This window comes from Onychomys torridus, chromosome 1 (assembly GCF_903995425.1).
Source record: "Onychomys torridus chromosome 1, mOncTor1.1, whole genome shotgun sequence".
Classification (NCBI taxonomy): Eukaryota; Metazoa; Chordata; class Mammalia; order Rodentia; family Cricetidae; genus Onychomys; species Onychomys torridus.
This window is the reverse complement of record NC_050443.1, coordinates 59,680,944-59,751,875: the sequence shown is the minus strand read 5'-3', so window position 1 is coordinate 59,751,875 and position 70,932 is coordinate 59,680,944. Positions and strand designations below refer to the sequence as shown.

At 48.9% G+C, this 70,932-nt stretch overlaps 1 protein-coding gene and 1 pseudogene across 1 annotated transcript; one reads left to right on the top strand and one right to left on the bottom strand.

Annotated features, from left to right (window-relative positions):
- Positions 1 to 24,121: 24,121 nt before the first annotated feature.
- LOC118571532 lies at positions 24,122 to 25,584 on the bottom strand (annotated as a pseudogene).
- Positions 25,585 to 47,819: 22,235 nt separating this feature from the next.
- Rhcg (Rh family C glycoprotein) lies at positions 47,820 to 70,615 on the top strand. Its single transcript, XM_036187843.1, has 11 exons — positions 47,820 to 48,127; positions 57,281 to 57,467; positions 61,407 to 61,557; positions 63,567 to 63,714; positions 64,594 to 64,760; positions 65,528 to 65,665; positions 65,837 to 65,973; positions 66,253 to 66,377; positions 66,606 to 66,679; positions 69,057 to 69,266; positions 70,278 to 70,615. The coding sequence occupies exons 1-10, from the start codon at positions 47,941 to 47,943 to the stop codon at positions 69,240 to 69,242; spliced, it is 1,500 nt and encodes a 499-aa protein (XP_036043736.1). The 5' UTR covers positions 47,820 to 47,940; the 3' UTR covers positions 69,243 to 69,266; positions 70,278 to 70,615.
- Positions 70,616 to 70,932: the final 317 nt, after the last annotated feature.

The following is a 70,932-nucleotide window of genomic DNA, read 5'->3' as shown; positions in this document are numbered from 1 at the left end:
CAGAGACAGGCAGATGTCTGAGTTCAAAGCTAACTAGGTCTACATAGTGAGTTCCAGGCCAGCCAGGACTACATAGTGAGACCCATACTCAAAAAGGTTGGTGGTGGGGCTGGAGCAACCGTAGTGAAGATCAGTTGTTACTCTTGCAGAGGTTCATTCCCAATACCCATTGGTGGCTCACAACCGGCCATAACTACAGTTCCAGGAAGTCTGATGCCCTTTTCTGATTGCCTTGGGTACCAGGCATGCACGTGATGTGCATACATACATGTTTGGAAAACACTCATACACATAAATATTGTTTAAAGTATCTATACATAATTTGCTGATTAAATATCGTTGGGAACTGTGTGGCCTAGTTTTGACCAGTGTGTGAGTGCTTGTCCAACGGGTCTCCAGATGAGGCAAAGGCCCACGGGGACAGTCTCACTCAGCAAGGACCAGTGGACTTCAGGACAGCACAGAGTCTGCTGGCACCCCTTGGCCTGCATGCTGTCTTCCCTCTCATAATATCGATGATTCTCTTGGCGATTTTAGTGTCATTTTGCCAGTCACACATGGGACAGATGGGATCATTCCTGGAAACCCCATTTTTTTTCTCAACTATTTTTCCCTAAAATTCTTTGGGAGCTGATGCTTCTCAGGTTTCTTGTCTGGGGAAGCCAGCTGTCACTTCAGACCCCTGTTCTGATTCAGTGCTGACAGAATTGGAGGCATATCACCCCTATTTCTGCAAATATGTTTTGAGCGGGCTTGTTGTTCCTGAAAATGTGTGCCTGTGTCAATCACCTTTAGTTTTGTAAAGAAAGGATGTACCTAGCTCAATATTTGACCAAGCTAGCAAAATGATGTATTGTTTTTGGTTTAAAGATACTTTGATGTAAAAATTGGGGGAAAAAACATATTTGACATGATTGTTTTTGCCAGAGGCTAACATTGGAGAATGGGGGATTTTTTGTTGTTGTTGTTGTTCAAGTGGAAAAACACGCTTGTTTCTGGGGTATAAATGACAATGGCTGGAGCTATTCAGGGCTGGCCACTTGTGTGACACTAATCTGGTGGTCGGACAGGTCATCTCTTCATGCCAACGTGCCTGCCTAGTCTCAGGACCTGAATCCAGGCTGCGGCAGGACCACAGCAGCATATTCATACAGGACTCAATACTTTTCTATATGTGTGGGTTGTTTTTGTTTTTGCTGGAGCTGAGGACTGAACCCAGGGCCTAGCGCTTGCCTAGCTCTACCACTGAGCTAAATCCCCAGCCCCGGGTATTTTTTTTTTTTTTTTTTTTAAGATATGAGTCTGCATGTATGCCTGAATGCCAGGAAAGGGGCATGAGATCCCATTATAGATAGTTGTGAGCCACGTGGTTGCTGGGAATTGAACTCAGGACCTCCGAAAGAGCAGCCAGTGCTCTAACTGCTGAGCCATTTCTCCAGCCCTCTATATGTATTTTATAGATTTATTTTTGTTATGTGTAATTATGAGTAGGTATGTGTGTCTGCATATGAGTAAGTTCACATGAGTGTATGTGCCCATGGACTCTAGAGGCTTCAGGTCCCCCCCCCCCACCTTGTGAGCTGTCTGACGTGGCTGCTGGGAATTGAACTCGGGTCCTCTGGAGAACAGCAAGTGCTCTTAACCACTGAGCCACCTCTCCAGCCCCTCTAATGTAATTCTGTGTTCTTAAGGGAAAACATCAAATCAGTGTGGAGACTGCTGGTCTCCACTTTATGGCAGTGGCTTTGGACCAGGGTTCCTGCGGTGGGGATGGTGGACCGTGACTATGTTAAGGATATATTGACAGATTGCAGGATATAATAATAACTTCTAGGTTGAGGAAGTGAGGGAGTGAGGGAGTGAGGAAGTGAGGGGGTGAGGAAGTGAGGAAGTGAGGGAGTGAGGAAGTGAGGAAGTGAGGGAGTGAGGAAGTGAGGGAGTGAGGGAGTGAGGGGGTGAGGGAGTGAGAGGTGAGGCAGTGAGGAAGTGAGGGAGTGAGGGGGTGAGGGAGTGAGGGGGTGAGGCAGTGAGGGAGTGAGGGATGAGGGAGTGAGGGGTGAGGGAGTGAGGGGGTGAGGGAGTGAGGGGTGAGGGAGTGAGGCAGTGAGGGAGTGAGGAAGTGAGGGAGTGAGGAAGTGAGGGAGTGAGGGGGTGAGGGAGTGAGGGGGTGAGGCAGTGAGGGAGTGAGGGATGAGGGAGTGAGGGGTGAGGGAGTGAGGGAGTGAGGGGTGAGGGAGTGAGGCAGTGAGGGAGTGAGGAAGTGAGGGAGTGAGGGATGAGGGAGTGAGGGGTGAGGGAGTGAGGGGGTGAGGGAGTGAGGGGTGAGGGAGTGAGAGGTGAGGCAGTGAGGGAGTGAGGAAGTGAGGGGGTGAGGAAGTGAGGGAGTGAGGAAGTGAGGGAGTGAAGGAGTGAGGGGGTGAGGGAGTGAGGAAGTGAGGGAGTGAAGGAGTGAGGGGGTGAGGGAGTGAGGAGGTGAGGAAGTGAGGGGGTGAGGGAGTGAGGAAGTGAGGGGGTGAGGGAGTGAGGGAGTGAGGGAGTGAGGGGGTGAGGGAGTGAGGAGGTGAGGAAGTGAGGGGGTGAGGGAGTGAGGAAGTGAGGGGGTGAGGGAGTGAGGGAGTGAGGGGGTGAGGAGGTGAGGGAGTGAGGAAATGAGGGAGTGAGGAAGTGAGGAAGTGAGGGAGTGAGGGAGTGGGGGGGTGAGGAGGTGAGGGAGTGAGGAAGTGAGGGAGTGAGGAGGTGAGGGAGTGAGGGAGTGAGGAAGTGAGGAAGTGAGGGAGCAGCAGAAGATCAGGTTCTAGTTAGGCAAAGTGATGATTAGGATGCCAGCCGGACCCCTGTGATGATTGACTTTGTCAACTTGATGTAACCTAAAATCACCTGGGAAGGGTCTCGATGAAGGATTGTCTACATTGGACTGGCCTGTGGGCCAATCTCTGTGGGAAGCCCCAGGCCATGGTGGGTAGCACCACTCCTAGGCAGAGGGGCTTGACCTTTATGAGTGAGAAATTGCATGCATGAATTCATTTCTCTCCGCTCTTGACTGTGTTCTGGCCGCTTTAAGTTTCTGCTGCCTTGATGTCTCCACCTGGAATTGTGACCTAAGAATAAATCTTTTCACCCCCTACCTTGATTTTTGTTGAGATATTTTAATCACATCAACAGAAAGGAAGCTAGGGTAATCCCCAAGTGGGGAAGTTTCAGGTGTGCTGTTAGATGTGGAGCATAGAACAGTGGGGAAAAGTTGGGGCAAAGGGGTAACTTGAAATGCTGAGTACCTAGCTGCCATCAAAAGCCCTAGGCTAGATGAGCTTACCAAGGTGTCTCAGCACCAGGGGGGGGCGGCATACTGGGGTGGGGGATGTAAGTGCCACCTGAGTTGTGGGTGTAAAGAATGGTAACTTAGGTGCTTCCCAATTCAGAAAGAAGGCTGGCTGCACAATCACCGTGGCTAACTCAGACTTGCTGGCTTTGATGGCCAGGAAAATGAATCCTCAGTTGGCCTCCTTTCAAGGTAAATTAAAAATCGATGATAACAGGGGCCTACAATGAAGTTACAAAGCTTCAGCTTCAGTCAGGCAAAGCTAAGCTGTCAAGAGCTCCCTTGGGCAACTTCAGAAGATCCAGGTGAGATATGGAGACATGTAGATATCCATGCCTCAGTGTCAGAACCTAGACTGACCCTTCCGTCAGCAGTGGGTGTGGACAACTGAGTTTTTCTCGAGCTCGGGGGTGAACAGGGCTAGTCTAGTACAGCACACCACTGTTGCAGCAATGGTTTGGGGCAAATTTGAATTTCAGAACAACATTAGGAACAATAAAGTCAGGACTAGAGAGTAGGTGCTGTGGTTAAGAGCACTTGTTCTTCGGATGGACCCAGGTTCGATTCCCAGCATCCACATGGGGCTCCCCACCTCCTCCGGCACCAGGCATGCATGAGGTACACAGACATACATGCAGGCCAAACACTCATACACACAAAATAGCTACATACATTTTTTTATTTTATTTTTATTTTTTGGTTTTGCGAGACAGGGTTTCTCTGTAGCTTTGGAGGCTGTCCTGGACTAGCTCTGTAGACCAGGCTGGCCTCGAACTCACAGAGATCCACCTGCCTCTGCCTCCCGAGTGCTGGGATTACAGGCGTGCACCACCATCGCCCGGCTACATAAATTTTTTAAAGGATGGTAGACTGAAAATAAATTTATTATTCTGACCCAGGGAAATGGCTCAGTGAGTATATAATGACCAGAGTTCAATCCTCAGAACCCACAAAGAGCCAGACGCAGCGGCTCTCAGCAGTCCCAGCACTGGGAGGGCAGTGACAGGAAAATCCCCTGGAAGCTGCAAGGGCTGCACAGCATGGTAGAGACAAGAGAGACCCTGCCTCAACGAGGTGGGATGGGAGAGCCAACTCCCCAAATTTTTCTCTGACCTCCATACAACTGCCCACACGCCACCGTCACAGTGGGGAGGCCTTAGAGGCTGGGGCAGCTCTGCCTGGCAGCAGAAGCTGAGATGAAGCTCACATCTCATTGAATCAGAAAACAGTGCTTAGGTAGGTCACCCCTAGTGACCTACCTTGTTCCACAATCTCCAAAAAAAAAAAAAAAGAAGCCACCACTGAACTCTGAGTGTTCAAACACGTGAGCCTGTGGTGGACACTTCCTTATCAAACCGTAACAAGCAGCGTCTTTCTCTTTGTGGCCTTAGTACCTAGCCAAATGCATATTCAGTAAATTACCTTAAAATAGTACCAAGAATTTATTTCTCCGGTTAGAAATGCAGGCCGATACCATAGAGTACCACCAGGGGGCGACGGCAGCCCTCCAGCAAGGGCTCTGACTTACATTTCGCGCAGAATTGCTTGTCCGTTATTTGCCTACGAAAAGCAGAAATCAGAAGCTATTGAGGTACCCCCACCCCAACACCCCCAAAAGACCTCAGGTGACTGAAAGGCTGCACCTGGGACACGTGAGTCCTTTTGGAGAAAGCTGCTTCCTTCTCTTCCCCATAAATAGAAATCAAGTATTCTGAGCACCTAGTGGGACAGTCGGGAAGATGGGCACACCTTACGGTGATTCTGCAAGGCAGGTGTTACTTTCCTCCTCCTACACGTGAGGGAACTGAGTCTCGGATTCATTCTCACAGCTAGCAAGAGAGACCCAGGCCTGAGCCTAGTCTACCAAAGTCCTCACTGCTTCCCTCAAAAGTTGTGGACAATCTCCTCTCTACTCTCCTTCCCACCGTCACCCAGCCAGCCTTGAGTGGGCGTTCAGTGCTCCCGAGGCTGGCAGCAGGGAAGTTGTGCCTCGTCCCTCCTGACTGTACACCCAGCAAGCCTGTGACATATGCCTGTCTCCACCTTTCCTTGACAGGAGCATTATTCACTCTGCCTTTGAGAGCTGGGTAGTCAGGGGCCAGGACTGTGTAACTTGCAGACACCTATGCAAAATAAAGTACCAACCCTCATCTTTTTTTAAATGGGGGAGGGGCCGTGAAGGGGTTTAGCAATTAAGAGTATTTGCTGATCTTCCAAAGGACACAGGTTTGACTCCAAGCAGCTCACAATTGTAACTCCAGTTCCAGGGGACCTGATGCTCTGTTCTGGCCTCCTCGGGCACCTGCACACATGTGGTGCACAGACTTACACACCGGAAAACACCCACATGTATAGAAATTAATAAAAATTTATTTTCAGTTGAGTGAAAGGTGGCTTAGTGGTTGAGTACTTTTTGCTCTTGCAGAGGACCCAGGCTTGGTTCCCAGCACCATGGTGGTTCAAACCATAACTCCAGTTCCAAGAGATTTGATGCCCTCTTCTAACCTCTGATAGGAAATCACAACATGTCCACACGGTTGGGCTTGCCCGGCGGACCGCCTAGTTATTTCCAGTTCAAAATAGCCATCTCAAGGTCAGAACATCTCGCGTGACTAGGACTCCATTTGTAATCTATGCGCATGCATGGAGTAGCCACATCCAGTCCTGTACGCATGCGCAACCCACTCTTTAAAAGGCCAGCGCCATTTTGCACAGGTCCTTCTCTCTCTCTCTCTCCTCTCTTCTCTCTTCCTCTTCTTGTCTCCTTAACCACGTGTGTTTCACACAGGCCTGTCACATTCTCTATCCTCTTTTAATAAAAACTCTTCTGTGGTCTTGTCGTGTTCGGGACGTGTTCCTCTCGGGGTAAGAGCACCAATATAACTAACAACCTCCACAGACAAATACACACTTGCAAGCAAAGTATTCGTACACATAAAAATAAAATGAGTCTAAATTGTTTTTGTTTTTGTTTTTGTTTTCCAGACAGGGTTTCTCTGTGTAGCCTTGGATATCCTAGAACTCACTCTGTAGACCAGGCTGGCCTCAAACTCACAGAGATCCACCTTCTCTGCCTCCCCAGTGCTAGGATCAAAGGTGTGCACCACCCACCTGGCTTCTAAAATTTTTTTTTAATTAAGAATTCAAGCCAGAGGTGGTGGCACACATCTGTGAGTTTGAGGTCAGCCTTGTCTACAGAGTGTGAGTTCTGGACAGGAGGGACTCATGATTGAATCCTATCATTGGTACTTGTGAAGGGGGGAGTGTGGAAGGGCCCCAAAACAGCTTGGCCACACAGCTGCTATGATAGGTTTAGGGGAGCAGACACAGCTTCAGTGACAGGCTTACTGGCAGGCAACACCCAGATCCAGGAGAAGCCATAAGCTGACCCCACCCTGGGAAGGGGAAATACCTGGTATTCCTAACATTCCCTATACCCCTAGACAGATGTCAGCCAATCAGGGTCCTGAATGCTGGAAATCCCTCACCTCAACTTCTGCTATGATAAAAACCCCACCCTACCTGAGCTCAAGGCTCTCTGCTCTCACCACTGGGACAGACAGACAGAGAGCCCAAGCCCTGGAGCTTGAAAATAAAGGCTCTTTGCTTTTACATGCAGGATTCGGTCTCCGTGGTGGTCTTTTGGGGATCCCTGCGATCTGGGCATCATAGAAGGAGAGAACCAGCTCCCAAAAGTCAACCTCTGACTGCCATACATGAATCATGGTACACACAAATGCACAAACCCACATATGCAAAATAAATGTAAGAGCAATTTTAAAACGATAAAAACAAAAATTATTTTAAGCTAGGTGTGGTCGTTTGAATAAAAATGGCCCCATAGGTCCATAAGGATTGGCACTATTAGAAGGTGTGGCCTTGTTGGAGTAGCTGTGGCTTTGTTGGAGGTACTGCATCACTGGGGTGGGGCTTTGGGGTCTCAGATGCTCAAGCCAGGTCTAATGTGGCACTCTCTTCTTGCTGCCTGTGGATCCAGATGTAGAACTCTCCGCTCCTCCAGCACCATGTCTGTCTGAGTGCCGCCATGCTTCCCACTGTGACACAATGGACTAGACCTCTGAACTGTTAGCCAGCCCCGAGCACTAACTGCTCTTCCACAGGACCAGGGTTCAATTCCCAGCACCCACATGGTGGCTCACAACCATCTGTAATGAGATCTGGTGCCCTCTTCTGTACATAATAAATAAATAAATTAATTAATTAATAGGTCTTTTTTAAAAGAAGGGGGTAGTTTGGGGATTTAGCTCAGTGGTAGAGCACTTGCCTAGCAAGCGCAAGGCCCTGGGTTCGGTCCTCAGCTAAAAAAAAAGAATTGCTGTGATAATGGCATCTCTTCACAGCAATAAAACCCGAACTACGCCTGTAATCCCAGCATACGGGAGGCAGAGGCAGGCTGATCTCTGTGAGTTCGAGGCCAGCCTGGGCTACAGAGTGAGTTCCAGGAAAGGCGCAAAGCTACACAGAGAAACTCTGTCTCAGAAAACAAACAAACAAACAAACAAACAAACCGAACTAAAAGCCAGGTGGTGGAGACACATACATGTCTTTAATCCCAGCACTCAGGAGGCAGAGAGTTCAAGACCAGCCTGATCTACAGAGTGAATTCCAGGACTACACAGAGAAACCCTGTCTCAAAAAAAAGCAAAAGCCAAAATAGATAGATAGATAGACAGACAGACCCTCAGACACTAGGTGAAGGGACTCTGGCCAGCTTGACTGTGGCGGGCATGGTTCTGGCAGACCTTGCCCTTCTCATTCCCTCTGCCTTGTTAAAAACCATTAGATTACATTCCTAAAGCTAGCCACCAAGGTCTGTTTCCTTATTTGGCCACTCTCCTGAGGTTGACCACCAAAATACAGCGGTCAGAAAACCCCTATGGCTCACCTAATTAACACGCCCAATTAAAATTAAACACCTCATCCTAACACAGGGTTTCCTCCTTTACTTATAAACTGCCATCTGCCTATGTGCTATGCCTGTCTCCTCTATCCAGAGGCAGACCTTTGTCCCTCCAGGACAGATAGCCCTGGGCCCTTTCCCTGGTCCCCTTCCCCTTCTCCCTCATCCCCTCTCTCTCTTACCTGGCCCATTCTAACACAGACCTCCCCTTTTCTCCTCTTAAAAATTATGCCCGATGGTCATTTGCTGCTGTTTCTGAGTCAGAAAGCAGCCACCTTGCCTTTTCTTTCCTGTTTAATGAAGGATCTCGGTGAAAACAGGTGTTTGGTGTGGCTTGAGCCTAATCTGGGGTCTGGGAAGAAGTCCCCACCATTTATGGGGTGGATGTCTCCTTCACTAGGCATCATGGTTCACACCTAGAATCCCAGCACATGGAAGGCAAAAGCAGGAATTGATGCCAGCTCAGGCTACAGAGTGAGACCCTGTCTCAAAACCTCAATAATAATAATAATAATAATAATAATAAAAATACAATAAAACTTAAGAATTTAAAAGTGGCACCATCAGATTGTTTAACTAAACCCAGGTCCTTTCTAAGCACTCAGTCTCGAGGTTGGAGGGGCTGGAGAGATGGTTCAGCCGAGAATGTACAGAAGGTTCTGTTCCCAGCACCCACATCAAGTCGTTTACAATGCCTGTGACTTCAGCCCCAAGAGATCCAACGCCCCCTTCTGGTCTTTGCGTGCACTGCACTCATATGCACGAATCCACACATAAACGTGAAAACTAAAACTGAAAATTAAAATTAAAAAGAGGATGTTGGATTAGAGCAATAGTTCTTAACCCTGGCTACATGTTAGAGATCCTTGGGGACTTTAGATGATAATCCAGAGATTCCAACCCAGTGGGATTGGGGACATTGCCTCTGAATAGAACATTATCTCTCATTCTGAAACTTGTTTCTATATGAAAGAGGCGCGGTTGAAAATGCCCCCCTTTGCTGAAAAAGCCACCCAGCTGGGGTCATGGGGGACTCTGGCTGAGCAGAGAGCTTTGAGGTCTCCTGTGTGAGGAGGTCCGCTGTGTGAGATGTTCAACTGGGCAGATACAGACAATATGTGTCATAGTGGGTCCTGGAAAAGGGGAGGTCTTCTGGGAAGTCTATGGTAGCCACTTGTCCAAGGACCCACTCAGCCCAGCAGCTCGGTTCTGTAGTGCCTCAGGCAAGCCATCGTTTGTGGCTGTATTTCTGGGCATGAATAGAAAACAGCTTTCCCATCCCACTTCTCACTGGCCTAAGCTGAGCCATGGTCAGGAAGCAAAGAGAAAGCATTCTAGTTTGTTGTTTTTTTTAGGGGGGGGGTTCTGCTTGTTTGTTTTTAAGAGAGTGTCCCTCCATTATGGAACTTCTTTTTTGTTATTGTTGTTTTGTTTGTTTTTCGAGACTGAGTTTCTCTATGTAACAGCCCTGCTGTAGACCAGGCTGGCCTCGAACTCAGAGATCCTCCTGGTTCTGCCTCCTGAGTGATGGGATCAGAGGTGTGCACCACCACAGCTGGCTGAGAAACTGCATTTGATGAACACCTTCCGAATGCAGGACGTCAAGGACAAGAGCACTCATATTTAATTCTCCAAAAACACCTTCAGAGTATTTTTTAAATCCCTCAGAAAGATTAAGTACCTTGCTGAATGTCTCATAGCTAATTGAAGGCACTCCCACTTCAGAGTATGTGTAGGGGGGTGTGGTTTAGAGATTGCGGTGAAGGTGGGATGGGGGACATTCCTGCAAGCTAAAGGCCTGAGACTTTGCCCTCTTCTCAATCCTACCCCCTCAGACTCCAGCAATGCTCACTGGACAAAACCTGTCTACAGGCTGGTGTGGCCCCAGACTCCTGTGGGCCCGGCCCTCCCTTTCCTGGCCAAGGGAGCGAGCTGTGACTGGAGGCAGCGAGGCATGGCCCTGTCCTGCCTTATCAGGACCGCACAGAGCCTGGAAACCCCTCGTATCAGGTGACTGAGGACATGGCTTGGAACACTGTGTCTGTTTACAGAAGTAGAGATTCAAGGGCTAAAGGTAGGGGCCCTGGGGAGGCATCTCCTTCTGGAGCCCACCGTGAGAGGGGCCAGAGCAGATGGGCAACATGGGATGCCTGAGCAGAGCTGAAAGTTCTTACGAGGCCAGACCCCTCTGCAGCCGTTCACACGGCAGGGCACCCACCCTGGTTCTCGTCAGCCCCTGGTCCTTCCAAATAGAGGGCAACTTTACTCCAGGGGAAGGGGTAAATTCCTCTTGACACACTTGCGGGGGTTATAAAGGATCAGGAAATGCATGGGCTCCTGGGGTCAGGAATGGAAAAGAATGGATACCTCAGACAGTTGGAAAATGGGCAAAATTGAAACCTTCCCTAATGGGCTATGGCCAGAGTCTGGGAAGGGCGGAGTAAACTCCGGGGCATCCTAGTGTGGTGTTGCGGTCCTTACTCCCTAGGAATCCATGCCTCCCTCTCAGGAGAAAATCTCTGCACCTTCCCACCCTTAAGCAGAGCCCAGCCAGGGAGGGCGAAGCAGCAGGAGGGCCCTAAGACCTGATTGCCATCATAACCTGAATCCCACCCTGCAAGGTTGTTTGGGAGCAGGGGCTGGGAAATCCCCCTTTAAACTCATTCTTCCAAAGCATAAACAAGGCAAACTGGGGGTGTAGCTCAGTTTATAGAGTACTTATCTAGCTGACAAGAAAGCGTTGGGTTCAAATTGCCCCAGCCCTTCTGATGGGCTCTCTAGCACCACAAACAGGTGTAGTCTGTAATGGTGGAGACAGGAGAAACAGGAGTTCAAATCCATTCTTAGGTATGTAGTGAGTTCAAGACCAGCTTGAACCCCAAAACACTAATATATTCACATTGGGCAACCACCATCTCATACATCTCATTAACTACTTCAGTATTCCATATCACAGTTTCATCTTAGAAACTATGTGCTACACACACACACACACACACACACACACACACACGCACACGCACGCGCACACACACACACACACACAAAACTATGATATGGAAGGCCAAAGCAGTTCTGGACATGGACAGAGGTTGGTGGTTGTGCAACAGTGTGAATGTAGTTATTGTCACTGAAGTGAAAAATACCCTTAAAATGATTAAAAGTGTAAACTTTACCTTATATATATTTTTATTGCAGTTTCAAGAATATGGTGCTGATTGATTTTCTCGGTGGCAGAGGACCTGCCTGGAATGCCTGAGGCCCCGAGTATAATTCCCAGAACGTGGAAAGTTTGAGAAAGGAGCAGAGGGGAGGACGGGGTGGGGGAAGGAAGAGAAGGACGGGAGGGCAGGCATTCAAGATGGACATGGAGTGCCACAGGGCGGTGGCTTGGGGGTTTTGGGGGGGGGACTGGTGGGGATCCCTGAAAACCTAAAAGAGCAAGTGTGAAGGAAGGTGCTTCCAGCCAAAAGGAGGCTCCCAGGAGAACGTGGGCTCTGGCCAGGTCTGGATGCAAGCCGGGGCGTGGGGAAATTGTCTTCTCCAAGCTGTGACTCCAACTCTCCTCTCCTTCTCTAGCTTGGATAGTTAAGTCATATTTGGACAGAACCAGAAAATTAAGGAGGCAAAATTTAGACCAAAATGAAGATCTCAAAATAAGACTTAGAGGTCCTCTTTAATCAGAGATAGCATCTACATTAAAAAAAATTTAACATTTTTTACTTGAATTCAAAAATACATGTTGTAGCTACTATTTTGCAGCTAAAGACTTCATGCCAAAACTAGTGTAAGTGATGTTTTATTATAGGAAAGACATTTTAATGTCTGCTTAATAACTTTCAAAAATGCCAATCATTCTATTTTATTTTATTTTAGTGTGTGTGTGTGTGTGTGTGTGTGTGTGTGTGTGTCCATTCCTACCAATAACTTCTAAGACCATGAAGTAATAAATAAGTGCTATTATATAAAAGTTCAGATATTTCTGTTATAAATAAAATAATGGCTATAATTCTTCCGTTGACATTTTGATACATGTATCTGTACATATAGCATTTTATTTAAAAAGTGGGGGCAGGGAGCTAAAGAGATGGCTCAGTGGTTAATAACTCAGATTCTATTCCCAGCATGCACATATTGGCTCACAACCATCTGTAACTCCAGTTCCAGAGGATCCAACACTTTTCTGGCCTCCATGGGCACCAGGCACACACATATATGCCAGCAAAAACACCCATACAGATAATATAAAAATTAAAAATAGGATCATAATATGCCTGCTATTTTATAGCTTCGAATTTTTAATTTAAAAACATTATGGGCCAGGCGCTGTGGCTCACAGCTGTAATCCTAGCAATTAAGAAACAGAGACAGGAAGGTTGCCACCAGTTTGAGGCCTACTTGGGCTATTCAGTAAGTTTCAGGCTAGCCTAGGCTACAGAGTGACGCTTGTCTCAAAAGGAAAAAAAAAATTGCTATGGTGAAGCCGGGCTTACTGGTTCATGTATGCAGTCCAGTACTCAGAAGGCTGAGGCAGGAGAATTGCCGTGAGTTACAAGTTGGACTAGCCTAGACTGTAATGTGCCTTGTCTCACATCAAAACAAAGCAAAAAATTTATGGGTAATTTTACATACCAATAAACAATTCCACATTAGCATACTTTAAAAAAAAGGGGGTGGTGGTGGCAAGAGATGGTGGTGCATGCCTTTAATCCCAGCACTCCAGGAGCAGAGGCAGGTGGATCTCTGTGAGTTAGAAGCCAGCCTGGGCTACAAAGAGGACAGCAGGGCTGTTACATAGAAACCCTGTCTTGAAAAACAAAAACAAACAAAAAACAAAAAGGAAGAATGGAAGGGAGGAGAGAGGGAGGGAGGGAGGGAGGAGGGAGGGAGGAAGAAAGGAAGGAGGGAGGGAGGAGAGAGGGAGGGAGGGAGGAGAGAGGGAGGGAGGGAGGAGAGAGGGAGGGAGGGAGGGAGGAAGCTGAGTGTGGTGGTGCTCGCCTTACTCTGGAGGCAGAGACAAGTGGATCTCTGTAAATTTGAGGCTAGCCTGGTCTACACAGCTAGTTCCAGGACAGTCAGGGATACTTAGAGAGACCAGAGACAGAGAGAGACAGACAGACAGGCTGCTTGGAGATAAATACCTCCTGGCACAAAACCAGGTAGCAGGCCCAGGTGGGACTGTCTCAGCTGCCTCCATGTTCACCCTGAGCTTCACCCTCTTTCCTTTCCCACCCTCCCAGCCTTTGTGCCCTTGTGCCCACTCTGACTTGCCGAGGCAGGCAGGTCTCTGTGAGTTCCAGGCCAGCCTTGTCTACATAGCAAGTTCCAGGAAAGCCACAACTACCTACACAGTGAGACCTTGTCTCAAAAAACAGGTGGGATATAGCTCAGTGGAAGAATGTTGCCTAGCATGCACCAGGCCCTGTGTTCAGTCTTCAGCTCTGTTTGTTTTCCAGTTTCCTTTTTCGGTTTTTGTTTGTTTGTTTGTTGTCCAAGACAGGGTTTCTCTGTGTAGCTTTGCACCTTTCCTGGAACTCGCTTTGTAGACCAGGCTGGCGCACGCCTTTAATCCCAGCACTCGGGAGGCAGAGGCAGGCAGAGCTCTGTGAGTTCGAGGCCAGCCTGGTCTACAAAGCGAGTCCCAGGACAGCCTCCAAAGCTAAACCCCGTCTCGGGGGGGGGGGGGGGGGGACAAAAAAACGAGAGAGAGAGAGAGAGAGAGAGAGAGAGAGAGAGAGAAGGAGGAGGAGGAGGAGGAGGAGGAAGAGGAGGAGGAGGAGGACTGTCTCATGTAGCCCAGGCTACATTGTTCCCTATTGAATGAAAAAATGAAATTAAAGGAGGAGGACATGACTACTTCTAGAGTATGGAGTGTTATAGGTATAAGGGAGAAAGCAGGCAGACAGAAGAGTCCAGGCCAAACATGCTGACCGACTAAACCAGACCAGGAGAGGAGAGAGGGAAGGGAGAGCAAGAGAGGATCCACCAATCAAGAGAAGCAGGCAGGCCGAGAGACCAGTTAACCAAAAGGGCTGAGTTATATAGGGATCAGCCTGGGGGAAGGAAGCGGAAGCCCAGCCCCTGGGAGGGAGAGGTTTCAGATAGGGAGCAGGGTGAGAACTGCTGGGCGGAGCCACAGGGACTGAGTGAGACTTGTTCTGGGTTCGAGATCAACCATTCCAGCCTTTTGTTGATGATAAGGGGCTAAGTAATCTCTTCTGTAACCACTTCTGGCTGAAATTGGGGCATCATTGGGGGTCCAGGAAGGCTGGAATGATGGGCAAAGGACAGGTAGAGCGGAGTACAGGCTGGGGGACATCTGTTTTGCTTGCTGCCCAGGTTTTGAGGGACCACCTGGGGTTAGTGAAGTTGTAGGCTGCTTTGGAGCAGTCTAGGATGCAGGACCACTTGGGGCTAGCTGCTTTGGAGCTGTCTAGGATACAGATTCCAAAGGAACACCTGGTGCTGGTGAGGTGTAGACAGTTTTGGAGCAGTCTGAAGTTGACTTGAAACTTGATGGGACAGATAGGCTAGGGAGAAAAGGTAAAGTTAATAGTTTAGGGGAAAAAAAAAATTTTTTTTTTTGAGCTGAGGATTGAACCCAGGGCCTTGTGCTTGCTAGACAAGCGCTCTACCACTGAGCTAAATCCCCAAGCCAGGGGATTTTTTTTTTAATTATTTGTTTTTATTCTATGTGTATTGGTGTTTTTTGCCACAAGTGCCTGGAACTGGAATTACAGGCAGTTATGAGCTACTATGTGGGTGCTGAGAATTGAACCTAGGTCCTCTGGAAGTCAGTGCTCTTAACCAGAGTCATCTCTCCAGCCCCTAGGGGAAAATTTTTATCTTGGGTGTACATTAGAAACTTTTAGGCCCATGGGCCTGGTAGTTGGGTGAGGGGAGTCCCAAGATCACAGGAGAAAGAGAGATACACCCCATCCTCAGGAACACTTATCTGGATTCCATTTGACCTGACCAGAGGAGGAAGAGAGAGAGATACACCCCATCCTCAGGAACACTCATCTGGATTCCATTTGACCTGACCAGAGGAGGAAGAGAGAGAGATACACCCCATCCTCAGGAACACTTATCTGGATTCCATTTGACCTGACCAGAGGAGGAAGAGGGAGAGACCCAACCCACCCTCAGGAACACTTATCTGGATTCCATTGGGGAGGTCCTAAGTCGACTCCCTGAAGCTTTACATGGATTTTTTTTTAAGTTTATAGAAAGAGATAAAAGTTTTAGGTATATTACCATTACCAGTGTTTGTATTCTGTACTGAAATCCACATTGTAGATGTAGAAAAAACAGACACACCTTTGAGCTATAGTAAAAGTTTAGGGACCCAAAGAAATTATTCTGGGCTAAAAGCAGTAATGCTCTTTCCTCTGTCTAGAGGGCTGCATAGATAGATTGGACAGAGATGTTTTCAGCACAACAAGAAGTATTTTTTTTTTTTTTCCGGAGCTGAGGACCAATCTCAGGGCCTTGCGCTTTGGCAAGCGCTCTACCACTGAGCTAAATCCCCAACCCCTGAGAAGCATTTTTAAGTCTGTATTTAGAAGACAACCAGAGGAAATTCAAAATTTGTGACTTTGATAACAACAGCAGTACCTTACCAGGGCTGAATTAATAGTTTATCAGAACTCCGTTAATTAATGTTAAAACTCTGAACTTTTGGAGTCTTAATGTAACAATAGCATAGAGAGGGAAAGAAATATGAAACATTTTTAAACATTGTTGTAGAATATTGTTTTAAAATGTGTTGCATTTGTTTATGCCCTGGAACATGTGTTTAACATGCAAAGATGTGCTGCATTCTTTTATGTTGATTTGTTTAACTCTGTGAGGCCGTGTCACTTTGCCTGTCTAAAACACCTGATGGTCTAATAAAGAGCTGAACTGCCAAAAGTGAGGCAGGAGAAAGGACAGTCGGGACTTTCAGGCAGAGAGAATAAATAGAAGAAATCTAGAAAGAAGAAAGAGCACGAGAGGGGGCTGGAGAGATGGGTCAGTGGTTAAGAACACTGACGGTACACAGAGAACCCGGTTTCAATTCCCAGCATCCACATGGTGGCTCACAACTGTGTGTGGCTCCAGTGTGGGATCCAAAACACCAGTGCACATAAAATAAAAATAAACAAATTATTTTTTAAAAAGGAAGAGCAAGAGAACAAGGAACAAGAAAAGAAAGGGCCAGCCACCCAGCTACACAGCAATAATGAAAGGCCCAGAGGCAAAAGGTAGATGGGATAAGTTAAGAAAAGCTGGCAAGAAACAAGCCAAGTTAAGGCCAGGCATTTATAATTAAGAATAAGTCTCTGTGTGTGCATTTATTTGGGAGCTGGGTGGCAGGCTCCCCAAAAGAGTCAAAGAGCCAGAAAAGAATAAAAAACGCTAACAACAAAACCTGTCTTGTGAGTTTATCTTTCAGAGTGAAGTCTGTCAACAAGGTAAGCTGTGTCTGCCTTTCTCAGCAGGAGACCTAGTAGCTCTAGATAGAAGGCCTGATTTTTATATATAAAATAACCTGAACAAGCAGCCTCAGCCTTGCCAGGAGGAGATGGTTTGCTTGCTGTTGTTAACATAAAACTACAGTTAGTCACCAATATCATCCGATCTGAGAAGGATGAATTTTAGCAGTAAGTCTAATCCAAATGACCTATATATCAGTTAGGATGACAGACTTAATGCAGCCTTTACGGTGACTCAAGGCTCCTAGATGGTCTAGATGACTTCACTGGTGACAGACTGTCTTTGGCTGCCACAGGGGACAGCGCTGCATCTTCAGCTGCTACACAGGGCAGCATGGTCCTTCAGCTGCCAGATCCAAAGGGTCTCAGAGTTTTTATGAGGTGAAGGAACTTGGGAAATTGATCTACCTTGGCCAGGCAGAGTAGGGCAATAAATCCAAAAGTGTCCAGAGTTTGGGCAGGACTGTGGTGGCAGGTGATGCATGGGGCAGTTTTTCCCAATCTAGGTGGAGTCGTGGGTGTCCCATTATCCTCTTTGGAAACTTCGGAGATGCTGCTAGGATCTGGAAGATTTTTTATTAAACATCTTAAATTCCATATTCAGCAGATCTCTGGAGAGTTTGAAGATCATTATCTATTAAGTATACCTGATTTTAAACAAACTTTTTTTTTTTTTTTTTGGTTACTGACTTTAGACTTAACCTTGAAAGCATAATAACAAAGTTAGGAAAAACAAAGAGGCCAGACATATATTTTCAAACCAGTTGCTATTAACCTGAGTAGACCTTAGGTATTCATAAACTTTACTTATCAAATATATATTATTTAACAACCTATGTTGTTTCTTAGCTAAAATTTCTAGAAGCCTGTTGTTAACACAGTTGGCAAAGACATAAGTAGTTAGACATACGTCTCTAGGTCAGCTCTTGTTAATTTGAGTGGACCTTTATAACCTTAGGAATTTATAAACCTTGATTATATTTAATCATAAAAATCCATCCTAATCCAAAATATTTGGGAGGTCTGTTGCTGTCTCTGTAGTCTAAAAAGGATGTACAATGATAAGCAGTAGGACTAAAAAGTTTTATAATTGTTACTTTAGTTGCTTTATACCACGTGATCATCTTAACCAAGATGGTGATGAAGTTACATGGCATGTACCCCTTAACCTTAGCAAAGATGGCTACTAGTCACATGGTTCCTTCCAGCTTGATGCAGCCAAGATGGAGGCACATCACATAGTTGCTATTTAAAACATCTATTTTTCTAGTAGATATATTTTTTAAATAAGAGTTGAATCCTAGACACACACACACACACACACACACACACACACACACACACACACACGTATTTTAAACAAGTGAATCACATACAATATGCTGTAGCAAGTTAAGATTACTTATATAAAGACTTTTAACTACAAGCCTTTTGTTATAAATGTTAAGCTAACTTTTTGTTACAGATGTTACAGATTTTTTTAAACCACACCCAGTGAATTTACAAATCCTGAGACAGTGTCTACATAAGTCAAGATTTCTTGAGAGCAGAGCTCCAGGAAATTGTAGCAGTAAGGGGCTTTGGGGAGTGTAGAGCAGGTGAAGTTTAGCTATCAGAGACTTGGAATCATTTGTGCGGTGGCAGAGATTGATATTGTGTGAGAGAATTTAGAAATCAAGTGTGCCACTTTGTGGCCATTTGCTGTGTACTGAGGCCAAGCCATTTGTACTATGACAGTGAGACTTTCATAAAATCTCAGAGTCTGAGGAGAAAAGGAGGAAGTGCCATGGAATGAACTCTGCCATAGGGAGGCTTCCAATCAGCTCCAAGAGGGATGAGGAGGAACAAGCAGGAACCCCACCGAGGGAGGGTTCCAGAGTCGTAGAGGCCATGAGGCAGTGGAGAAGCTGCAGGCTTGCTGAGTAGAGTAGGTGAGGCCCCTGAATGCAAAGCAGAGAGATAGAGGGTGTGGCGAGCTCCAGGGGCCAGAGAGAGGACACTTAGTGAACAGGCAAGGAGAGACGGATGGTTAGAGAAGATGGAGGGAAGAAACAGCCCAAGAGGCAGACTCTAGAATTTGGAATCAAATATGGTAGGTCTCAGAAGCCAGCAGAAACAAGTGACCCATACATATCTTAGGAGAGTCGAATCTGCAGCTTGGTTCAGAAAGGCTAAGTCCCCGGGAAGGGAACTCATACATGCCACTCCCAGGGTTTAAGCACCAGGCAAATGAAAAAACTTAAATAAAAGGAGAAGGACATGACTACTACACCAGAGTACGGAGAGACTTTTATTGGAGCTCTAAGCGGGAAGCGGGCAGAGTTCGGGCTGAACATGGCTGGCAAACTAAACCAGACCACCAGAGGAGAGAGGGGAGGGAGAGCAGGAGAGGATCCACCAACCAGGAGAGGTGGCCTGGGCCTAGAGACTGGCAGGAGCCAAAATGTCTGAGTTATGTAAAAATCAGGCTTGGGGAGGGAAGCAGAAGTTAGCCCCCTGAGAGAAAGAGGTTTAGGGTGGGGTAAGAAGCTCTGGGAGGAGCCACAGGTGCTGAGGTTTGAGACCTAACACCTTCGTGACCAAAGTTAGCATCTGACCCAGAATCTTCCTTCAAAAGACCCAAGTGCAGGAATCTCAGGTGTGTGCTGTAACACCCAGCTAACATATTCTAGAACATTCCTAACTGTGGCCTGAACAGGAGCCACTGGTCATCACCACCACTGAATGCTCCCTGGATCATCTCTTGGGGAGTTCTCTGACGTTAACAGGTGCCCCCCCTCCCTCTCTCCTTTCCTTCCCTCCCTCCCCCCCTCCCTCCCTCCCTCCCTCCCTCCTGCCCCCATTCAGAAAATAAGCATTTCAGAGTAGGTTCCAGCTGACTAGTTGCTTCCTAGAACTTTGCACCCCAAAGTTCAGTAGCTCCAAGAAAAGCTGAGGATTGGTTTTGCCGACAGATCTTCCATGTGGCCAGGTTTCATTCGATGAGACCAGAGCTCATCTCTGCTCCACAAGGCATTGGGCTTGACCTGGCCACAGCCTCCTCATGGCCATCCACTGGATTTTTTTACTTCCGTGACTTTTATGTACCAAAGTGACATGACTCTTGTTCAGATCCACTTGGTCCGTGTGGAGATGGACACACTGAATCACAAGTCTGCCTTTGTCAAGTGTGCGTCTTTCTCCAGCTCCATGTTCAGTGATGTCGTCTTGAAAGCTTGTCATCAGCCATGATGGCAGCATTCATGGCAAATGCTATGAATCAAGTCTTGGTTTCTTGTTTTATTGATTAGCTGATTGGCTATGTTAAGTGATTGTAAAATATTGATCATTCAAATTCAATTTAAAATTGTGCTGTCTATAGCCATGACATGGTGAATAGCAATGCATGTATGGTGAAATGTTCTCCTGGTTGAAAATTACTCTCTGACTCAGCAAAGGTGTGTCTTCCATGATTAACTAATGAAGCTCCAACCTGTTCTATTGTTTCTTTTCTTCTTCCTCCCTAACTAAAAGTGTCAACCAACATTTGTGTCAGAATGAAGATGAGTAACCAAGGGCTGGCTACAGGTACAAGAGCTGGGCAATAAATAAATAAAAGTATATTTACAATAATCAATTTTCCATATAGACTACTGTATGTTTTTATTATTATTTGAAAATGTCAAATCTTTATATCTGTAAGATTGATGTGTGTACCTAGGCACACATATTTTCCTCATGTCACTGGGTAGAGGAGGGCATCCATCAAAATGCAAGGTCTCCAGTAGTCTATGAAATCCTTAGACGACTAGCTGGATATGGGACTGCTTTACTGGATGACTCACTTCTGTGTCAGTTCAGTGAGAAATTTAAAAATGTAGTTTTCCACATACCTTATAACACTCAGGAGGCAGAGGTGGGACGTTTGGGAGTTCAAGGCCATTGTGGTCCGTCCGCATAGAGAGTTCCAGGCCAGCCAGGGATACATAGTGACACCCTGTCTCAAAAAGAAAAGAAGGAAGGAAGGAAGGAAGGAAGGAAGGAAGGAAGGAAGGAAGGAAGGAAGGAGAGAAAAAGAAAAAGAAAAGGAAAAAGAAAAGAAAAAGGCTAGAGAGATGGCTTGATGTATTTCCTGCTGTTCCAAAAGCCCTGAGTTAAGTTCCCAGCACCCACATCAGATGACTCACATCTGCCTGTAACTCCTGCTTCAGGGTACCTACACATGTGGCATATTGCCAGTGGCCGTGGCCGTGTCAGAGGAGCAGCAGGGGGCAATTGAAGTTCAAGGTGTCAGCCCACTAGGAGAAAACTCCCTGATGAATGAATCTCGGATAGGCAAGGCCCTGAGACCACAGACCCTGGAATGTCATTTGCTTCTGCTGTGCCTTCACATGTTTGCTGCTGGTGTCTTTTTCTGGTGCCTGGCATGGTGTGATTGAGTGTGGGGAGAGTCCTACTGCCTGTAATGTAGTGTGTTTATCTCATGGAAACATCCTGTTCTACTGGGCATTTTGACCTGTGGATTATTATGAAGATGACTTCTTCCTAAGCTGTACTGTCTAATTGATAATAATATACAGAGTTTTGATGAATAAATACAAGGAAGTGTCACACAGCTGGAGCACATGAGTTTCTATTGAGAAGCTGTGTAGACTGTGGCTTAGGTTAATGATTAAGAAAAACAACTGAGTCCCAGTAGCCCAGCTAATTAAATTCTTTTAATCTTAATGTTGGGAGATGTGTTCACAGGCTTCAGAGTGCATAATAGCTGAAACAAAACTTTGAAAATAACTTAAAGTTGAACTAAGATGTTTTTGTCAAATAGCTTTCAGGTGAAAAACCCAAGAAGATAATCTGAAGCTTTAGAAAAGCACATAGTTGAATGCAGAACTCTTTAAGGTCAGAGAACAAGAGCAAAGCAGCCCAATTATCATTAGCTGACACACTTTTCTTGCTAGGATTGGTTGATGATCAAAGGTGATGATTAATCCCTTATACCCATTTCTGCCCTCAATCTCCTGATATAAAAAAAAAAAAAAAAAACTATTGATGAATGGGTATGCATCCTAAAGATTTAAAGTAGAGCTGACTGATTCTTTTTCATATAGGTTTGTGATTCCTTTAGGATTCCTTATAAGATTACCTTTCAAGATAAGTAATAAAGCGACTGGCCCTTTCTTTGTAGCTGCAGAGTACAGCCTGCCAGTAAAAGACCTGACTGAGAAGAACACCTCGTTTGCCCATGCTGTTAATCTACAACATGTTGCTTGGGTATGAATGTATGTGGGCTCTGGAATAATTTGTTTTTCACCTGTAATATGTAAAATGTTTAATCATGTAAGGGATATGGGAAACATGCTGTTTTTTCACTGTTTGTTTTGTATTCGTTGTAATCATTCACTTGGAAAACAGAATGTAACCACATTGTAATTTGTATATTGCCTGAAAGATGTTGCTGGGGTATATAAGCTGTAAGAAAAAGAATAAAGATAGAGTTAAAATGGGCTAGAAGGGAAACATCATCAAGAATGAGAGTAGAAGGAAAACATCAAGAATGAGAGAAGGAAATCACCAGGAAAATAAAGACTAGAAAATGCAAAAGAATAATAAAGAAAAGGTCTGAAGGAAACCATCAAGAAAGTGAGTGTCTCTTTCCCTAACTCTCTTAGACAGAAAAGTCTTAGTATGTGGATTCCTTTCGAGCCCTGCGCTGCTGGAGCCTGGTCCCCCAGGCAGCAGTAGCATCCACACACATATACAAATAAATAAAAATAAACATTAAAATATAGCACACACTTTTCTGGGCAGGAGAGATGAGTTAGAGGTTAACAGCACTTTTTGCTCTACCAGAGGACTGGAATTTGGTTCCCAGTACCTACACTGGGCTCTGTAACTCCAGCTTAGAGGATCCATTTTCTGGCCTCCAAGGGCACTTGAACACATATGATATATGTTCATGTAAACACACATAAAATTTTTAAAATAAATCACATATATATGCATACACACACTTTGCTTGATGTTTCATTCAGCAATTAAACATTTAGCTTTTTTTAATAGAAATTTTATTGGAGAGAATAGAACCAGCACATATACAGGGAAAAGAACATAAAAATTCAACTGCTGTAGAACAACTGAAATCCACAATTATCCAATGTAGTTTGCCATTACTTTTCAGTTTCTTAACCAGCTTCCCTTAGTAGTGTGGGTATTTTTCAACTGAAACAGCATCAAGTTTTCAAAGAATTAAGAACCTCGGGAAAGGGACCCACTCTCAAGATAATGAAGGCACTATCAAGAGCCTCCTAGAGGGAACAACTCTACCAAATATTCCTTAGAGTAACTTGCGAGTGTAATAGTCTCTGTATCCCAGAGACCAGAGGGAAGGGTTAGAATGGGTACCAATGATGCAGTAATCAAAGCAGCCACGTTTTCTTCTCAGGAGAGCTCCTATAAGGAAACCAGGGGAAGCTGGAAAAGAAATACCAAAAGTCCACACAGCTATTTCCATTACACTGCTTCGTTTGGACACTGGAAGTGGAAAAGAAGTCAAATAATAGCCAGGCATGATGGTCCTAATAGCCAGGCATGATGGTCCACGCCTTTAATCCTGGCACTGGGGGGGGGGGGGGGGGGCGGCAGAGGCATGTGGATCTCTGTGAGTTCCAGGCCAGCCTGGTCTACAAAATCAAGTTCCAGGATAGCCAGGGCTGTTATGCAGAGACACCCTGTCTGTCTCGGGGGGGGGGGGGGGGGGGAGTGGAGTCAAATAACATAAGATTCAAAGAGTTAGGTTTATCCATTGGCTGCAGCCAACGACAAGTTCAAGGCCAACGTTCTTTGGGATTTCGTTGTACTGACTTGGGTTTTCTTTATCTCTTTCCATTTAGTCCCAGTCAATTAGGGGTTCTCTTCTTTAGATCAGCTGGTTTTTCTGCAAACCTCAGCTGATTGTGGACTTCTGAAACCAGAAGTCTGTGGCCAAGTGTTTTTCTCATCTTTGTAATTCAGGCAGTCACGTCATCAGTTGGTACTGTCTGTCTTGAAGTGCTTGCTCTGTGGTGCTTCTTCCTCACTGTGTCTTTCATTTGGATTTGATCTTTATTCTGAACAGTCTGTGTTTGAAGTTGCCCTTGCAAATGAGTTTGTCACCATCCTCGATATCTTTGCCTCTTGGGTTTTTAGCCGCAACTCTGTCTTTGCGATGGGCTAGCAACTGCGGTGTTCTTAATCCTCCATCTTTGATCCTGGCAACTGGCACGGTCTCTTCCAAACTGACTCCTCCCTTTCATTAAACATCAGCAGCACTTGGGTTTGAAAAAAGAGACCTCTTTATATTTTTGGTTGTGAGCCTAGCCTTTAATGGCTGAGCTATCCCTCCAGCCCGAGACCTCTTTAAATTCAGGAGCACACAACATTCCAAGGTCAATTGCTGCTGTGTTTGCCTAAGTAAAATGTCTTCAAATTTTCCTGAAGGTTTACTGTGCAAATGGACACATATGTTGGCCAGTAATCCATTGTAAAGATATTTACAGTTAGTTTGATATTGCCAGGTACATTCTGGTTCTGCACATACTGCTTGAATTGAATCATGGTGTCTTGAGAAAGCTCTGTGTCTTTAAGCATCCCTTCAGGCTGGCTGGTGAAAGCTCCACACCCATGTTTCAGTTTGGACAGCATCTCTCTCTCAGCATCTACAGATCCACTCTTGCCAGCTAACAGGCATTTGGTTAAATCTTTCACATAGAAAGCCTCAAAAACATCTTTTCCATAGATACATCTAGAAATGATCATCATTTTATCCAACATCTTCCTAAGGTGTGGTTTCTTTGCTGTTTGCACAAAGTTTTGAATCCACACACTTTGCTCTCAGTTCAGCTGGTTTATTTGTTCTTCTACTAACGAATGTTTCAAATTATTCTTTCATAGCATTAATAAAGTTTTTGTTTTTCAGAAAGCAGGTGTCAGTTATATGGTAAACTTCATCTTTAAAGTCCAACAATGTTTTATTTTTCAAGACAGGGTTTCTCTGTGTAACCCTGGCTTTCCTGGAACTCACTTGGTAGACCAGGCTGGACTTGAACTCATAGATCTGCCTGCCTCCAAGTGCTGGGATTAAAGGCATGCAACTGAAGATCTGATAGAGGGAAGACAAATTTGAATTCTGTTTAAGGTTATTTAACACTTTCTGAAGAATTGTTATTAAGTGTTCACCTAGAAGTTGCTTCTCAACAGAAGCAGTTAGTGACTCCTGGGTGGTCTGATGTAAGGAAGAAGTCTGTCCACTCCTAGGCGTTTATTAACATGTCCAAGTTACACAGGAGCCTCTCTTTCTTGCACTAACTTCTAACCTTCAGCTGTATAAAGCCAGGTAGTTTCTTCCAAAAATCACTGTTCGGAAGAGTCTTGGTGAATTTGCAAATCAGACAGCATGCTTAAAAGGCTTCTGATGTAAAGCTCCATTGACTGTTTTGCCATCCCCCTCTGTCAAGAGTAGGGTGCCATCAATTGTTTTCCTCTTGACTTCTTGGTCACTTCTAATATGAACCCTAAATAACTCCAGCCCTATGTCCCAAATGCCTCCATTCAGTAGCACTGGCTTCTGAAGAACATAAGTTCTATCCAGAAACAAACAAACTGCCCCTGATCATTATCATTTGCCTATAATCGTTTTTTGCCAGCATCTATCAACCATTTTTTGAAAAAGAACACAAACCAATGAATCCTCTATGAACTGATGAATCTGTTTTGATGTGGTCTTCACAGATCTGTCTCAGCTGCTCATACGAGTTTACAGAAATCTTGTAAGAGCAAAGATTTTCTACAGTCAAGTTGTGTTCTTCTAAATTGCACTTAATTGAAATACTATTCTGAATAGCTTTTGCCATATCTTTTAGCTTTTATCATGTGTCATCTCTATAGTTTTAGGCTTACCTTTAGAATTCCTGATCACTTGTTAGCAGAGCCAGTCTTGCTACTTAGTGAAGCTAGAGACCGTGGTAGAAGATTTAGCCAGGCTGTTTGCGTAGTGCACCAGAGAATTAATAATACTCTTACTTTTAAGTTGCTGCTTCTGTGAGATTGCAGCAGTTGGGGACGATGAGGAAGATGAGGAGCAAGATTCTTTAGGCATTTTCCTATCAAACCCTACAAACTCCAAGGTGTCTTCAAATGCAACTTCTTCTACATGGGTAGGTAGCTGGAAGTGGCCACTGGAACCCTGCCCGAGGCAGAGGATGAGGTTGAAATGGACACCGACTCTCTAGGTTGTGGAGGGGTAGAAAAGGAAAGGGTGCAATCAGAGTTCTCTCTAGTTACTGCTGCTCTGCTGCCGCTGTGCTATCAACGTTCTCTTCTTGGCAGAGTTCGCAGGAGTTGGCGCTGATTCGACCATCAGTGGCAGAAGTACCTGGGAAGACACTGTTCATAACACCCAGATGCTGAGACCCCCAGGTCCGCTGGACTTGAGGTGCAGAGGAACATTCAGCTTTTTTATTAAGAGCTTCTCATCTAGCCCTGTTTTCCATGGACCACCGGCTCTGAGGGGCTTGACTAAACTTTAGGGGCCAGGGATTCATTCACTAATTATATGTTCCCAAGGATACAGACTCACCACTCCAGTACGTGCAAGTTAGTGGACAGTGCCCTGTTGCACCACTGACTTCTCATGAGGCATGTTTAGACTGAGGGCGAGGTCTGGGGCGGCACCATTGTTCCAAGTATCTTTTATTATTTTATTATGTTTTCATTCTGGGACTGTGGCTTGGGTGTGAATAGCAATAATAACTACAATGGCAATGAGACGGTTGTTCTGGTTATCCCCTAGTCCCGATTGTTTGAACAGAACAACCCACAGAAAGAGATTCATTCATTTACTCAGCATCCCTGGCTGACCATGAGGGGGCTGGGTCTTGTCTCAGTCTCCTCCAGTGGCCATAACAAAATACCACCAACTGAGTGGCTTAAATGACACCTATGTAATTCTTACAGATGGTGTCAGCCTGTCCGGTTCCTCGCTGAGGGCTCTCCTCCTTGACTTCCAGACAGACACCACTGTAGTGTTTGGCCTCCCAATAGAGGGGGACAGCCAACTCTCTGGGATCTCCTCTTTTCTTTCTTTCTTTTGTTTGTTTCCTGAGACAGGAAATCCCTGTGCAACAGCTCTGGCTGTCTTGAACTCACTCTGTAGATCAGGGGGGCCTCAAACTTACAGAAATCTGCCTGCAAATGTTTCCCAAGTGCTGGGACTAAAGGCGTGCACCACCACCACCGCCCAGAAGGTATCTCCTCTCATAAGGACACTAATTATATCAGAGTTGAGCTTCATCCTTTGGACCTCATTTAATCTTAATGACTTCCTTACTCCAAATACAGCCTCGCTGGTTCTAAAGCTTTCATACACGGATGCTTTTACTTATTTATTTGTTTGTTTGTTTATTTGTTTATTATGTATACATGCCAGAAGAGGGCACCAAACCTCATTATAGATTGAGCCACCATGTGGTTGCTGGGAATTGAACTCAGGACCTCTAGAAGAGCAGCCAGTGCTCTTAACCTCTGAGCCATCTCTCCAGCCCCCAATTTTTTGTTTGTTTGTTTTTCTTTTTCTTTTTCTTTTCTTTTTTTTTTTTTTTGTTTTGTTTTGTTTTGTTTTGTTTTTTCAACACAGGATTTCTCTGTAGCTTTGTAGACCGGGCTGGCCTTGAACTCACAGAGATCCACCTGCCTCTGCCTCCCGAGTGCTGGGATTACAGGCGTGCGCCGCCGCCGCCGCCGCCGCCGCCCAGCCCCGATTTTTTTTTTTTTTTTTTAAATGAGACAGTCTCACTATGTAGCCTCAGTTAATTGAAACTTACTATGTAGACCAGGTGGCCTTGAACTCACAGAGATCCTCCTGTCTCTGCTTTCCAAGTGCTGGGACTAAAGGTGTGTGCCACCATGCCTGGCCCTCATAAACCAATTTAATGGATATAAAAATCAGCCTGTAGCAGGTCCCCTATTTGAGCCCACTGACTCCACATCCCAGTCCTCAGCACCCAGTCAGGCCTTCTTGGCCCATGTCTGGATGATGTCAGAACTTGTGTGGGAAAACTTCACCCTGCTAGTCACCCCCAGGAGTGGATGGATGGACCCCTGAATTCCAGGCTTTCTGACTTCTTTGGTTGTAGCAAGCTTTTTCATCGATCACCAGTTCAAAAACTAACATGGAGACTTATTAATTATGAAAGCTTGGCCATTAACTCAGGCTTGTCTCACTAGCTCTTATAATTTAAAATAATCCATATTTTCTTTCATCTATGTTTTACCATGTGACTTTTATGTCTCTCCCATTCTGTGTGTCTGACTCATCCACATCTTGTTTTTTGTGGGCCTTTTATTGTTGTTGTTGTTTGTTTTTTGAGACAGGGTTTCTCCGTGTAGTTTTGGTGCCTTTCTTGGATCTCACTCTGTAGCCCAGGCTGGCCTCGAACTCACAGAGATCATCCACCTGCCTCTGCCTCCTGAGTGCTGGGATTAAAGGCGTGCTCCACCACCGCCCGGCTCATTCCACATCTTGATGGAGTCTCCTGCATGCCTCCGATTATCTCCTCTTCCTCCCTCTGCCTGGAAGTCCTGCCTATCTCTTCAGCCTAGCTACTGGCTGTTCAGCTTTTTAGTATACCAATCACAGCAACACCTCTTTACACAGTGTACTAATATTGTGCAACATTTGGGGGTTGTTTTGTGTGTGTGTGTGTGTGTGTGTGTGTGTGTGTGTGTGTGTGTGTGTTTCCTTTAGACAGGGTCTCACTATATACCCCTAACTTGTTGACCTCCTTCTTGACCCTGGCCTCTGACCTCAAGTCAAGCAAAGCTACACATCAAATCTAGCCCAGAGAACTGGCCAGGTGCCTATCCCCGGCCTCAAGCAGCACTTTCCCTAAAGGCAGGAAATTCTGTCCCATGTTCAAACTTAAGACCCTTTTTCCCTTTGGAAGACTCTCAAAAAGTTGCATGCAGTCCAGTAATGCTCTAGGGCAGAGGTTCTCAACCTGTGGGTCATGACCTCTTGGGGGTTGAATATCAGATATTTACATTAAGATTCCTAACAGTAGCTAAGTTACAGTTATGAAGTAGCAACAAAATAATGTCATGGTTGGGGGTCACCGCAGCATGAGGAACATATGTGTTTAACACAGCATATGTGTTAAAGGGTCACAGCATCAGGAGGTTGAGAACCGCTGCTCTAGGCACATACTCCAGGTAACACCTGTGGCCCTTTCATCTCCTCTTCCTCTTCTCCTCTGTCTCCCTGTGCAAAGAACTCATTTCCTCTTTATCAGCATTTCTAATGTTTCTAAGTGGTAGGTAAGGCAGGCAGTGGTGGGAGGAAGCTGTCCCCTAAAGTCACTGGCCAGATCAGCATCTTGCCATGCATCTGGGGCCCATTTAGACCTGGCTGTGAGAGTGACCAAGAGGCCTGCTCAGAGCTATACAATTTTAAAGATCTATCTAGGACTGGGCAGCGGTGGTGGCACCCGCCTTTAATCCCAGCACTTGGGAGGCAGAGCCAGGAGGATCTCTGTGAATCTGAGGCCAGCCTGGTCTACAGAGTGAGTTCCAGGATAGGTGCAAAGCTACACAGAGAAACCCTGTCTCGAAAAACCAAAAAAAAAAAAAAAAATCTATCTACCTGTGTATTTATCCTTCTATCTATTTATCTATCTATCTATCTATCATCTATTGGTTTTTCAAGACAGGGTTTCTCTGTGTAGCCCTGGCAGTCTTGGAACTCATTCTATAGACCAGGATGGCTTCGAACTTACAGAGATCCACCTGCCTCTGCCTCCCAAGTGCTGAGATTAAAGGTGTATGCCAACCCTGCCTGGACAAGACTTATTTATTTTTATTTTATGTGTATGAGTTTGCTTGCTTGGATGGATGTGCACCACATGTGTGCCATGCCCACGGAGGACAGAAGAGGGTGTTGAATCCCCTGGAACTGGAGTTATAGACGGATGCTAGCTGCTGGGTGGTTGCTGAAGAACCAAACCTGGTTCCTCTGGAAATACTTTTAACCGCTGACCATGTCTTCAGCCCCCAGACTTACTAATTTTTTTTTAATGATTCCAACTTTTCCAGAACTGTCTGGCTTTCTCTTAAAGCCTTGTATCTACCACCCCTCTAGTACCGAGGCGGCGGTGGGGGGTGGAGGGCGGATACACAGACTTGCATTTGATAGACATATGCTTAATTCAAAATTGACCCTGCATTGGGGTCTACTGAGTCTCCAGTGGGCAGGTGATTGTACATCCTGCTTCAGGTTCCTCCAGTAGAACCAGAACCCAGGTGCTATGGTTCAGATGTTCCAGCAAAATTCATTTATTGAAATCCTAACCTCTGGCATGATGATATATGGAGGTGGAGCCTTTGAGAGGTGACTAGGTCATGAGGGTGGAGCCCTGGAATATAAGATCAGTGCCTTTAAACAGGGGCCTGAGGGAGCTGCATCATCCCAACTGTCATATGTGAGGGACAGCAAGAAGACACCATCTAGGAGACTTCTTACCAGATGCTAAATCTGAGCTCAGACTTCTTGGCCTGCAGAACCGTTGTTGCTTAGAATTGTTTATAACCTACCCAGTGTGGGGTATATTTGTTACAGCAGCTGGAACAGACTTGAATACAAAGTGAGGAGCATAGGACCATTGATAAACATTTGGAAGCCCTACCACACACTACAAAGATCATATTAAAATATCTCCATTTTGCATTAAATATATATTTGCCAGAAAGTAATTTGAAATGGGTGTGGGTTTTTTTTTCCCTCTCTTACATTTTTTTTTTTTTTAATTTTGCCACAATTTTTAGATGTAGGAAGAGGCAAAGAGTATAACCCACAGCCTTTCCACTAGCTCAGGAATGGAATGTTACCCATGTATTTGAATTGCTGGGAGATGCACCTTTTCTGGTCCTTTCCCCTGCTCCAGAGGTAGTGCCATGCTGAATTTGAAAAATGTTGTTCCCATTCATTTCTTTAAACTTTAGAGATGTCACTAACATACATCTATGGGTTGTTTTTTTTTTTTTTTCTTTTCTTTCAATTTTCCCACTGTGACTTGCTAAAATTATAATTTTGCAATTGACATTATTTATTTACAAGCTAATTAAATCACTAAGTTCTTGAAGACGACCCCCCCCCCAATAAATCTAACCTATAAATTGACCTCAAACGTTATCAGAGGGCCCGACAGTGGTGGCTCGCGCCTTTTGTCTCTCAGCACTCGGGAGGCAGAGGCAGGTGGATCTCTGTGAGTTTGAGGCCAGCCTGGTCTACAGAGTGAGTGCTTGGACAGCCACAAGAAACCCTGTCTCGAAAAACAAAACACAACAACAACAACAACAGAGCTATTTAATGTTTCTGAAGACGGTAAGTATGTTTGGTGGCCATTTATTTATCTAGATATCGCTTCTATTTTGTAGCTTTCCTTTTATACTTTGTAAAGGGTCCCTGTGAGTATGGAAACCTTACTTAGGCCCGGACCCTGGCTGGGTCTGGAGTCCTGGGGCGGGATTGGGGTGGTAAACAACAGAGTCCCTTGGGGACGCACAGAGCGAGAGCGGCAAGGATATTAGGAAACCAAGGGAAGGTGACGTTTAGGTAGCCCTGGCTGAGCCACGGGCCTGTCCTAGGCCGTTGTCATTCGTTAAGGCACCCCTACCTGACGGGTGATGTTGGGACCTATGCCAGAAAGAAGTAAGCTTGGTAGAGGGGGAGCTGGGACTGAACACCCACCGCGGACCCGATCCCTGGAGGTGCTGCCTGTCTGCCCCGTGCATCTCTACCGTTCCAGTCCCGAGTCCTTTCTCAGACTCCTGCCTAGAACCTTGTTTTACCGAGGGGAAGCTGGCCCAGAGGTTCTGCGAATCCAGGAAACCCAGTTCAAACACCACTGGGCATTTCCCGACCCTACTCCACCACCACTGGCCACGCCTCCCCACCGTACCCTCCCCTCCTGGTCCACCCTCCCCCCTCCGCGCTCCTCCCTCCCTCTACCCTGCACCTGACCAGGGCGGGAAGGAGCCCGCAGGCCGCTTTCCAGATGCGATAGTCTCAGGTGGCTGCCTCTGGGGCCCGCAGATCTTGCCTTATCGTGATCCATCAAAACCTTTCCTGCCACCTGAGCTCCGACTCAAGGTCACCTCCAGCGGCTCTCTTGCCCACTGCATAGACTCCCTGCTACCTACCTGGAAACTAAGACGAGAGGGTGTGGGGCATTTAAAGAGCAGGATTCTAGCTTGGAGTTTCCATAAGAAGCAGAGCCAGAGTGTAGCCAGGTGAGAGGCACAGCGAGTGTGATCCCAGATGACTAGGGCTTCCTCCCAGGCTCCTGCAGGCTGAGCTCCACAGCCCAGATGAGTCATTTCCTCTCTCTGGGCCTCAGTTTCCCAACTGGAAAGGCTGTAGTAAGAACAGTGCTCTCTAAGATCCTTTCAAGGGCAAACGACACTGTGGCACATGCCTTTTTAATCTCAGCACTCAGGAGGCAGAGGAAGGTGACTCTCTGAGTTCGAGGCCAGCATGGTCTATTACAGAGGATTAGGAACCATCATCCATGTGGGTGCTGGGAATCTAACCCAGGTCCTCTGAAAGAGCAACCAGTGCTCTTAGCCGCTGAGCCATCTCTCCAACTCCAAATTTTATATTTTTAATAAAATTTTTATATATACTTTCTTAGGGTTTCTAACGGTGTGATGAAACACCAAAAGCAAGCTTATACTTTCCACCATAGTCCATCACTGAAGGAAGTCAGGACAGGAACTCAGACAGTAGGCAGGAGCTGAGGCAGAGGCCATGGAGGAGTGCTGCTTACTGGCTTGACTTGCTGAGCCATGGCTTGCTCAGCCTGTTTTCTTATAGAATCCAGGACCACCTGCCTAGGGGTGGCCCCACCCACAGTGGACTGGGCCCTGCTCCATCAATCACTAATTAAGAAAATGCCCTACAGGCTTGCCAACAGCCCAACCTTATTGAGGCATTTTCTCAATTGAGGTTCCCTCCTTTCCAGGGACTCTAGCTTGTGTCAAGTTGGCACAAAACCAGCCAGCACATATACTTATGTATTAAATATAATTGCTTGCTTCGATTAGAAATATAAATCAGCCCAGGTGGCACAGGCCAGTCATTCTACCTACTTGGGAGCTTCAGGCAGAAGGATTAGAAATTTAAGGTTCAAGATGAGTTAGTTACAGGTTAGCAAGACCCTGTTTCAAAATGTGAAGGAGAAAAAAAGTAGCTCAGAGGTAGAGCATTTGCTTAGTGGCATTTGAGAGGCCCTGGTTCAACCCCCAGGACCAACAAAAAGAAAAAGAAAGGGCTGGAGAGATGGCTCAGCGGTTAAGAGCACTGGTTGTTCTTCCAGAGGTCCTGAGTTCAATTCCCAGCAACCACATGCTCTGGCCTGCAAGCATGCATGTAGGCAGAACACTGTATACATAATCAATCAATTGATCAATCAATCAATCAATCTTTTTTTAAAAAAAAGAAAAGGAAAGAAATGCCAACAAACCCATACCCTGCCATCTCAGGAAGAATCCAACCCACTGCCTAACAGGAGGGACAGAGAAACCACAGGAGGGCAGGGTGAGGAAGGGGTCCCATGCTCTCCATGGTGCTGCACACTAGGATAGTCAATGGGCTTTGCGAATGGTGTGCCTGAGTCCTACGGCAGAGCAATTGAATCAGAACTTCTCAGTGTGGACCCGGTGGTGTGGACTTTGGTGTTCCTGAATTCAGATGAATCTGCTGTGCACTGAGGGCCGAGAACCACCCTTTGAGGTCAGAGCTCCCCACTCCTCCGTGCTTGTGAGTCCCCTGAGGGGCTGTGTACTGGGTCCCATTGTAGACTTTCCTACTTATTAGGATGATGCCTATGCCTTTCTCACAGCTATTTCCACACCACTAACTTTGTGGCACAATACAAATTAAATCTCTTCTTACAGTTCACAAGAAGTCTCATTGGGCTAATATCACTGAATGGGGCTATGCTACATCTGGAGGCTCCAGGGATTCTCAGTGAAAATCCTGAGTGTCTATCTGATGGGATTCTCTGAGGTCACATGCGCAATCCTAACCCACCACTATGGACTAGACAGCATAGACTGGCCTAGACTGTATGACATGTCTTAATCTTGACCAGTGGGCCCAGAATGAGCTTCTTGTTGGGAAAGAGGGTGGTGGAGCAGAAACCCTTGGGCTTCAGGAATCACCCAGATCCAGGTCAGCTCATTCAATCATGAATTCAAAGCACTGGAGACCTTGTCTCCACCCTAATGGAGACGTTAAACCAGTTTCTCCTTATCTCTGATTTATAACAAAATTCCTAAAAATTAAAGACTTCAAATCAGTGTGTGATGGGCTCACTATAGTGTGGGCCCACAATTTGGGCTGGGCTCTGCATGGTTCTTCTAGCCAATTGCATTGGCTGCCAGCTTAAGGTCCCTCATCACCAGGTCTAGTTTTTGTCTATCATAGGAGTGTCCAGCAGACTGGCCTGGGTGCTTCTCTTGGCTGTAGTGTCCCCAGTAAGCAGGGTGGGGGTGGGAGGGGTAGGGTGTTTCAGATTTGCTAATGTGCTATTGGCCCAAGCAAATCATGTGGGCAAATACAAAGACCTTATGAGCAGAAGCTTCACCAGGATGTGGGTGTGAAAGGCATGGTGACCCACGGAACAATCTGTTGGGACTACCTATCACTAACTCCTCTACCTCCCAAAGCACTGTACTTCTCCTCTGGAGAATTGCCTACTGTTCAAGAACATGTCCTAACCTCACAGTGACCTGGCTTCCAGGCCAGGAGTGACAAGTGTTCCCATACCTCTCCCCTGTCGCTTTTTGGTTCATAAAAGGACTTGATAGTCATACCCCATAGTGATGACAGCTTTGGTTCAGTGGGTATCACCAGTGAGAGGCACCTGGAGCTAGAGCTGTGTGGGACTTGGCAGCGCACTTGACCTCTATTAGGCAGGAACAGGACAAACGGAACACTTCTGTTTACATATACACAGTTATAGGTGGAGCAGCCAGTTCTAGGCACCCTGGAGACCCCGGGAAGGCAAGACCTTCAGGGTTCCTCAATTCTCTGGCTCCTTACCTCATGAAGAAAGTGATGACTAGTTCTCAGGTCTCTTAGGCCATAAGGCTCCAAAGAGGCTTTCCTGGAGGGCAGGCGGGTGGCAGTCAGCTGTCCTGCGAGAGTGACTATGTGTCCCATTTGCCTGGGACAGTCCCGTCTACATCCGATGTCCCAGTATAATTATTCATAGGTTACCTTCTCTGTCTGGCTTAGATGTTGCAGGTCAGGTCGTTAAAGCCCATGTTCATCCTAGACTGCAAGGAGGGAACTGGACAGGCTTGCCCAGGACTCGGGGACAGGCGTGTTTGTCTTGCCCTGTTGCTGACAAACTGGGGGACTTGAAGCATGTCCATTCTTCTCTCTGGTGGCAGTGCCTTCACGTCTAATGTGAGGGGTTAGCTTAGATAGCCCAGTCCAGGTGGGCTGAAAGTGAGATGCTCGCCCTGGGGTTTCCACTCAACCCATAGGTTAATGAGCCTTTGATCACTGTTCCCTAGGAACCCACCACATTGTACCAGATCCCTTCCCACCCTACCTTTCTGTGCCACAGGTCATTCATGTCTCCCAGTTTCTGTCTGTCTCAGGGCTCCAGGCCAAGTGGGACCTGATGCTTGTCCACCCACCTCTCTTCCCCTTCACTGTTCCGGTCAGATTGTTCTCTAGCCTGCCCTTCATGGCTGGGTGTACTGTGGGACAAACAACTAAATCCCTGGTGATTTTCTCTGTATATCATACGAGGTCATGGGTCAGAGTTGTCAGGTTAGGGATGTTACATTAAATGCCTGGCTCACAAAGAGATTCTCCAGGGTATTATGACATGTACTTCTCTGTCTTACTATTAACTACCTGGAGAGCCCAACCCAGGTCCTCACAGGGTCATTTGAGAACTAATGGAAGTGACTTGCCAACACAAGCTCTCAGGCTCCTTTCTCCAACTCTCTGCACTAGAAGTTTCTGTGAAAACTCACTGATTAGTCCCAACGCAAATTCCACGTTCACAGGACTAATGGACAGGATGAAGCAATATGGATGCTTTGAACCCTTTAAAATGATCACATAGCTGCTCTGAAGATCTTTATCTCAGCAAGGCTAAGCTGCAAAATTGGCCTTGAACTTCCTTCCTTAGTTCCCAATCCTTCAGTCCTGATATTAGGAGTTTTGTCTCAAGCAGGATATCAGAGGACATCAGCTTTATGGTCTGACACTCAACTAAATGGAACCTTATCCCTTCTGAACCAAGACATCTTTTTCCTCTTTAAGACAGGGTCTCACTATACAGCAGTGGCTGGCCTTGAACTCAGTGTGCAGACCAGGCTGGCCTTGAACTCACACAGATCTGCTTGTTTTCCTCCTGAGTGCTGAGATTAAAGGTGTTCTCAACCATGCCTGGCCTGATGCGCTCGCTCTCTCTCTCTCTCTCTCTCTCTCTCTCTCTCTCTCTCTCTCTCTCTCTCTCTCTTTCTCTCTCTCTCTTTCTCTCTAATTTTTCAAAACAGGGTTTCTCTGTGTAACAGTCCTAGTTGTCCTGGAATCTGCTCTGTAGACCATGCTGACTGGCCTCAAACTCGCAGAGATCCACCTGCCTCTGTCTCCTGAGAGCTGGGATTAAAGGCAGGCGCCACCATCCCCCAGTGATAATCTTTTTGACAAAGGAGGAATTGTCTCTGAAGGCCTTTATGAGGTGGTATGTAGAAAGGCTCAGGCCTTCGATAGGAGTCAACAAATGTTGTTTCCTTGCCTTTTATCCTGTTCTCTTCCTGGCTGCTAAGAACATACACTTTTCTGTGGGGCAAGATAAACAAGCAAGCAAGAGTCTTCAGCTTGTGTGTGAATAAATGACTCCAAGGTTGAAGCTGTGCTTTGGTTGGTAGAGTGTTCCCCTAGTGTAAGGGAAGTCCTGAGTTCAGTTCTTAGCACTGCATAAACAGGCATGGTGGAACCTACTTGTAATCCCAGCACTCAAGATGTAATTCCACTTTAAGGGAATCCAATGCCATCTGACCTCCATGGGCACTGGGCAAAACACATACACATCAAATAAAATTTCAACATTTAAAAAAGCTGGAAGCAGGAGGTCAGGAATTCAACACAATCCTTTGCTACATAGTGAGTTTGAGGGTCACCTGTGCTACATGAAACCTGGTCTCCAAAAGAACGGAAGTACCTCCCAAACTTAGCTGTGTGGAGAAATCACGCTTTTGCTCATGATTTCATGGATCAGAAACTTGAAAAGGAACCCAGGGCAGTGCCTGCCAGAGATCTCCATGCAGCTGCAGACAGATGGTGGTTGCCATCACCTGAAGGCTTAGCTGCGCTGGGAGTACACTGGGACTCACTCATATGACTGACAGCCGATGCGGGCTGTCTGCAGCTCCGTCTACAACTGTCAACCAGACCCCTACATGGGCCTCTCCAGGATTGTTTCCTGTTAATTAGATTTCTTACAGGGCCTACAATCACATCCTAGTACTGAAAGGGGGTAGGGGTGGACCTGTACGATGCTTCTCTTTGGAGAGTGACAAAGTTCCGTCATTGGCTATCACGTGGAGTAGAGAAATTATTGAGGTCATCTTCATCTCAGGTCTTCTGAAAATCAGGCTTCTAGCTGTCGAGATTCTTGTGCACAAGCTAGAAAAAAGCGCTGGTCAGTGACGACACCGTGTTGGGTGGTTTTGGGGTTCTCAGAATTAACAGAGGCTGGAAGACCAGGGTGGAAGCTGGGCCAGGACCAGGGAGCTTCAGAAGGCTGGGCAACAGGTACCCCATAAAGAAGAAAGCTTATGAACTGCCCTATCTAGCACAGGCCCATACTGGGGGGCACTACTGAGTAGGCAGTGAATGTGACCCCAGGGGCCAGCTTTTTGGCAGCACTCCATGAGGAGGGACGTGGAAGAAGGGCAAACTGATTGGTTCAGTGACAGGCGACACTTTTACTGGAGAAGTGTGGTCAGAACTCGGTGCCACTAGGACCTCTTAAAAGTTCTGTTGGCCTACTGTGAGGACTGTGCATAGTGGGAGACTCTCCGAAGCAGAGTTGAGGTGCTCTGAAGGACCCAGAGAGGGAGAGTCTGGATATCTGCAAACCACTGTGTTCCACAGACAACCTGCAGCCCAGGCATCTCCACCCCCCCCCCCACCCCCACCCCCACCCCATAGAATATGGTCATGAAGTGCCAAGGGCACGATACTTCAAGAAGCACTTCATGGAGGTATCACAGATTGTTTTCCCTCTCAAGACCAAAAGAACTATTTTTAAATTTTGCAATTCTATTTTTAATGTTTGACTAGGCAATACAGTCACTGAAAAAATATTAAAAGGACACAGAGAGAGTCTGGCTCCCACTTCTGTCCCCTGCCTGCCTCCTCATTTGATCTCATTTTCCTCTACCCAAGCTGATCTTAGTGCCTCGGACGTTCCCTTTCACATTTTTCTTTTCAGATTTTATTTGTGTATTTTTGAGACACAAACTTTCTCTGTAGACTTGGGCTGTCCTGGAACTCGCTCTGTAGCCCAGGCTGGCCTCAAGCTCACAGAGATCCGCCTGGCTCTGCCTCCTGAGTGCTGGGATGAAAGGCGTGCGCCACCATGCTCACACTCAGCTTTTGTGTTTACTTCAGCAAATCAGTATTGAGTTCATGCACATCGTTTCTCATCACCACCACCGCCCATCTCCAGAGCGCTTTGCTCTTGCAAAGCTGAGACTCTGATATCAAAATAATCACCCCCCACCTCCTCCTTTCCCAGCCCCTGGCAACCACCTTTCTGTTTTCTGGCTCCATGAATCTGATGACTCCATGTACCTCATGTAATAGCACCATACCGTGCTTGACCTTTTGGCAATAGCTTCCTGCACTGAGCACAATGTCTTCAAGGTTCATCCTTGTTGTAGCGTGCTGGAATTCCCTTCACTTTTAAGGAGTGGTATTCCATTCTGTGTATATACCACCGTTTGTCTGTCCATTCCTCCTGTCTATCCACATGTTGGCGGGTAGCTCTTTGGCTAATGTGGATATGTGATACATCGACCCTGAAGAAGCTTCACATGCCATCACCTAACATGGTTCTTTCTCCTCTAGTTGTTCATTCTATCATTTTCATACACTTCTGGGGTTTTGATTATTATTTCAAAATTGCATTTATTTATCTATGTACTCTGTGTGTGTGTGTGTGTGTGTGTGTGTGTGTGTGCGCGCACATGTGTCACAGTGCACCTGTGGAAGTCAGAGGACAACTTGTAGGAGTTTGCTCTCTCCTTCCACTGTACGGATTTGGGGGATAACCAGTTGCCATGCTTAGAGGCCAGTGCCTTCACCTGCTGGCCTATCTCAGCAACCCTGGTCTTCTGTTTTGCTTCAGGACCCATGAAGACTTTATCAGGTATTTTACGTGCTTTTTTGTTTAACCTCAAATGGTTCCTTTCCCTCTTTGGCCAACCGTGACATCGTTAGATTACTCATGGTTTTCGTTTTGTTTTGTTTTGTTTTGTTTTGTTTTTGAGACAGGGTCGCCTGTAGCCCAGACTCTCGATCTTGCTATGTAGCCAAAGAGGATGACCTTGAACTTCTGATCCTTTTGCCCCACCTCCCAAGTGCTGGGATTATAGACCTGTGCCACCATGCTTAGTTTATGAGGTAGCGGGGATCCAATCCCAGGGCTTCAGGCATGCTAGGTGACCATGCCATCAAGAGAATGCTACCCTGAACCCACACCTACAGTGTTTGAAGAATCCAGGCCAGTTGTTCTGCAGCGTCCTTGGTCAGAGTTTGCACACACTTTGGCAGGATGAGCGCAGAGGCCGCGCTGCTTTCCTTGGAGCAGTGGTCAGCCAGCACCTCACATCCAGTGTTCTGGGGTTGGTGTTTTCACCTTTGAGTCCACGTAGCCTTTAGAAGAGAACATTCTGGAGGCCTGCATTCTCACTGCACAGGCCACCCACGCTGCAATGGAAATGTGGGAAGGGGCACTCCCAGGCACTTCAGGGGACTTCAGGGAATGGGGACAAGACTAGGTGTGCCTGCTGTGTGGCCTTGAGGCCCGGAGCCTGGCTCTTCTGGGCCCACTTACTTCTGATGACTCTTCAAGAGTTCCAAGGGAGAACTCCGCTGTCCATTATCACAGAAGCCACCCCTAATTATATCCAAGGCATGTCTCGAGTTGCAAAGGATTTTCCCATCTATTTCCAGCTGCACATATTAAGAGCTTCTGCTTCAAGTATGCAGAGTTAAAGATGTCGTGTGCACCAGAGAAACTCTGCTACCACTGCCATTCTCACTGTGTAAACGTAAAGAGAGGTTCAGCCAGAGGTCACCAGTGGAGGATGTGGCACTTCGGTTCTCTGAGTCAGAGAGCCAAGTCATGATGCACGGCCTCTTGGAACGGTGCAGGGCAGACACGGAGGTACTAAAGACTTGTGGGACTGTTGATGGATCTGAGAATGTCCGACCCCCAGCCTATGCTCTTGCACAACCCCAGGCTTTATGGGATCCCAGACAAAAATGCAAGAGCGGCTATGACCTGCCAAGAAGACAGAGCCACAATGGTGACCAGTCCTGTACCACTCCCCCAGCACAGCCACACCTTTGAAAGAAGACAGTGGAGCCGCCTTTGCTCACTAAACCCATCTTCCCTGCTCCCTGACAGTGTGGAGCTCCACCCTGCCCCTCCCTGGCTGCAGAATGAACCATCCCATTCCCACAGCTCATCACTGCTCAAGGAACCTTCAGAGGAAGTTCCTCCAGTAAAGCCCTACCTGCCTGACAGACTTGAGCAGTAGATTCTTGAACTCTGGTCTCTAAGGACAAGCTCTGAGTTCCCACCTGTGGGAGGTTGGTAGAAGTCCTAAGCTGGAGAGGGCTCTGCGAAAGGAGGTCTGGAATCACCCATTAAGGGTGCGTGAAATGAGAAAATGCAGGAGGCTTGTTGCCTGCCCTGAAAACCCCACATCGAAGCTCACCTCTTCCATGAAGCTCACCCTGAGCACCCAAGAGTTCCCCCAAGCTCCCTGTAACTGAAGGAGAAAGGCTCTGCCTGCTTTGATCTCTGGGACGAACCTGTGCTTCCTCTTTGGGTAGGGAGGGTTGGCACCTTTAGGCCTAGTACGGAGCTGTGTACACAGTGTTTGTTCAGGTAAACAAACGGAAGAATTCATTCATTGGTTTACTCAGAAAAATAATTCATTAGCGACTACCTAACATTAGATTCTCTTTCTTCCCTTCAAGCACTCTCTCCTCTCTCTCTCTCTCTCTCTCTCTCTCTCTCTCTCTCTCTCTCTCTCCCTCTCTCTCCCTCTCTCTCTCTCTCACAATGTGATATATGCATGTATACTTGTTCATGTATTGCTCGTTTATGTGAATGTGGACGTGTTGGCAAGAGATCAATATCAAGTGTCTTCTTCGGCTGTTCTTGTCTTTTGAGGCAGAGTCTCTCACTGATTTTGGCAAGACTAACATGGCCAGCAAGCCCCAGGCCACCTCTGGTCTCTGCCTCCCCAGTTCTGGGGTTATGTGTGATAGGTGCACACCATCACACCTGGCTTTTTACGTGTGTACTGGGGATCCAACCTCATGAGCACCCCCACTCCTTCCTTAGTCTCATGAATCCCAGGCTGGCCTCAATGTCAACACGTAGCCGAGGATGACATGGAATTCCTAATCCTCCTGTCTTCATAGGTATATGCTCAGGTAAACAAACTGAAGAATTCATTCATTTAAGACCTGGCAAGGAGCTAGGCTCTCTTCCAGGTTCCTGTCAACTCAGGCCTGACATCCTAGGACTGGGACGGACCCTGGACAGTCAGACACATATAGATGTCCATGTCTGGGGAGGGGAGGGGGGAGAACGCAGGAAGAAAAGTAGAAAGAATGGTGCAGGGATTCTGGGAGGAGAAAGCAGAGAAATACCAGTGGCCAGAAGCCCCTGTGTTTTACTGTTCTGACTCCAGTGCCATGAAGCCAGACACTCTAGAGAACCTGCTCTCACCTGAGGTGGCAGCTTACAGGCTTGGCATTATGTTAACTGGAGAGAGAATGTCCTAAGAGATGACATTTTTTTCCTAGGCTTCTGGGACAGTGGCCATTTTTTTTCTCCCGGGATATCAGAGCTATTGACCACTGGAGGGAGAAACTGGGAGTTTGGGCCCACCAAAAATGTGGAGGCCAGACAAGGAAAGGGGCAGCTGCTGGGGTGTTTGGAGAAGGGTGGTAGCTTCAGAATGCTGCAGGGGACACTGAGTACTGGTGGCCAGGAGGGTCTGGGGGTGAGGGGGAATCTGAGCAATACCTTAGCACGCGTGCACACACATGTGCGCACACACACACACACACACACACAAGATCTTTTTTCTCTGGGGCCTTTCCTGGCCACTCTGTTCACAGAGTGCTCAGCCTTCTCTTCCACTTCCCCACTTCCCTCCCTGTCTCTGTAGCCAGCACTGCCCCATTTACTCCCTGCTCCATATTCCACACAGTTCTCAGATGTCTGAGACCAGAGCTGGTGCCGAACACCATTGACACCGCCTTTCTCCATAAGTACGATATCCACATACCCCATGTTCGTGATAAAGTTTAGATGAACACAGTCAGGAATGAACAATAATTACTAACAATAACGTGGGATAAGCATGACAGTGCACTGCAATAAAAGTCACTTAAATGTCTATGAGTTGTTTACTTCTGGGAGTTTTCATTATTTTTTATTTACTTTTAAAATGTATTTTGTTTTTAATTGTGTGTGTGTATGTGTGTGCGTGTGTGTGTATGTGTGTGTGTATGTGTGTGTGTGTATGTGTATGTGTGTGCGTGTGTGTGTGTGTGTATGTGTGTGTGTGTATGTGTATGTGTGTGTGTATGTGTATATATGTGTGTGTGTGTATGTGTATATGTGTATGTGTGTGTGTGTGTGTGTGTGTGTGTGTGTGTGCGCGCGCGCGCGTGCGTGTGTACCCATGGAGGCCAGAGGGGTCAGGTCCCCTGGAGCTGGAATCACAGGCAGTTGTGAGTTACCTGATGTGGGTGCTGGGAATTGAACTTAGATCCTTCTGGAAGAGTAATCCATGCTCTTAACAGCAGAGCTGTCTCTCCATCCCCTCATTGGATATTTTGAATCCCAGCTGAACGCAGAAAGGGAAGGTGCAGCTCGAGGAGGTTGCACACTTACCTACCGTATTTGGATTTTGCCAGCCTCCCCCACTGCCCCTGGAACGCTGGCTCCAGCGACGGGCATTTTGGCCTCTTTCATTCACTGCTGTGCCCTGGGGCAGAGCATGGTGCCTGACACACAGTAGGTGCCCAGAGAACAGTACTCCCTCCGTTTCTGTCCTTTTGAGGCACTCCTAGGTTCTTGCTTTGTCACTGCCCTGTGCTGAAAACAGGGAGACTTGAAATAAGACATCGCTTCTGGGTGTGAGGGCGCTGGAGAGATGGCTCGGCAGCTAAGAGCGTTTCCCGTTCTTCCAGAGGACCCGAGTTCGGTTCCCAGCACTCGTGTGGGATGGCTCATAACCGTCTGTAACCCTAGCTCCAAGGGATCTGATGCCGTCTTGTGGCCACCACAGGCATTCACTCCCCCAACTCATATAAAAAAAGACATCATCTCTATCTTTTTAAAAATAATTTTAGATTTATTTATTTTTCCATGTGTGTGTGTGTATCTTGCCTGCATGTATGGTGTCTATGCACAGATGTGTGCAGTGCCCACAGACACCAGAAGAGGACATTGGATCCCTAGAACTGGAGGTGTGGATGGTTGTGAGCCACCATGTGAGAGCTGGGAATCAAGCCTGGGTCCAAGGAAGATCAGCAAGTACTCTTAACTGCTAAGCCATCTCTCCAGCCTCATCATCTCTGTCTTAAGGAGCCCATGACTCCAGAGAGCTGTATACCTCCGTACCTCATTCTAAAAGTCCCCGCCCTACATACCCTCAACCTCAGGCTGGAGTGACTGGGCCTTAGTGCCTTCAGAACAAATGTCGGCAGCTGATGTTTATGGCCTCACCTTGAAGACGGCACACAGGGAGGGTGCCTCTGAGGGAGGAGGCACAGGTGCCATCAGTGGCGTGACTGGGAGAATACAGAGTTTGGTAAAAAGAAGGGGAAATGGAGGAAAGAGGACGGGTTCCATCAGTCTATATCCTGTGACTATCAGTGGACACCATAAGCAGGGTAATTTAAAAATGCTAGAGCTTTATTCAGCTCACAGTTTTGGAGCCTGGGAAGTCCAAGGTCCAGGGAGCCCATTTGGTGAGGGCTTTCTTGCTTGTGGGCAGTCTATATGTAGTATGAGGCATCACACAGTGAGAAATGAGCATACCCAAGAGACACTCAAGGTGGCTTTTATAACAGCCACTTCAGATTGCCATGAACCCACTAATTCAGAGTCCTCCTGACCTATCACCCCTCTGAGGGGCAACCCCTGGCCCCAAGTATTGGTACTCCACACTGGGGACTAAATGTCAACATGAAGTTTGGTAGGAACATTTGAGCCACAGTAAGAGGTCAGAGGAGAGGCAGAAGGAAGGCTGCCAACACTACATAGGGAGTGAGTGGCCCACAGATTTGAGTGAAGTCACTCCGTGGTTGAGGGTGACTGAGGTCGGGGCAAGGCTGCAGGTAAGTGTGAACCAATGGCCATCCGAAGAGAAGACTTCATGTAAATAGGAGAAACAGAGGCAGACACTGTGAATTGAGTCCTCAAGCACAGAGGGACTAAGAATTTTTTCCAGGTCACCCAGCAAGGAGAAGCAGACACCAGGTCCAAATGCAGCTTCTACCATCCCTCCCCCATTCCACACTGACGAGTCTTGAGTCTTCAAAACCCGGGCATCATTGCTCCCATTTTACAGGTCAGTAGAGATGTGAGGAGGTAGCACCTTGCTCAGAGACACCCAGGTGCTTAAGAAGCTGAAGAGTGAACTGTAGCTGTAGCTCAGTGGTAGAGCACTTGCTTTGCATGCATGAGGCCCTAAGTTCAATCCCCAGTACTGCCAAAAAGAAAAGAGGGAAGAACGTGTCTTGAGACAGGGTCTTACCACAAAACACATGTGGATCTGTAACTTGCTATGTAGACCAGGCTGGCCTCAACCTCACGGAGACCCACCTGCCTCTGTCTCTTAAGTGCTGGGATCCCCATACCCAGCCTAGTCACGTCCTGGAATTAAAAAAAAAAAAAAAAAGTGGAGGCACTTTTTAACTCAGGTCTAGAGTTCATGCCCAAAGTTCTGGATCCATCGCCAGGACTGAAAAAAATACCACCAAGGTTTGTGCACTGTTACATATTGACTTCCTAAGTAAGTGAATGCTTGTGGTGTTCAGAAAGTTCATACAGCAGAACCATACTCGCCATCCACAAGGTGACGTGATGCTTTTAATGTCAATTCATGGTGACCTATCAGTAGAAAGGCCCAGAAATGTGACCAGTGAAAAAATGTCATCTGATGACAGTGTCTTCCTTCAGCCTTGAGTTTCTGGTGCTCTGAATACACTCATTGGCTTCCCTAACCTGTCAAATGTAGTCCTTCTGCGAAGGTCAGTGTCAAAGGGCTCTTTATGCTCCCTGTGATGAACCAGGTTGACCTGTGACTCCAGGTCTGTCCTATTGATGTCCTCCGGGGCTCTTCTGTCAGCATCCTGGGCCTGAGCTACACTAGTCTGGGTCCCATAAGCACTGCCTAAAGTAGAGTGCAGGTTCCAGTCTCACAGGGACGCTAGGAGACTCTGTTAGAGGTGTAGGTCATCCAGTAAAAGAGGGCAGTTCTTAGCATGAGTGTGACATCTCTGCTTCCTTATCTAACCTCAAGATGGTCATCCTGCTGAGCAGACCTCTCCCATATCCCTGCTAGACCTGCTCTCAGAGACTGTACTTCCGCCGTCTTTTCCTCAGTCAGTGGCTGTTCTGAGGAGCCTAGAGGCCTGAGGATCTAGCTAGACACTACAGACTTCTCTTCTCCACTGCTCCCCATCACCATGCGCTTAAATGTCATCCCCAGTGAGAATGTGCTGGCCTGACATCAAGCCTCTTCTTCCTTCCTCCAGCCACAGAGGACCAACAGTGTGGTAGAGTCTCAGCCTTTAAAAGAAGATGGCCAGGGGTTTGAATCTCTGGTCAGGCCCTTAGCCTGCCTGAGAACTCAGTTTTCACTCCCAACATGTCTTACAATATCCACCTTGTGAATTGTTGCAAACTTAAAGGTACAAAGGAGAGTTTGCTCACAGAAGGCTCTTACTAAATATTCCCTTTTGCTGACAAGGCTCCTGTGGTGTCTGGCTGTTTTCAAATAGCACAATTCTTTGCTGAGAACTGGGACCTCGGTGCCCCATGCTGCCATGGTGGAGCCCCTGGAGCTCCCAACACACTGACCATTGCTCAGCCTCATGTGTTCCCTAGGGGCAAATACGGTTGTAAATCCGGTGCTGATGGAGGTACGTGGAAGGACGCACCCCTGGCGTGTGGAGCGTATGCTTTGTGTGGTGGGGACTTCCTAGAGGAAATCTAGTGAGGTATGAAAATCACCCCACCTTTAAGGATTCATGGACACATGCAAGGACTTATGTACCTGTGTGCTCATGCCACTAGTGCCTATGACCTCAATGTCCAACAGTAGCAACTGGCTTGATCAGGCATGGTAGTATCCTGCTTTTAAAAAGGATGCTGGGACTGGCATATGGCTCAGCTGGTAAAGATGCTTGACATCAAACCTGAGGACTTGAATTAGATCCCCCAGACCCACATGGAAAGAAAGAACCAACTTCCACAAGTCCTCTGGCCTTCACATGCCAAAACACAGGCACAAAAATAAACGCAATGAAATAAAAAGTTACCTATTTTTTTTTACAGATTTATTTGTATTACCTTTTATTATTGTTAAAAACAATGCAGGTTCTTAACCCCTGGGCCATCTCTTCAGCCCTACACATGGTTTAATTAAAAATAAATAAAATAAGGGGTTGGAGATTTAGCTCAGTGGTAGAGCGCTTGCCTAGCAAGCACAAGGCCCTGGGTTCGGTCCTCAGCTCCAGCAAAAATTTAAAATAAATAAATATAAAATAAAATAAAAAGGAGAGTGGAAAGTGAATGTGGTGGCGGGTAACTCCAGTACTTGGGAGTCTGAGGCAGGAAGCCAGCATTGGCTACTGAGTGAAGATGCTGTCTCAAAACAAAACAAAACAACACAACAAAACCCAACCAAACCAAACAAGACCAGCAAACAACAACAAACAGAACCAAAGCTGGACTTGAATCCCAGTACTCGGGCAGCAGGAGCAGGCAGATTTCTGAGTTCAAGGTTAGCCTGCTCCACACAGCAGTTCCAAGACAGCCAGGGCTACACAGAGAAACCCTGTCTCAAAAACAACAGCAAAAACCAGGATTGGTAGCAGAATGCCTGTAATCCCAGCATTTAGGAGGCACAGAGAAGAGGTCCACTATAAATTCGAGGCCAACACAGTAAGTTCTAGGTCAGCAAGGGCTACCCAGAGAAACCCTGCCTCGACAAAATAAAAAGGCTGACGCAGGAGGATTGCCAAGTGTTCAAAATCAGCCTCGATTATAGAGGGAGAGTGTCTCAAAAAGGATGGGAGTAGTTGGGCTGTGGTGGCACAAGTCTTTAATCCGAGTACTCTGGGAGGCAGTGGCGGGCGGATCTCTGTGAGTTCGAGGACAGCTTGGTCTACAGAGCGAGTTACAGGACGGCCAGAGCTATGCAGAGAAACCCTGTCTTGAAAAAAAAAAAAAAAACCAAAAAACACAAAACAGACAAAAAAGAGGATCGGGAGCGGTGGCGATGTGGGTAGCGATTCCAGTCTGGGAATTCTCCGTTCTGATCTGGATGAGCGTTGAAGATCATCTTCTCGCTCTATTCACCCAAACAAGGAAGAAACGGCCAGGCATCGACGGGACGCGCACAAGTTGGGGCGTTCTACTCTCTTCCTTCAGCCCTTGCTCCCATCACCCGGAGCTTCCAGGGGCGCTGGGCTCGGGGCGGCCCCGCGGGCCCCTTGCCGGTTGGGTAGCGCCCAGGGCGCGTGGGCGGCACCAGGGTCAGCTGTTCCGCGTCCGCCCCGCCCAGTGCCCGGGTCCTATAAGTGTGGCCCCAGCCTCAGAGCCCTGCGTACGGAGTGGCCGGCAGTGCGGAGCATGGCCTGGAACACCAACCTCCGGGGGCGGCTGCCGGTCGCCTGCCTGATCCTGCAGGTGGCGATGGTGGTTCTCTTCGGCGTGTTCGTGCGCTACGATATACAGGCGGATGCCCACTGGTGGTTGGAGAAGAAGCGTAAGAACATCTCCAGCGACATTGAGAACGACTTTTACTATCGCTACCCGAGTAAGTACTATGGCCCGCAGGCTCACCTGAAGAGTCTCCGGGTGGTTCCCATTGGGCTGCCGCCCGACTGCGCTCCACATTAGGTCTGCCTCTGCCTCTGAAGCAGGGTGGAGATGGAGGGGCGATACTGCCCCTCAGTCCCCAGCTGGTTCCAGAGTAGGCTCTGCACCAGGGTACCCCCCTCTCCGCCCACCTCAGCCAGTCACTGGAGAAATACTCAGACGTGCTCACACTGGCTGGTAGGGGCACCCACCTGGGAGAGATGGGCTGTCTTTGTTATTGTTTGGTTGGTTTGGGTTGTTCTTTTACTTTCAGCTCTCCCAGCCATCAGACGCCTCCTATGTCCCTGTCCTTCCTTGTCCTCAAAAGCCAGAGTCCCACCTCCATTAACCAACCAGCAAGTGACCTGGCTCCCATACACTTCAAATAGGGGGTAGGTCGGAAGTCAGCGATCACATGGGTGGCATGATGGCCCTCCACGGTTGTTAAGGAGACGGGTGTGTGGGACCACAGGTGGTGTTGGGCCCAGAAGTCATAACATCCACTCTCGTTTGGGTTTGGAGAAAAAGCCACACTGGTCACCTTCCCCTGCTCTAGGATTTTCTGTATCCTATGGTTAAGGATATGGCTGTAGGGGCTGGAGAGATAGCTCGACAGTTAAGAGCATTGGAGGATGGGAATTTCATTCCTAACACTTACGTGGTGACTCACAACCAGCTATAACTCCAGTTCCAGGGAGGGAATCTGATACACTCTCCTGCCTTCCGTGGGCACCAGGCACACACATGGCACACAGACACGCATGCAGGCAAAGCACGCATACATGTTTTTTTAAAAAAAGAAGACGATGAAGAATATGGCCCTGAAATGACAGACATCTTGTCTGTCATGGCTCTGCTGCTTTGGGGTGGGTGCTCTCAGGCAGATGCCAGTCATAAAGAACCCTAACTTCCTTCTCTACTGACTAGGGGTGATGGTGGGACCCACGGCCCAGGAGGGGTGTGAAGCGGTGTGAAGTACTGGGAGTGTAAACCTCACTTTACAACAAAGCTGTCAATCACAAGAGCATTAAACACAGGCACCTGAGGACTTTAGGCATCTCTGAGAGCATAAAGGACCAGCCCAAGGTCACTCCAGGCAGCCTAACCTTGGACCGCCAGCCCAGGACTCTGCCAATGCCCTTGTGCTTTCTAAATGTCCAGTCTGTCTACCAGCAGCCAAGGGCAATTCTTCTAGCAGTGGATGCTCATGTGGTCATGGGCCATTGCTTTTCTCCAGCAGCTGCCTAGGTCAACCTCTGTTCCCCCTGCAGCTTGCATGCTCAGCAGCAGGGCATCTCCATGTCTGGAAATCAAGGGACCCCATTCAGGGCTGTGTGCTTCAGAAGAGATCTTGACAGCCGTGGCTTCAGAATCCACAGTGCAAATCCACTCTTCATGTTGCCAAACCTTCCTCTTCTGTGTGGGGACTTGGCAGGCAAATGGGGAAGCGGGCGAGTTTAGGGTTCATCCTTGACCTTCCCCATTTCATCTCCAGCTGTCTTGCTCACATCTGGGCACCAGAGCCAGCCCCACAGAGAAGTGTGAGGGTAAGGCTTCCCTTTCACGGGCGCTTGTAGCTCTTCTATGTTGTCCTGGCGGTGTAGGGCATCAAGATCCCACAATGGAAGCTACAGAACCTCGTGCCCCCTAAGAAGGGATGCAGTCCTCAGTCTCCCCAACTCCTATACTGTCCCTCTTCCCCAGGCCACCTGTCTTCTTCTCCATCACTCCATAATTACTTATCTACAGGGTCACTCTGACGTGGGCCCTGACTACTCCAGTGAATTAGGATTTAAGGTCACTCTGGACAAACAAGTTGTGTATCCTCTGGTCCTCACGGACTCCCAGATTTATTGAGAACGAACACCGCATCCCATGACACCCAAGGCCAGTGGTGCTGGTGCGCTGGGCTGGCAGTCCCTTTCGACAATGGGGAGTCCTGGTTGCTAAAGAGATCAGGGAAGCCGAGGGACCTCGGGAAGGGAAGCCTGGGAAGAGAGGTCAGAGGGTCAGAGTGGCCTAAGAGAAGGACTGTGAGAGAGAAGGGAGAGAAAGCTGAGGGAGAAGGGAACCACACCAAGGATGCCCCCTAGCTGCCCTTGTCTCTAACTCCAAGAGATGGGGGGCGGGGGCGCTTGCCCGGAAGCAGGAAGTGGGAGGTAACTCAGTGTTCCTTGACCAGGACAGGAAGTACTGTGGTGGCAGAAGCAGATGCAGTCAAGCGTGGGATCTTTCCTTGATCATCACTATCATCCCTCAAGGGGAGACATCGCTACTCCTCCCGCCCCTCCTCCGCCCCCGCCCCATTTCACAGATGAGAAAACTAAACCCATAGAGCAGACATGTCTCACACAGGTCACCCAATAAGAAACCAGGAGCCCAGGCAGCTACTCTGGGGTCTGAGCCATCTTCCTGGGTGACTCTCTCACCCCACATCTCATCCTTCGCCTCTCCCCAGCTCTACTCTTTGAGCTTCCTAGACCGTGGTGACTGTGGTTAGGCACTAAGGAGCATGAAGCTTCCCGGCCAGGCGGGTCCCCAGGGCCTGGTTTCTGCATGACCAGGTAATTCCCAAGGGCAGCACAGGCCCTTGTGGGTCTTCTTGGCTTGCAGCCATCCCCTGTTCAGGGTGCACTGTGGGGGCCTCATTCCTACTCAAGGGATTAGTGGAGCCTGCTGGGCATCTCTGGTTTCCAGAGCAGATCAGCACTAAGGGCCTGAAATCAGCATCCCGAGCCCCAGCCCTTCCCAGACAACATACACGGAGCTAGCTGGGAACGTGCCCTCATGCTCTTGGAGATCTGAAGTGCCCTGTCAACTGCAGAATGCAAAGTCTCCTCCTCGCTGGTATAGCAGCCTCAGTGACCGTGGGCTGTGGCTGCAGAAGCTGGGCCAAGGAGTACCACCAGGCCCTGACCCCAGAAGCTGTCTAGAGACACCAAGGGAGGTCAAGACGTGTGTTAGGAAAGGGCCTGAAGGAGAGGATGCTCAGATTTCCCACAACTAAGGGTCTGTCTCCTGAGGCCTGAGCCTCCAGGCTTGCCTGGTCCTCTAGGGACTTGCACCTCAGACTTGGTTTCATCCCATCAGAACTCGTTTAACCAGAATAGGTGGCAGCACAGCCTGGTGATGCACCTTTCAGTGAAACATCTGGGTCAGATCCTTCACTTGGTGACCTAACCTTGAGCCTCAGACTGCCCTTGTGTAGAGTGGGATTATGCTGTGAAGTATAGAGTGTCTAAGAGGACTCGGGGCTTTTAGGGTGCTGTTTCCAAAATAAACATGGTGCTCCAGAAGGGACTGAACAGTCCATAATGTTTAAATGGAGGCCCGGCATCTGGCTAGAGATGTGGCTGAGAAACGTGTCCCTGGTACGAGTTTAGAGCTATGGTAGACTTCACATTCCTTTGTGCACTTCTTGGCTCCTATGTGCTGTCTGCCTGTTGCCAGGCAGGAAATCTATTCTCTTCATTCTACAGTGGAAGAAATGTGTTTTAGGGAGCCCAGGGCTGAGTCGGGCAGTGGCATAGGAAGGGACAGGCAGGGATGGAACCACACCCTTCTCCTGCACAGCCGGCCTGCTTTCTGGAGTTTTCTGTGCCATTGCTGCCCCCAGCAGGACACTGTGTAGTGCTGGTGTCCCAGAAGAACTGGGCAACTGCTAACAGATGTCTAAGAAAACAAGCAAGGGACAGGCGAAACCGGTTCAGTATGGAAAGGCGCTTGCGGCACGGGCCTGAGCACTTGAGTGTGCTCTCTCTAACCCAGGATGGAAGGAGAAAGTTGTCGCCTGACCTTGGCACTTAGAATCACCACCATCGCTGTCGTCATTGTCCTCATGGTCCCACAAAACAAGTGGGGCCGGTTGACCTCTAGGAAATGGATATCCAGTACCTCCAGGGCACCACCCTTAGTGAGATGATATAGTAGAAGTGGGGAAAGGGCCTTCAGCCACTCGCTGGGGTGGGAAACTATTGTGAGCTTTGGCTGAACACCTTGGCTGGGGAAGCCTGGGCTGGAGAGTTACAGAGCAGCAGAGGAGGCCAGGAGTGGGAGAGTGGAAACAGCTATGTAATGGCGCCCTCTTGTGGAAGCTAACATGGTTGGTCACTGGTGTGCCGATCTGCCTCATTAGACTGGGGTTGATTTACCCCAAACTGGGGAGAAGGGCAGAGGGCCAGCTTCCACTTACCAGCAGCAAGTCGCCTGCACCTGGTTATTCTTGACAGTGAAAAAGAGAAACACCTGCTAATGAGACTGAGCGATGGCCTGTGCCGGGGCTTTGATGGGGTTCCATCATTAAAAAGTCCCCCACAGGAACCTCTTGGGATAGCTGTCTGTAGACCGGAGGGGACATGCCTTTTTGATGAAGTCATACAGACCAGATTTCCACGTGGCTACTGCTTGGATCTCTAACGTTGCACCGAACCCGAGGCAAGAGAATGTGATGAATGGATGGTTTCAGTACTAACTCCGGGCCAAAGTAGAAGGGAAAGAGGAAGGGAGGTGTCTGAGGAAAAGCTACGTCTCTAGAGAGGGACAGAAAGGGACAGGGCACCCAGGGGTCCAGGTGGGGCGGAAGGACAGGAAAACCCAGGATCTCTCATGCCTGCTCTTGGGACCCAGGCAGACCCAGGGCGGCTTCAGGGTGGGCAGGTGTGCCCTGCTGCCCATCTGCTCTTCTCTGCCTGCGTGGGCCTCTGTGCCACTGGGATCTGGACGCCCCCATTCTTGAAAGGCCCCTGCTTCCTGACGGGACATTTTCTCCTGGGGATCCCACCAGTGTTCTCTTCCTGTCCTCCAGCTCTAAGGCACACTGGTATGCGGGGCTCGACCTGTCTCTCTCTTCATTCCCACATTCAGCCGCTTGAGGGCCTGCATGCTAGTCGGTGACAGTTGGCTCTCTCAGGCTTCAGGCCCTGCCTCTTCTGTGGTTGGTTGTCTTGGGCTCACCACAGCCAGGATGGCACCCAGCACTTAACCTTTGACCTCTGCACTGCCATTGCTCTAAGTGTGTCAACAGCCCTGTCTTCCTGCCGCTGAGCTCTGCTCCCTGCCTGGGGGAACCCTCATCCGACCGAACATGCCGCCTCTCTCTCCTTCACAGAGTTATTAGTCTGTCACTCACCAGTTCTTCCCAGAATGACCACAAGGTCTTCTACGGTGCTCCGCATGCATTCGCTCTATTTTTTTCCCACAACAGTCAGTAACTTGATAAGGCACGGGACATGATAATCCAGGAAATACCCACACAGTTAGAGACCCCAGCCAGGATGTGTTTGCTCTGCTGAACTCAGCAGAGCTGAGTAAACCTGGAACCCTAAACGGGGCTCAGAGCATCATCCTGAGGTGCATGGTGTGGGGGGCTGGGGGGTGGGGGGGTGCAGGTCAGTTTTCCTATGTCCATTTGTTTTTCTAGCCTTGGGTGACCAGGAGGCCTGTGTCTGGGCAGGGTAGGGTGGGAGACAGATGAGAACAGATAGGAGAATTCAAGGTCAAGGTTGCTGAGACAAAAACATTGTTCATACTACCTTGCCAGACTATAGGGGCTCCAGGGTTCGTCAGCCCTATGCATTAGAAGGTGAGGGGCCACAGGCCTGCCATATTGTAAAATTTCCCCCATTGCTCCTTGACTGTGCTCAGCTGGCTGCAAAATAATAATAATAATAATAATAATAATAATAATAATAATGCTATAGTCTTTTTTTAAAAATACACACACAGTATCACGGTGTGTGTGTGTGTGTGTGTGTGTGTGTGTGTGTGTGTGTGTGTGTGTTGACTCATTCATGTCTATGCACCACTTGCATGCACAGTGCCTGCAGAGACCAAAGGGTGTGAGAGACCTTGGAATTGGAGTCACAGATGATTATGAGCCATCACTTGGGTTCTGGGAATTGAACCCTGGTCGCCTGTAAGAGTAACCAGTATGCTGTACTCTTGACAATATCATGGACGGTCCCCCTTGGCACTCTTCCTTGGTGTCAAGAATGCCCTGGTGACCAGGCACAGCTTATCTTCCTGGAGCTTTATGGTTTAGTGGATTAGACAAACAAGTAAACACAGTCACTTTGTAACGGACTGGGAAGGAAAGGAGGCACCATGAGGGACAGCCTGCCTTGGAGTAGGTGGTCACCACTGTGTGTAGTGGCACACACCTTTAATCCCAGCACTCGGGAGGCAGAGGCAGGTGGATCTCTGTGAGTTCTGGGCCAGCCTGGTCTACATAGTGAGTTCCAGGACAGTTACATACTGAGACCTTGTTTTTAAAAAAAAAAAAAAAAAAAGTACGTGATCAGAAGGCTTCTCAGTGCAGGGACGTTATTCTGAGATATGTAGGGAGATGAGTTTGCTGGCCGTTCGGCAACGGCCCTCCAGTAAAGCAAACACCAAAGACCCCGCCGTGGGGCTGGGGTGCAGAGGGAGGAGGTGCATCTGGCACACAGAGGGAGGGTGGAAGTGGTCCGGTGTATCGAAGGCGGGTGGCCTGGCAGGGCCCTGGAGCTGCCTTTCCTCCCTCTTTTCCAACTTTGTCTTTGAAAATAATTTCAAATTTACAAAAGCTGCTAAAATAGACACAGTATGCTGCGTACACTCTGACTCAGGTGTGAATGTTGCTTTCTCTCTCCAGCTACACACACACACACACACACACACACACACACACACACACACACACGTTTTTGGAGGGCCAGTTACATTCCTCATAGTCTTCCCCTCGGAACACTCTAGCATATTTCCTAAGAAGGGGAGTATTCACTTCCAGTACAACATCATTCAACTTCAAACATCCCCATGGACGAGGTACCTTACTCCACCATCAATACCTAGTTCTCTCGGCTGACCTAATAACCTTTTTTAGCTCTTCCCCATACTCTCTCTTCCAAATCCAGTTCAGACGTATTTAAGTATAATTGGCGTATCTTTTCATCTGGAATCGTTAAAAACAAAAACAAAAAAACAAAACTTTCCTTTGTTTTCCATGACTTACGTGGATAATTTCCAAGAGTACAGCTTCACCACTATGGTTTTGTTTTGTTTTTTGAGACAAGGTCTTACTACGAGGCACAAGCTGGCTTCAGATTTGCAACCTTCCTGCCCGAGTCCCTCAAGTGCTGGGCTAACAGGCGTGCGCCATTACGCCCTGCCTCGGCCTCACCCCCTTTGAACAATAGACTCCTCATTCTGTGTCCAGTTGTTTTTCATTATTAAATTTGTCCCTGCAGTCTCGGGGAGAGCACCCTATGGGGGATACTGGGGGACACATCCTTTCTAGAATGTCCCATCTGGAGGCACACAATGTCCTTCTGCCACCAATGGACATGTTAATTTTTATTCCCCCAGTTAATATGTAACCTAATTTTTCCTCTGTGCAATTACTATTGTTTGTTCCTCCCTTGAGACCAATGCGTCATTTGTTGGCAGAACCTTTGAGACAGCGCAAAAGCCCTGCTCTTCTTGGAATTTCCCCTGCACTGAGCATCACTCATGAGCTGTTGCTGTGAGGGCGGTGGTTTTTGCCAGCATTTTAGTGCAGGCAAGAGCCCTCTTTGCTACACTGTCCATTTTTACCTATTTATTATCAGCCTGGACTCAGGAATTCCTGTATGTAAATGACTGTAACTTATTATGAGAAACCATTATTTGGGGGCTTCAATCGCCCCAGATGAGGCCAATGGGAGCCCTTCTGTCTGGTTCTTTGTGTCCCATGGCATCCATGGTTCCTTTGTGTCTTATTTCTATTCAGTTTTCACTTGTCTGAGCCTCACCCCCACCCCCCCCCCCACTCCAAAACAGTGTATCTCTGTGTTTAGCTCTGGCTGTCCTAGAACTCGCTCTGTAGACCAGGCTGGCCTCGAACCCACAGAGAGCCGCCTGCCTCTGCCTCCTGAGGACTGGGATTAAAGGAGTGCGCCACCACACTCAAGTTTCCACTTGTCAAAGCTCTCTGCCTTCTCTTGTTTTCTCGGGCTCTAAAAGCAAGCAGTGTTAGTGCTCAGAGAACAGTTTAGAACATGCTATCCCTTCCCAAATCATTCTAGTTCACCCCTATAGTTGTATCAGAAACCCGAGAGGCTCAGAACAGAGAAATGGCTTGCGGGGGGGGGGGGGGGGTGGGGGGTGTCACACTGAGTTACAAGTCTGGTAAGACTTGGAAATCCGGGCAATGCTTGAGCAATAATAGGTAAAGACAACTGCCCAGTTGGGTCACTTGATATGGGTACACACTCTGCCAAGAACTTGACATACACGTCTGTATTTAACCTCTGCAACATCTGCGAGGTGGCATTATAAAACGTATTGAGCCCCAAGTCTGTTTGGTAACAGCCATCCATCCAGAAGACGGAACACCGGTGTTCCAACTTCTCCATGGCATGGCTGAAGGAAGTTCATTTGGTGGAGGTGGAGGTGGTGGTGGTGTGTGGACATGAGTAGTTCTGTGCGACTTTGCTCGGCCTGCCAAGGTCCTGCTTATTCATATTAGCAGTGACTCTTCTCCCTGAGGAAAGGGTTACAATGGAGAGGGCGAGGCTACACGACCTCAGATGATCTGTGCTCTAGATTCCGGACCCTCAATAAAACTCATAGCTTAGCCTCAAATTCAAATGCCCAGGGCCTGTGGAAGAAACTCATTGATAAAGCGTCTGAGTGAAGGCCCTGTAGTCCACGACCCGCAAGGGGCGGGGGAGATAAACGAATCAAAGGCTCAGCTGCCCACCCATGTGGACCAGCTATGTGCCATCTGGATGGAGGGCGGAACAAGAAAACTGTCATCTCCCCAGGGTGCTCTCAGTCATCTTCTTGACCCTATCACCCAAGGGTCTAATGTGGGGACCCACCTCTAGTCCCCTGGCTCCCTCCAGAGAACCTTAAGATGGAGGCAGTGGCTATTTTTTACCAATCAAGAGGCCTCTTGTTTCTGCCAGCCAGCTGTAGTCTGGTTGCAGCGAAGAGGTGGGCAGGGCTAAGGGGATCAGGGAGCCAGGGCTCCAGGTTCTGGCACTGACTGAAAATACGGGAGCTATCCCTAGGCTGTGCTGGCCTGTCAGACTCAAAGTCATGGTGGACCTTCCCTAGACAGCAGCGACCTTCAACTGCGCTCTCCCGGCAGGCTTCCAGGACGTGCACGCCATGGTCTTCGTGGGCTTCGGCTTCCTCATGACCTTCCTGCAGCGCTACGGGTTCAGCGCTGTAGGATTCAACTTCCTGCTGGCAGCCTTCGGCATCCAGTGGGCGCTGCTCATGCAAGGCTGGTTCCGCTTCTTTGACGGAGGCCACATTATCCTGAGCGTCGAGAAGTGAGCCGGGGAGAGTTCGAGGGGCCGCGGGCGGGATGGGCTGGGCAGGGACGGGAGGGCGGTCCGGGGGTGGGGTGCGCCCTGGGTGGGGAGGGGGCGCAGGTGGGCTGGGCGGTGCTCACAAGCGAGTTCTGGCTGGGGGTGGGTCCTGGGGGGCGGGGGAGGAGGGTGGAGAGGGCGTGGCACGGGAGTGGGGGCAGGGTCTGGATTGGGGCGGGTCCTGTGGTCACAGGGAGGGCCTGGCGGGTGGGTGGGCGAGCAAAACTGGGAAAGGCTCTGAAGGCCTGGCGGGATGGTGGTGCGGGTGCAGTGAGGGAGAGGCGGTGAGGCTGGGGGATGAGAGGGAGTGGGCAGGGACAGGAAGAATGACGGTGAGGGAGGTGGACTCGGAGGGTTTGGGATGGGGTGGCTCCTCCTTCAGGACACCTTGGTCCGGTGATGGACACCTGCAGTTGCGGTACCCACACACTCTTTTCTCATCGCTACCCTCCAGGTGCAGGTTGTAATGTTCAGTCGGGTACTGTGGGAGGGTCTCTCTCCCCGTGGTGGAGGATAGTCTTGTCAAGAAGAGGAAGGAAGGAGCCGGGCGTTGGTGGCGCATGCCTGGAATCCCAGCACTCGGGAGGCAGAGGCAGGTGGATCTCTGTGAGTTCGAGGCCAGCCTGGTCTACAAAGCGAGTTCCAGGACAGCCTCCAAAGCTACAGAGAAACCCTGTCTCAAAAAACCAAAAAAAAAAAAAAAAAAAAAAGAAGAAGAGGAAGGCAGGAAGGGCCCAAGCCCTCATTGGTGACACACTGAAATTGCGGGCGCTCTGAGACATTACAACCCCAGGGACCCAGGAGGGAGGGCGGGCCAGATGCCCGAGCTAGCCTCAGAAGGCTCCTTGCTGGGAGGACATTGAAATAGGGAACCCCACCAAATGGAGCCCCTTTCCCCTTGCACTCCACCTCGTCTGGGCAGAATGAGCATTGAGAAGAGCTGGCGTGTGGGCGCGGGCTGCCAGGTGAAGCCTTCTGGATTGGCCTCCCAGAGTGGGGCACCAGCCTCTTCTCCCACCTCCAGCCTTCTAAGTGTCACCAGCCCTTTCCCACCAGGCACCTCACTTTCCTCCACAGTGAAGTGGCCTTCTCTGAGCCTCCCCAACCCACCCCAGCACCAATAACATAATAAATCCCCCCTCCAACCAACTTGTCAAAAACCAACAAGCAAAGCCATTCTCTCGCACCTTGGCCTCTGGACTTGCAGCTGTGGACGTTTGATGAAACCGGAGAGTGGAGGATCGCTCCCGGCTTGCAGGTTAAGGCGTGTCCGATGGCCTTCAGATGCCAGCATTAAGAGAAGCTTGGCTAGAGCAGGGGAAAGTCCTTATTTCAGAAAGTCGTCGGTGGCGCTGGGAATTCGTCAGTCTGCTCCTCAAGGCCCCAGAAAGAGTGTAGGAGCAAATGGATCTAAAACCACGCGCAGAGGGCAAGTCTCTGCTGCGTTAGTTACTTCTCTGTTGCTGCGGTAAAACACTGTGACCAAAGGCGACCTGCAGAAGGAAGAGCTTATTTATTAGGGTTTGGGATCCAGGAGTCCACCGTGGCCGGAAGGCTTGGCAACAGGATCAGGAAGCTGGGGGATCACAGGATCAGCTGCAGGTCGGGGTGGGGTGGGGGTGGAGGGGGCGTGGGGGGAGAGACAGGGTGGAGACTAAATACTCCCAAAGCCTGGCCCCAGTGATGCAGGTCCTCCATCAGACCACGCCTCCTAACGTCCCCAAGTATCACCACCAGCTGGGAAGGAACTGTTTAGATGACTGGGCTCCATTTCTCACTCAAACACCACATCTGCAGCTACAAGTAGAGTACCAGCCAAGCGCCGTCAGCCAGATGTTTGAAAGTGGAACATGTGAAAGATCAGCCGCTCAGGCCAGGGAGTGACACACAAAAGAAACGGGAAAGACAGTGACAAGCATCGCTCCCCCAAGTTCAAAATGCACAAGATATCCTCAATACCATCGGCCCAAAGTATGGATGTACCCATTATGTATCTAATTAGCCACTACGGAAGAAAGGCTATGACACATGAGGACATATACCATTAATTTTTTTTTTTTTCTCGAAAGAGTAGTTACAAACTCCGAGTTAGCAAGCTTGAGCTGAACCGCTTACTCAGCAAGCTGGCCACTTGATAAATAGAGTTTAGGCAAATTGGCTTTTGGGGATTGAGATCCCAGCTGCTGGCCAGGAGCCAATGTTGGGAGTCCAAGACTGGGCTGGGCGTGTAGTCCCCAGACCTGGCCTGTGTGTCTAGAGGTGTGGATATACTTCTGACGTCTGCCCTGGCTATGTTCATCTGCCACTCGGGGGCAGTTCTCCTCTGTGAGCTCTGCTCAGGCCTCGCTGAGACCCCTAAAATGTGGTACCCAGATCCACCTCCCAGATATCGATGAGCAGAAGCCCAGCTTTTCTGTTCTTCCTCTGTCTCCCTCCTAAAGGGCACTTCCATCAGATGGCTCTTTGGGGTGCGGCTGGAGAACTTTGGGCAAGTCACTGGGCCTCCCTGGGCCTTCCTATCAGCTGTGAACTGTGGGTGATGAGAAGTACCCACCTTTTGTAGTTGGTGGGGGGATGGTTCAAGAGGGCATGTGACTAGCACTCAGTAGCCTGTCACCCTTTCAGCCAGACCCTGCGGACACAGTGCTGAACAAGGCGAGCAGTGGAGGAGACATTCTGCAGATATGCTCTGAGAGGTGCCCTCATTCCACAGACGGGCCCCCAATTAGATTGTTTCACCCTGATTCCATTCCATTTTACAAACACCCCTGAACATGAGGAGGATCTGCTCTATATTGGACAGCCTTGAGGAAGCAATCCTTTTTCCCCTCCGCCCACCCTGCTGGCAGCTTTCATGGACTCAGCTGCCACACCGGAAGTCGGCTTGAGAGTGCAGGGCAGCATTCTTGCTGCTGGCACGGGACAAAAAGCCCAGCAAAGCAGGTGGTGGGCAGAAGCAGGGTCTCCTGCGGGTGTAGGCATGGTGTGGCTGCAGTAGATGTCCACTTCTCCTTAATCCCTTTGCTGGGGTGGCTGGGCTGTGCCCTTGAGAATTGAGGGGGGCCTGTATGCCTCCTTTTGCCCCATCCTTTCTTTGGGCCTTCCTGCCCCTTCCTTATGCCCACTACCACTCTAGATCTTTATCTCCTGGGGAGGCCCCTCTCTCTCTTCTGTGGACCCTCCCTTGTGGGTAAAGCGGCAGGAAGAACCCAGTAACCCCAGAAGGCCATGGTAGTGGCAGGGACAGGTGAGTGTGTAGTGAGCCCTCAGGGTCTGGAGCAGAGGCCACATTGGAGGGACTGAGGAAGGCTTTTGACAAACGGAAGCAATAAGAGGAGGTTCAGGGAAGGCAAGCAGAAACCAGGGGGCAGGGTTATACAGGGGTTGTTCAACAACAATGGCTAGACCACTCAGTTCCCTGAGCATAAGCTGCCCACAAGGCACGAGGCTGCCAAGGGAAGGCATGGCTCCCACTGCTGCTCTGGAACCTCCCTGGTGCCTTAGTGTGGAGGAGGATATTATCTGACTACCTTATGCATTTCTGAGCCTCTACTTCTACATTTGAACCCAGCCTGGAACACTCCCTACCCGGGGATGGGGGAGGCGTTTAGGTCACTCTAGGCTCCAGCCCATCTCTGTGCCATTCCTGTCCAGTACTCAGCCACCATCTCTCTCATCTCTGACTCATGTCCAGGCCAGTCTCCACCAGAAGCCAGAGTAGGCTTCTCACCAGACATACTATGCATGCATGGCCCTAACTGTGATGAGCCCATTATCACCGAGCGTGAAACGGAGGCTCACAAAGATTAAACCACCAGCCTCAGTCCACAGAGGGCCAAAGGTTTGGCATGTCACTTCTGGGTTTTAGCTGCAGCTCTTCTCTGGTCTGTCTCTCTATAGCATCATCGAAGCTGACTTCTGTGTGGCATCTACCTGTGTGGCCTTTGGGGCAGTTCTAGGCAAGATCAGCCCAGTCCAGCTGCTTATCATGACCTTCTTCCAAGTGACCCTCTTCGCAGTGAATGAGTATATCCTCCTGAACCTGATAGAGGTGAGCAAAGCTTAGGAGGGGGAGGGAGACGTTAGGGGAGAGGAAGAGGGATAAAGAAAGAGAGGTCTGTGGATATGTGCAGCCTGGCAAGCCATTCAGCTTCCTACACTACAGTTTCTTCATCTGCAAATTAGGAATCACGACGCCTCCCTAGCGAAATCGTTGTCTACCTAACTATCTGCCCAGCGTCTGGGCAGAGCAGGCCTTTTCTGAATTTGGGTGGTTGTTTTTACTTCCTTTATCTTCCATCGGCTGGAAAGAGTGAGACATTCCTGCACATACTTCGGCATTCATACATCCCTAGATCTTTCTCCCAAAGGGGGAAAAAAGCTCAATGCGTTGAGGATGAATCTGCCAGGAGGGATCCCAGAGAAGTGATCATATACAAAAGCACTGGTTGTGAATGCCACAACCCCAGGAATGCCATTTTGTGCTTTGGGTTTGGCTGATTCCATGAACTGGCTAACAGCGCTACAGACTCTTGGGAACCTCCCCGGCCTCAGTGTGGAAGAGATATCATTATGCATCACCTTATTACCTTATGCATTTCTGAGCCTCCTCTTCCACATTTGAACCCAGCCTGGAACACTCCCTACCCGGGGGCGGGGGAGGAGTTTAGGTCACCCTAGGCTCCAGCCCATCTCTGTGGCATTCCTTTTTGGTACTCAGCCACCGTCTCTCTCATCTCTGACTCATGGCCGGGCCAGTCTCCACCAGAAGCCAGAGTAGGCTTCTCACCAGACATAGAAGACCACTCCCCCGATTAAAAACTACCACCAGCTTGACTCTACACATTCCGGCTCCAACCCCACCCCCACCCCCCAAGCTTAGGCGTGGCTCCGCCTCCACGGACTGCTCTTGGACGGTGACCTCCTTTATGCCCCCGACTGCGTGGAGCTTGAGCCTGTTGAAAACTTTACCCTGGCTCTCTTCTCATCTTTATCCTTCTCATGAGCCACGTTTCAAGCTGAATGTCACTTCCGAGAGACGCTGCCTGCTTTTCTCCATGTTGTCCCTCCCTGGCATGGCTCTTACGTGGTTTTGTCTGTTTTCTTCATTGCTCTTGGGGGCCTGTCTGGATGTCTGGATGCTCTCTGCCCTGGCACCTGGCCAGTGCATCAGACATACTCAGATTTCAGAGTCTGAGGCTCTGTTGAGCGAGGCTGAAGGCTGTAGGCAGAGGGGAGCAGGCTGCACTGAGACAGACCCCAGGAATTTACAATTCAGAGAGGGGTCCAAGCATAGAGGCACCGAGCCCGCCCTGTGTTAAGGGCGGGCCTCCAGGGCTAGGCAATCCAGCAGAGGGCGCTACCACCAGCCTAACAGGCCAGAGGCTTCCCACCACCGGCAGTCAAAGCTAGACCGGGAGAGCTAGCTACCAAGCAGAGGAGAGAGAGGATAAGTGTAAAGGGCCCCGGCGTTTTGTTGACTGGCCAGCCAGAATCCTGCCTCCCTCTGCTCAATGGCTGCTGTGGGAACTGTCTTAGGGTTTCTATGCTGTGACGAAACACCATGATGCAAAGCAAGTTGGGGAGGAAAAGGCTTGTTTGGCTTAGACATCTGTTTGACAGTCCATTATCGAAGGAAGTCCTGGCAGGAAGCTGGAGGCAGGAGCTGAAGCAGAGGCCATGGAGGGGTGCTGCTTCCTGGCTTGCTCCCCATGGCTTGCTCAGCCTGCTTTCTTACACAACTCAGAACCACCTACCCAAGGTTGGCCCTCCTCCATCAAGAAAGTGCGCTACAGACTTGCTTATAGATCAGTTGGATGGAGGCATTTTCTCAGTTGAGGGTCCCTCTTTCCAGATGACTTAAATTGTGTCAAATTGACAAAACAAACAAAAAACAACCACACACACACACACACACACACACACACACGCACACACACGATAAAAAATAGGACAGTAGGACAGGGAAATAGGCTACTGTGTTCCACGGCTAAGCATGCATGCATATGTGTGGGGTGGGGAGAGAGGGTGCCAGGCCCTGACAGGCCCCTTGCACTCCAGGCAAAGGATGCAGGGGGCTCTATGACCATCCACACATTTGGCGCCTACTTTGGGCTCACAGTGACCTGGATCCTCTACCGAAAAAACCTGGAGCAGAGCAAGCAGAGACAGAGTTCCGTGTACCACTCAGACCTTTTTGCCATGATCGGTGAGAACTAACAGCTGTCACGTTGGTAAGGGCAGCCATGGTGGGTGACATCGTCTATGTTGGTGGGGGGCCCACCACGGTGGGGGAGTGCTGCCATACCGGTGAGGGCTGCTGTGATTGGTCAGAACTGCTGTGAGTGGATAAGAACAACTATGAATAGTTGGAAGACTGCCGTGATAAGTGAAGGTCACCATGATGAATGGAGAGAGGCGCAGCCACCCGTAACGAGTAAGAACCACCACTGTAAGTGGGTGAGGGCGATTATGAATGTGTGAGGGTCTTCCATGGTGGGTGATTATTGTCATGATCATCCCTGATCTCCACATAATCAGTGGGTGACTACTGGGTGTTTTTTGTTTTTGTTTTTGTTTGTTTGTTTGTTTGTTTTTCGAGGAAGAGCAGAATGAAGTAGCCTGTAGATACTTCGAGTCCTGGGTGTCCAATTCTCTCCCTCATGGAATACCCCAAGGCAGAGTAGAAACAAGAACTGGCCACTTGGTCCCCATGACATATGATGTCTATCAGACTCAGCCCTTCCTTCCATCGCCCTGTAGACTGAGAGATGGTAGTGCCACCAGCTAATCTGTCTACAGAGGGGAGTGACTCTCCCATATGATGCTATGAGAGTGGGGGGCATGTAACAAGTCCTAGGGTTGGGGAGATAGAGAAGGCTTTGTGAAGTGGTATGGGAGGCCAAGTGGGATCTAGGTGAGTTGGTCCAGCAGGGCCTTCTAGAAGGAGCCCAGTGAGAGTGATGCTCATAGGTTGGAAGCAGCGGGATATCCCTGGAGCTGAAAGGCAAGTGCCTCTGCTTAGGCTCTGTGAGCCTGGCCTAACACCCCCTCTCCTGGCCCCTGTCCTGCATGTGTTCTGACCCAGGCACCCTCTTCCTGTGGATATACTGGCCCAGCTTCAATTCAGCCAGCTCCTTCCACGGAGACACCCAACACCGAGCAGCCCTCAATACCTACCTCTCCTTGGCGGCTAGTGTACTAGCCACAGTGGCAGTGTCCAGTATCATACACAAGAAGGGCAAGCTGGACATGGTGAGCAGGGGGGCTTCTGGGGGGAGGTCCCTATCTGACTGCCATGCCCTGCCTACATCTCATCATGGTAGGCAGCTTCTAGATTGGTACACCCAAACCTGGATGTTCACAGTGGGTCATTCCTGCCAAATGTTCATGTCCTCCCCACAGCCTGAAATGCTGTTAGCCAGTGCTAGTTGAGTGTCGCATCAGGCCTGCCTAGCAGAGTTGCCAGTGTGTGTGTGTGTGTGTGTGTGTGTGTGTGTGTGTGTGTGTGTGTCCGTGTCCCCTCTACCGGGTCTTCATTCTCCTGACGCCACTGGCCTCTTGGACTTTTTAAAGCTGTCCCAGGCCACACACTTAGAGAAGCCAGCAGCACAGGACCTGCCATGGCCAACAAAGAACATTGGTAGCAGCTGGGCATGCACAGGGGCCCACAAATACCTGGTATAGACACAGCGTGCACTCAGATATGCCCACTGGCCCACAGGTAGACATGGAGAAAAAGGGAATGTGCCCATGGGTTTTTAGGGCCCATGGATGTGTCCAGCAGCACACTCGCCTCGTGGGCACAGAACATGTCCAGGCCTGCTGGGGTTTGTGGGGGACTTGCCTGCAGAGCACACGAAGCAGCCGTTCTCAGCTTGGGCCAAGGCCCTCTGCATGCTCCTGGCTTGCTGAGGCAGACTCTGAGCTGTTCCCGGCTCCCAACTTTGCAAGGTGTGTGAGCACAGGCCACGCTCCAGGAACAGAGCTGAGAGCTTGCACGCTTTGCCTACCCTGCCCAGGTGCATATCCAGAATGCGACGCTTGCAGGCGGGGTGGGCGTGGGCACAGCCGCGGAGATGATGCTCACACCTTACGGCGCCCTCATCGTGGGCTTCTTCTGTGGCGTCTTCTCCACCCTAGGATTCGCGTACCTATCGGTGAGGACCCTAGGGCTGGGGCTGGGGAGGCTGTGGGGGGTTTATGTTCCTGAAAGTAGGGAGAGACAGAGGGGGTGAGGCTTAGCTAAGGGACACTGTGTTTTTGAAGGCCTCCCCATGCCCCTGCCGCAGCCGCAGCGCGAGCAATGCCGCCTTCCCTCCTCCCCCTAGCCATTCCTGGAGTCCCGCCTGCGCATCCAGGACACATGTGGCATTCACAACCTGCATGGCATCCCCGGCATCATAGGTAGCATCGTGGGTGCTGTGACAGCAGCCTACTCCTCCCCTGATGTGTACGGAGAGCCAGGGTAAATGTGGGGGAGGTGTGAGTGCGTTTTCCTCCTTCATTCTCTAGTCCTTCTTTGGTGGGCGGGACCAAGAGTGTCTTCCCCCTCTTCATTTCCACGCGAGACCATCCACTGGCCCCTCTCCCCATCCTCAGAGCGGCCACAATGGGTTCAAGAGACCAGAGCAATCTAGTCGGGAGGGCGGAGGCTTAGGGTTTGGAGAGCATGTCCAGGAGGTGGCGATAATCAGTTCCCTGGCCTCTCTGTGGGGCCCTCACTCGTTTTCTGTCTCTACCCCAGGATAGTCCACACATTTGGCTTTGGGGGCTATAAGACGGACTGGACCCGGAAAATGCAGGGCAGTTCCCAGATATTTGGCCTCCTCCTCACCTTGGCCATGGCCCTGGTGGGCGGCATCATTGTGGGTGAGTGAGAGCAGCTGTAATAGAGAATATGGGGTCCTGGTGGGGGATTCACCAAGTGGGGGACCCAAGAAAATGTCTTAAGGGTGGGCCTGGGTCTCCCCGAAATACCTGGTATCTGTATTGTCCACTGTGGGATTGGGAGCGTGGTGGGGGGGCGTCCATCTGAGGGGAAAAGTTGGGGGTAAGCAGAGAGTATTTTCTGACTGTCGTGTCCTCCAATCTGTTTAGGGCTCATTTTGAAATTGCCATTCTGGGGACAAGCTGCTGATGAAAATTGCTTTGAGGACACCATCTACTGGGAGGTAGTTTCTAGAGACTGGTTCCTGTGCAAGGATAGCTCTGCCCCTCCCCACGCCCCGACCTTGCCTTCACCTGACATCCAGGGTGTCACCTGTAGATGGAAGACATTTCCCCATCCATCTTTCTTTCTCCTGGGGACCCCAAGAGGGGCTGTATATACCTTTCTCTTTATGCACTCTGGAGACAGAGTCACAGGAGCAGCCTGCCACGGGGCCTGACTCTGGTGTGTCAGCCAGCTGTGTTCTAGTGATAACTTCCAAAGTCTGTCCCCGGCCCTGACAGCAACAGTGTCACCTTGTAGCTGAGGCAGGAGGATAGCCACAAGTTTGAGGCCAGCCTGGGCTACAGAGTGAGGCTTTGCCTCCACAAACAGAATAGCAAAGGCTGGGGCTCTGCCTCAGTTGGTAAAGTGCTCCTGAGTTGTTGGTCGCCAGCACCACATTATTCCAGCATTCTGGAGATAGAGGCAAGAAGATGAGAAGTTCAAAGTCACCCAGATACATAGTGAGTTTGAGGCCAGCCTGGTATGACATATGCACCCTTCTCTCTCTCTCTCTCTCTCTCTCTCTCTCTCTCTCTCTCTCTCTCTCTTCTTTCTTTCTTCCTTTTTCTTTCTCTCTCTCTCTCTCCCTCCCTCCCTTCCTTCCTTTTTTTTTTTTTTTTTTTTTTTTTTTTTTTTTTTTTTTTTTTTTTTTTAAAGCAAGCCACCCTCCCCAGAAGTACTAACAACCTCTGGGTGACACTTAGCGGGAGCCTGCTCTGATAATCTCCTTGTTAGGCTGGTGGCTCTTTACCCTTCCTGGCATCTGAGAGTCACCTGGGGCAGGTCAGAGCTTCCATCCAGCAGCTTGGGGCCCCACACACACTGCAAAAACAAAACCAACCTTCCTTGAAGCGCCACCAACACTTCTGAGTGTGTTTCCTTTCAGTCTTTTCTCTGTGTAGGATTTCCAGACTCTCTGAGATTTGATTATCCACTTTCTCTTTTCCTGTCTGGCACACAGATTGCTCTGTGCTGTTAATTAAAAGTGTATTCTTAATAAACTTTTATTGAGAGTAACTGCTTTCATCCTATCTTTAAAGCCCACACAAACATGATTTAAGACACCACAATTAGAAGCACCTGGGAGCCAGGCGGTGGTGGCGCACACCTTTAATCCCAGCACTTGGGAGGCAGAAGCAGGCGGATCTCTGTGAGTTTGAGGCCAGCCTGGTCTACACAGCTAGTTCCAGGATGACGGCCTACACAGAGAAACCCTGTCTTGAAAAATGAAAGAAAGAAAGGAACGGAACGAACGAATGAAGGAACGAAGGAAGAGAGAAAGATTTGAATAAAATGGACCTAAAATAGGAGTTGCCTCTCTCTACCTATCTGTCTGTCTATCTATCTATCATACCGCCTATAGTCGCTATCTGTCTGTCTGCCTATCATCATCTGTCTTTCTGTGTGTATGTGTCTGAGCGTATATCCATGTGTGCCCACACAGATGTATGTACCTATGCATTCAGAAAATGGCACTGAGCTCCTCTCTCACTCTCTGCCTAGTCCTTTGAAGCAAGGTCTCTCCCTGAACTTGGAGCTCACATTTTCACAGCAAGCCCTAGTGGGTCTCCTGTCTCCAGTCCTCTTGGAACTGGGGTTACTGGCATGTGCCAGGTGCCTGGCATGTTACACAGTGCTGGGATATGAACTCTAGCCCTTATGATTGCGTGAGAAGTGCTCTGAACTGCTGAGACATGCCTCCATCCCATCCTGAATTGTTATGACCTTTGCAATCAATGCCAAGTTCACATCTTCTCCCAGCTATATGCTTTCAGCACTACTGGGGGGTGGGGTAGAATCTAAATTCCTGGAAGTGAAAGCCGCCCCTGCACCCCTGGGTTGTCTTCCCGGATGAAGGGGTGAGACAGCCGCGAGAAGGCAGGGCTGAGCTGCCTCATCCGTGCTTTACTTTCCAGTCTTCGCATTCCCTTGCTCTACTTTGGGATGCAGTTCTAGTTCTGACACACCACAGTGCTCATCTTTCAAAAAATGGGTGCAGCCTCCTGAACCCCTCATGTCTTGTAAGAAACTAGAATGCAGTCTGAACTCTTGGGCCACCCAGTGTTTGCCCAGCCACTATTCTTGTGGGGCAAGGACCCTGATTGGTTCTGGCCGTGCCTCAGCACCCCGGACAGTGCCAGTCCCGGCAGCGCCGACCGTAAGCTGTAAAGGGGTGTTCGTGGCAGTGGATCTTCGGCATGACCACAAGGGGGCACTCGCCACACAGTATTTGCAGCCTTTGGTTTACCACCCCCCCCCCCACACACTTTGAGTTCCACTGACGTACCAGAGCCTGCCTGTGACTGGACCCTGAAAGCAGCTTCCTCTCTCCACAGATTCACGAAGAGGTGAACAGTGTTGTCTACATTCCTGAGGACCTCGCCCAGAAGCATCCTGCTCCTGTGGTACACTCAATACCCTTGGTCCTTCCAACACCTTCAGCATCCCTGGTTGCTCCAGTACCTCCTACACCTCCAGTATCCTTAGCAACTCCAGTACCTTCGTCATCCTTAATACCCTAAGTTCCCAAGGCAGGTGAGAAGCAGGTAAGCCTTGTGGTCTTTAGGGGGGTGGGGGTGGGCTGGTTCTCTCAATAGAGGTGCAGGTCTCAGAGCCAGATGCCATAGTAAAGGAACAAAGAGCAATCATGAAGCTATGAAGGTATGAGCTCTCCTGCCCCTGAGGTGGGATAGGTAGGCTAGACTGGAGGAACATATAGAAAGAGACCCAGGGACATATTTGGCTTTCTGGCTGCTTGCTGCTGTGTGACTTGGGGAGTCTCTTCAGCCTAGAGATTGGGCCTTGGTTTCCTCATCTATGACCTGGCTTTGCTTGGTTAGACCAGGCTAGACCGTCCTTTCTCCTTCCCCTCTATAGAGCACATCATATTGATGAGGTGCTGTGATACCAACCAAGAGAAATTTCCACGAGGCAGGGTAATTTTTTTCCCCTCTTGTTCATATCCAAAGCTAGCCCAGAACTAGGCATCCTCCTGCCTCAGTCAAGTGCTGGGATTACAGATGTGTACCACCACAATCAACCACTCCCAACCCCCTTTTAAAGACAGGATCTCAGATATCCCAGGCTGTCTTTGAACTCACTATGTAGCCAAGGATGACCTTGAACTCCTGATCATCCTGTCTTATCTTCCAAGTGCTGGAATAGCAAGTGTGTCCCACTACACCCATGGTATACAGTGCCGGCTGCAAACCCAGGGCTTTGTGCATGCTGCGTAAGCAGTCCATCAGCTGAGCTGCATCCCAGTCCTCTCATTTCTTCTTAAATTAAGGCACAGGATTCAAGCCACATGGCTAACAAGGCCGTTGTCATTGAGCTTATACACATTTGCCTTCCTTGGAGCCCAGAGCTTGGAAGTAGCTGGTTCTAGGGTAGGAGGCAAAGGGACATGTCAGGAGAGAAGGTTTTAGGGTGGACCAGAGCCAGACTGTGGCCTTTGCTGCTGGTGTCCACCTCCTCCAGAAAAACAAAAGATACCAGGAGGCTGCAGCAGGCCTAGGAGGACACACCCACCTGCTGCTGTCCCCATTTCCCTGCAGGCTTCAAAGACTGTCCCCAAGCTCTGGAAAGAGCTGGAGCGACCTAGCTGGGGATGCAGGAGCAGGACAGCTGAAAGGCCCTACTGACCTGGCTCCAGCACCTCCCATACCCCCTTCATCCCAGGGGGCTTGCCTGAGAATGGAGGAGATTCCGACCAAGAGAGCTCCAAGCCAGGGTCAGCTGCGGAAGGTCTGCCCCTGCCTGGGCTCATGATGCTTCCATATCCTATGGAAAATGGCTGGGGCGGGAGTGGACTTGACCCTCCCGGGGGTACCGCTTCATGAACTCTTCCCGCCCTACCTGTTCCCCAACTGTATCTCCCGTGCTCCCGGGGACCCCAGACTCATTACCCTGTCTAGTAAATAAATGTTGTTGGTGTTCTTTGTAGAATGGGTGTGAATGCTCTGGTAGGGTCCCTATGAGAGATTTAGGGTCCCAGAGAACCTGGCCCCCTGCCTGGCCCAGACCCTTGCCCAAAGGGCAACTCTCTCTACAAGAAGTTCATCCAGCCTGCGAGGCCCAGGAACCCAGGCCAGACTGCATTTTTCCCCTCTTCCCTCTCGTTAATGGTTCACACTGGTGAGAAGGCCACTAACTTGCTCTGAGTACATTCCAGAAGGCTAGGGAGAGGGAGGGAGGGCTCCCCACCCAGTT

What these genes read in the sequence shown, in the direction of transcription:
- Rhcg (XM_036187843.1), top strand. Translation starts at nt 47,941, where the DNA reads ATGGCCTGGAACACCAACCTCCGGGGGCGGCTGCCGGTCGCCTGCCTG. An exon ending in ATTATCCTGAGCGTCGAGAA is followed by an intron (nt 57,468 to 61,406) that starts GTGAGCCGGGGA and finishes GTCTCTCTATAG; the next exon opens with CATCATCGAAGCTGACTTCT. An exon ending in TCCTCCTGAACCTGATAGAG is followed by an intron (nt 61,558 to 63,566) that starts GTGAGCAAAGCT and finishes CTTGCACTCCAG; the next exon opens with GCAAAGGATGCAGGGGGCTC.